The sequence below is a fragment of the Malus sylvestris genome, chromosome 11 (assembly GCF_916048215.2).
Source record: "Malus sylvestris chromosome 11, drMalSylv7.2, whole genome shotgun sequence".
NCBI classification, from domain to species: domain Eukaryota; kingdom Viridiplantae; phylum Streptophyta; class Magnoliopsida; order Rosales; family Rosaceae; genus Malus; species Malus sylvestris.
Window position 1 is genome coordinate 32,712,959 of NC_062270.1, and position 72,089 is coordinate 32,785,047.

At 36.3% G+C, this 72,089-nt stretch overlaps 2 protein-coding genes, 3 long non-coding RNA genes and 1 pseudogene across 7 annotated transcripts; 2 read left to right on the forward strand and 4 right to left on the reverse strand.

Moving 5' to 3' along the window:
* Positions 1-17,534: 17,534 nt before the first annotated feature.
* Positions 17,535-24,660, reverse strand: LOC126590902 (uncharacterized). The gene is made up of 4 exons (XR_007612190.1): positions 24,402-24,660; positions 24,177-24,245; positions 23,293-23,337; positions 17,535-23,146 (listed from the first exon to the last, which is right to left on the reverse strand). It is a non-coding gene; the product is annotated as an uncharacterized LOC126590902 (long non-coding RNA).
* Positions 24,661-24,854: 194 nt separating this feature from the next.
* Positions 24,855-27,123, reverse strand: LOC126590407 (uncharacterized). Its single transcript, XM_050255871.1, has 4 exons — positions 26,461-27,123; positions 26,269-26,337; positions 25,367-26,127; positions 24,855-24,948 (listed from the first exon to the last, which is right to left on the reverse strand). The coding sequence occupies exons 1-4, from the start codon at positions 27,121-27,123 to the stop codon at positions 24,855-24,857; spliced, it is 1,587 nt and encodes a 528-aa protein (XP_050111828.1).
* A 2,801-nt stretch (positions 27,124-29,924) lies between these two features.
* Positions 29,925-33,813, reverse strand: LOC126590408 ((-)-germacrene D synthase-like; annotated as a pseudogene).
* Positions 33,814-37,009: 3,196 nt separating this feature from the next.
* LOC126590409 ((-)-germacrene D synthase-like) lies at positions 37,010-39,055 on the forward strand. Its single transcript, XM_050255873.1, has 3 exons — positions 37,010-37,160; positions 37,453-37,733; positions 38,338-39,055. The coding sequence occupies exons 1-3, from the start codon at positions 37,020-37,022 to the stop codon at positions 39,053-39,055; spliced, it is 1,140 nt and encodes a 379-aa protein (XP_050111830.1). The 5' UTR covers positions 37,010-37,019.
* Positions 39,056-57,381: 18,326 nt separating this feature from the next.
* On the reverse strand, positions 57,382-60,156 carry LOC126588204 (uncharacterized). Of its 3 annotated transcripts, XR_007611364.1 has the most exons (4): positions 59,891-60,156; positions 59,712-59,765; positions 58,357-59,556; positions 57,382-57,603 (listed from the first exon to the last, which is right to left on the reverse strand). It is a non-coding gene; the product is annotated as an uncharacterized LOC126588204 (long non-coding RNA). The 3 variants fall into 3 exon arrangements; XR_007611363.1 differs by lacking the exon at positions 59,712-59,765; XR_007611362.1 differs by having other exon boundaries at positions 59,712-60,156.
* Positions 60,157-64,109: 3,953 nt separating this feature from the next.
* LOC126589587 (uncharacterized) lies at positions 64,110-66,255 on the forward strand. The gene is made up of 4 exons (XR_007611866.1): positions 64,110-64,373; positions 64,456-64,550; positions 65,106-65,174; positions 66,070-66,255. It is a non-coding gene; the product is annotated as an uncharacterized LOC126589587 (long non-coding RNA).
* The last annotated feature ends 5,834 nt before the right edge of the window (positions 66,256-72,089 follow it).

A 72,089-nucleotide genomic window follows, 5' to 3' on the forward strand; every position in this document is an offset into this window, starting at 1 on the left:
TTATCAAAATATTCACAAAATATTTCGCGACAACGTAATAGGAAATTAATTCAAAATAAGTTAACACAAACAAAAGATTTCACCTAATCAAATTATTACTTAAAATCGTAAAAACCCCATATTTAGGAATTTTACCATAAGGACTCTTCTCTTAGAGGCAGTATTCCTTTAGTGACAGAAAGATTCTCTTGAAGTCTCTAAATGAGTCCTCTAAGGTGGTGGTGGAAGTCCATAAATAAATACTACAATATGAGATGTTCTTAGAATGATCCTGCTTATTCTTTGAGAGTTAGTAGAGGACAAAGTTTTATAATGAATGTTCATAGAATGATCCTGCTTATTCTCAGATTTGCCTCGAACCTGTTGGAACCTTAGAATTTGGGTGGCTTTAATTCGATTTCTCTAGTGCTCCGCCTCCCCTACAATTGGTTGGGCTTTGTTCCAGGGCTCTAGGGAATTCTAATGGTGGATGAGATTGTCGGGTTTTCATTCAAAAATGGCGGATTTCCGCCAATGAAACTTTCAGTGTCCCGTCAGAAAATGCCATATATTGGCCCAATTTTTGTCCAATCTTGAGGCGAAAAATGGTTAGGAACCACCTAAATCTAACCGGGTCGAACGGGTTGGGTGTGTGGGTGTACGGGTCGACGGGATCCGGTGTCCCACACTTCTCTCCCTTCTCTCCCTTCTCTTGTTTCTGATTCGGCCTTTCTCTCTTATCTTTCTCCTTGATTGGGCAGCCCCCATTCTTCTTCCTTCTTCCTTTTCTAATTCTTTTTTCTTCTTCCTTCCCCTCCTCCTCGTTCGTCCATCCTCCTCCTCCCTTTTCTCTTTTTATTTATTTAATTTTTTCTCCATTTCTAATTGGTCCCTTCCCAATTTAATGGGAACCCAAAAATATTAAAATTTTATTTTATTTAAGAACTTCCAACATCCGTAACTTTCCGTTTCTTGTTCCGATGGACGAACAGTTTTTGCCTACGCGATCGTAGGATCGTCTTTTATCCAAATATATCAAGAAATACGATAAAATATATGAGGATAAGAATACGTCCTCATATAATTACATTGACCAACTAGGGGCATTTTCGTTATTTTATACATAATGGAAAATTATACGACATAAATAATAATCAAATCAAGGAATGGGATTTCCCATTTTCCCCATTTAAAATTCATAACCCTAATTCAATTTATTTTCAATTTCCTCCACATAACCATAAACATAACTAATTTATATTTTAATTTTTCGGGGTATTACAGGACTTGAACCAGAAAATATGGGAGGGAAGGGAGAGCAATTAGGAAGAGGTAAGTTGGGGGGTGCAGGGGAGACTAGATGGGAGGGATGAAAGTTGATTTGAAGGAGGGGTAGAACGCAGGAGAGGAGAAGGAAAATGAGGAACATCAAGTAAGTTGTTTGCCGACCCTAACCAAAGGAGAGATTTTTTAGTGTGACCGGAACACAGGGTGCTACACCACGTGTCACTATACAAATGGTGGAATTGTGTGTTAAAAAGTTAATAACTTAAAAATTAAAATTTTCCACCACTTGTATAAAAACACGTGACTTATCACCCGCATCTGATCCCCAATTATAGTTCACCCCCGATGATCATGTTGGGTGAATTGTGACCTCGTACAATCGTAGGGCCTTACTTGCGAGAAAAGAGGGAGGAGCGGCTAGGCTTTGCTAGAAACGTTTTAAATGTGGAAAAAAAAAATGCAAGAGCTCCCATTTTCTTTTCCACCAATTTAACGGGTGATGACATTTTATTATTAGGATAATGGGAGACTTTCGTTTTTTTTATTTATTTGGATCCTCTCTTGAGCCAATGGAGATGATCTTCCTGACCAAGCATTGTGGGCCGTTAGATTTTTATCCAACAGTTATAATTATAGGGACCCACAATGTTTGGTAAGGAGGATCATATTCATTGGCTCAGGAGAGGATCCAAATCCGTTTTTTTTTTATTCCCTTATTTGTAACATATTCTAGGGACATGATGATGACCTTTTATTTTATTTTATTTTATTTTTGTCCTTTTCAACACATTCAAGGTGAAGTTTCCAGAAAAGGAAGATGGTGATTGCCCTTGAATTGTTTTTGGGAATTTTAATGAAAAACCTGCGGTACTATTTACTTTAACGAAAAACCACAATTTTACATTAAAAAGTCAAACCTGATACTATTCACTTTACCTTTATTTTGTCCTTATCGTTAAAACTCAAAGTTTTCAAGTCTTTTTCATTAGTTTTCCTTTTTTTTTCTTTCCAACAGATTCAAAGAAGATGGGTGGGTTTTTGTTTTTCAAGTGATGTCTTTTTAGTCATGACTCATAATCCAATAATGGAGCTCAATAATGGAGCCATAATGTTCAATAATTTAGTTATTCTAATTACGTTTTTTGTTTTTTTTGAAGAAAAAAATTGGTTTCAAATTTATATTTTTTTTTATCAAAATATTCACAAAATATTTCACGACAACGTAATAGAAAAATAATTCAAAAGAAGTTAACACAAACAAAAGATTTCACCTAATCAAATTATTACTTAAAATCGTAAAAACCTCATATTTAGGAATTCTACCATAATGACTCTTCTATTGGAGGCAATATTCCTTTAGAGACAGAAAGATTCTCTTGAAGTCCCTAAATGAGTCCTCTAAGGTGGTGGTGGAAGGCCATAAATAAATACTCCAATTGGAGATGTTCTTAGAATGATCATGCTTATTCTTTGAGAGTTAGTAGAGGACAAAGTTTTAAAATGAATGTTCTTAGAATGATCCTGCTTATTCTCAGATTTGCCTCGAACCTATTGGAACCTTAGAATTTGGGTGGCTTCAATTCGATTTCTCTAGTGCTCCGCCTCCCCTACAACCGGTTGAGCTTTGTTCCAGGGCTCTAGGGAATTCTAATGGTGGAGGAGATTGTCGGTTTTTCATTCAAAAATGGTGGATTTCCGCCAATGAAACTTTCGGTGCCCCGTCGCAAAATGCCATATATTGGCCCAATTTTCGTCCAATCTTGAGGCGAAAAATGGCTAGGAACCACCTGAATCTAACCGGGTCGAACGGGTTGGTTTGTGGGTGTACGGGTCGACGGGATCCGGTGTCCCACACCTCTCTCCATTCTCTCCCTTCTCTTGTTTCTGACTGGGCCTTTCTCTCTTATCCTCAACCTGAAATCACACTAAGTTCACAAAATCAAACTGCTTGATGTTTATAAAATGACATCAACCACATATATGCCATCTTTTCTCAGTGCAGTATCTGTCATACCATGATTTCCACAATCATTTTGGTAAAAAATATAAAGCCAAAAAACAGGTGGAAATTAAGGCTTACATAGTGGAGATTCATCTTCCTGCGATACCATCCGAGTATTATTATGCTCCCACCTTCATATCTAGTTAAGCCAATAAGTAGGGACTGTAACGACAAAGATGAATTTTCTAAGAAAAATGAAAAGGATATGTCATAAACATGACTCAAGGCTTCTTAAACCTATTAGCAAGAACAAAGATTCTTAAACTTCCTAAGGATGAGAGAAAAACAGAGTTATGCATTAATGTACTAAATGGAAACTAAACAAAGTGTCATATTGAACTTTCACAACCATAAAAATTAAAATTTTGGTTCCACAATAGGCCCAAAGAGAAGCTGAAATTGCTCACCTTGAGTTACAAAAGCCCCCCCAAAAAAAAAAACGAAAAATCCAGGGTCCCCTAAAACCGAAAACAAAACTGAATTAAATATCCATATGCAGCCGAATTAAACACCCACATGCAGAATCCGAGGGTACAAACAAAACCCCCAAAATCACAAAAAAGAAATTTGAATAGAAAACCCATCTACAAATCCAAAATCACAGAAATGAAATTGAAACACCTATATTGAGAAAGCCGTGAAAATCACCAGGAAACGCTAGCTTTTCTGGGTACAAAATTTCTACGAATCCAACAGTAAGCTATTATCAGCCAACATATCTTATATGACTACATATATTAGTAAGTGTGTTCGTGTGTCTAAATATTGCGTCACCCTTTACGCATGTGCATACCCAAAAGTTACAATAAATAGTAATTGGATTGACTAATTCCATTATTATTATGTATTAATAGGTAGGTGGTGGAAGGATTTGGACTTCGTAAACAAACTACCTTTTATAAGAGATAGAGTGGTTGAATACTACTTCTGGGCATTGGGAGTCTTCTTTGAGCCCGAGCATTACTTTGCTAGGAGAATATTATGCAAAGCTATTGCTATCATTGCCACTATTGATGACATTTATGATGTGTATGGAACATATGCTGAACTAGAGCTGTTTACTAAAGCTGTTGAAGGGTTCATAGATTATAAATAATACAGTCAATTATCCTTTTAATTTCATACCTTATACTACAAGTTTAGTTAAACACTGATTAAATATATAATCATCACTCGAGAAGGTCTTACTAATTTTTTTTTAATCATGATGGAAGACTATAAATAAATTCGAAAGGACGTGTGTGCGGAAGGTTGAATCTCAACACACTTCTACAAAGATGAACAACTGCTCTGACCCTCCATGCACATCTAGAACCTCGCAGGTCGTCGGGTTGGCTACGGTATGTCTGAGTTGCCCCTTGGTTTTTGCCTCCCAAGACCTAGAGCCGAAAGTGATAGCTCTAAAGACCTAACTAGAATATTTGAATAGTGGAAAAGCTTGTGTTTCTTATATCTTTCTCTCTTCCCCAAAGCCTCCTTATATAGTGGTTGGGAAGAGTGTACAAAGACCCAAAAACCCATGAAAATCCCAAGTATATTCTAACATGAATATCTCTTGATTTTCATCTAATCATCACATAGATAATTAGGAGGTTAATATCCTAATGTGGGTGGAATATCCTTTGATATTTATTTATCCCATAAGATAAATCCTACATGTCCCACTCACCCACATAGGGTGTGTCATAGTCTCAATCAACACACTTAGTTCATATCCGTTCTAGTCTATCTCCTCATACAGGAAATGGGACGCACGACCTCACAAGAAAGAACATACATAACCAGGAGCACTGCCATTAAGCTATCAATAAACTAACAACAGTGCATCACTTAGAAGTTCATCGCTTTATGCCCCAAACTGTTCGTCACACACCAGACTTGACATTCTATATCCCTTGTTAAAAACAATGTCATGTCTCACAAGTATCATGTATCCATGTCTTATGTTTGATAACAAATATCAAAAGACACCACGCAGCTAATGAATCACATGACATGGTGTTTTCTTCGAACCGTTCCTTAAGCTCTCATGTCAGTCTAATTTGATTTAACTGCTTGCTTAGACACACCTCTTGGGACAGTAGCTAACTTGACCGTCTTAGATAAACGTGCTAAAGTAGCGATCATTAAACCTCATCTTTCTAACATAGACTTTAGTTCAAATGGCATAAGGGTGAAATCGTATAGATTCCATGTGGTTCACATAGTGATTAAAGCAGGGATCAATTCATCACTCCCATTATTAGTCGGTTATAGCATACAATATGATTTGTATCCTATGGTGTATCCTCATTTCAATGAGTGTGTCACATGTCCACTGGACATACACCATACAGATCTTAGTATAGTCACTACACAAGCGCCTAACCTGAGTCTTCTAGCCTAGTCGCCTTTTCGGCACCAACCTAGATACTCATATCCGGCTTTACAAGCTTCAGCATGAAACAGATCTCATGTTCAACTTCTGTTAAGTCTCATCTTAAACATTTCTAAGGCGATATTTACCTTGTGCATATTGGTACGTTTAACATACATGTGTTCAGTCTCATAGTCTAATGCGTTGAGGACACAAATGTCTCATCCTACTCTCTATGTCAACGCCACGGTGAATCGTTCGTGTGAAAAACCGATTCTAACTTGGTGACACTCATAAAGATGTGTAAACAATCATTTCAAAAATAAATAAATATGAAATGAAAAACTTTAATGCCTTTTTATTCAATAACAATGTCAAATACAAAGAAAAACACATCGAACCCTACATAAACCTATATTCTTTACATGAGTCAGAAACGAGTTTCTAATTATGGGTTTAGCCATGGGATCAACGAGCATATTGTTGGTCGAGATATGTTTCAAAACTACTTCACCCTTGGTAACCTTGTTCCTAAAGAAATGATATCGTGTATCTATGTGCTTAGATTTGCCATGATACTTAGGATCTTTAGTGTATGCTAAGGCCGAAGTACTATCACAGTAGACAAGTACAACTTCTTGAGCATAAGCCGTAACTCCCATCTGTCGTAGAAACTTCCTAAGCCAAACAGCTTCTTGAACAGTTGATCTAAGGGCAACATATTCTGACTCCATTGTGGACAAAGCAATACAGGTTTGTTTCTTGCTACACCAAGAAACAATTCCACCTCCAAGGACAAAAGCAGAACCTGAGGTGGACTTGTGTTCATCTCTATCGCTTACCTAGTTTGCATCACTATATCCTCTTAACTTCAAATCCCTTTCTTAGTAACATAAGGCTAATTTTTTTGTTCCTTGCAGGTATCTCATAATCCTCTTGACGGCTTGCCAGTGAGCTTGTACATGATTACTTTGATAGCGACTTACCATGCCCACGACATGGCAAATGTTCAGACACGTGCAAAGCATTGCGTACATTAGATTTCCTACTGCAGAGGCATAGGGGACGTTTGCCATTTGTTCTTTCTCTTTCTTAGTCTTTGGACACTATTCTAAGGACAATATTGCGCCTCTTTCCATATGAATGTCTATGGGTTTGGAGTTTTCTATCTTAAATCGTTCAAGTACCTTCTTAATGTAAGTCTTTTGAGACAAACTTAGAAGTTTCCTTGAGTGATCTCTCATGATCTTAACTCCAAGCACATAATGTGCTTCTCCCATATCTGTCATCTCAAAATGGGATGATAACCACACTTTTGTGGTTTCTATGGAGGTTTTGTCATTTCACGCTATTAGGATGTTGTCAACATACAGAGAAAGTATGAGAATACTTTTCCCAGATTTCTTAAGATACACACAGTGGTCTTCCTTAATCATCTCAAAATGAAGTGATTGAATTATGGAATCTAATGTTCCACTGTCTAGACTCTTGCTTAAGGCTATATATGGAACGTTTTAGGCAGCAAACTTTGCGCTCTTATCCTTGGCTTCGAAGCCTAGAGGTCGATCCATGTATATCTCCTCGTCTAGTTCTCCATTAAGAAATGTTGTCTTAACATCCATTTGGTAAAGTTCCAAATCTAGTTAAGTAACAATAGCTAAAATGGGGCGAATAGAGGCAAACCTTACCACAGGGGAGAAAGTTTCTTCATAGTCTACACCTAATTGTTGAGTGTATCCTTTCGCCACAAGGTGTGCCTTATATTTGTCAATTGAACCATCCACCTTGCATTTGATTTTTAAAACCCACTTGTTTCCAATGGTTTTACACCCATACGGAAGGTCAACTAACTCCCAAACAATATTTTTGTCCATAGAGCTCATATCTTCCTCCATTGCATTGAAGACAACGCTTCTTTGTAAGAAGAAGGTTCATCTTCCTCTAAAGGTATGCAATTGTAGGCCTCCACGTCAACCTCAAAATGACGTTTGGGAATGTGGCCTCTCTTTCTTCTTCGAACTGTGTGACCTTGAATTTTAGAGGGTATGCTCCCATCATTGGGCGTATTTTCTTGGGTGTTTATGGATACACTACTCCCATTGGGTTGTGTACTCCCACTTGGATCAACTCTTCCTACATCATATTCTGCGACCATCGGATTGGAAATTAATTCCCCTCATTCGCTTGAAGATGTTATGAGTTCTTCATCTTTCTCCAATTCATGGAAATTAAGGTTTTTTACAGTATCACCAAGTTTTGGGAAGTCATTCTCTATGAATTCCAAGTCACATAAATCAATCTCGGTTCTTCTGCCATCTGGATGTTCACCATACATCACATAACCTTTCGATTTTTCACAATATCTTATAAAGATGTGTTTATTTGCTCTAGGACCCAACTTTCCAAACTAGGACCCAACTTTCCAAACTTATGTGATTGATTATGAACAAATCCAGCACAACCCCAAGGGCGGAAATTACCCAGATTGGCTTTTACATCATTCCAAAGTTCGTATGGGGTTGAGGGAACCATCTTTGAAGGCACACAGTTAAGTATATAAGTCGCAGTCAATAATGCATCACCCCAGAAAGATATGGGGAGATTTGCATGTGCCATCATAGACTGGACCATGTCTAATAAAGTTATGTTTCTCCTTTCAACAACACCATTTTATTGTGGCATGTAAGGAACAGAAAGTTGTCTGCGTATCCCCTTACTTTCACAAAAAACCTTGAATTAGTTAGATAAATACTCGCGTCCATGATCAATGAGAAGAGCTTTTATAGTATTCCCTTTTTTATTGTCAACCTTAGCTACGAAGCATTTGAAACAATCTAAAGCTTCATAGTGATAAGCGATCAAGTACACATAACCATATTGCATGTAATCGTCAAGCAAAGTTAGAAAATAAGAGGCGTTATGACGGGCCTTCACACTCATTGGTCCATAGATGTCAGAGTGGATTAACTTCAACGGTTAAGTAGCTCAAACAACCTTTCCAAAAGGCTTTCTAATTGCTTTGCTAGCTAAACAAGGCTCACATACAGGCGGATTGACATTAGTGAGTGACCTCTATAGGCCTTCTCTAACTAACCTTGTCATTCTATCTTGCCCTATATGCCCTCGTCTAACATGTCATGTTTCAGAATTAACATGTTTAATAACAGTTACTAAAGAAGTAGAAGAACAAGAATCAATCAAATCCAAGCAAACAAAATTGTTCTAAATTGAATCGTATCCAATTTCAACTTGATCCAAATATATCACAAGTCTAGACGGGTTTAAGTAAAAACAATATCCTTCATATAAAAGTGAAGTAACTGAAAGTAAATTAAATTGCATTCCAGAGGTGTGCAAGACATCATGCATAAGTAGTTGACACCCAATGCTTAGTTGAAGTTGATACAAACCAACTCCCGAAGTTTCTGTACGACTTCCTTCACCCACGTACACCTAGTGTGACTTTGCTGGAAAACGTTGATAATTTTTTAACCCCCTTTTATCTTGCATCAAATGCTTGGTTGCTGCTGTGTCTACAATTCAATTGTCGAACGTGTAAGCAACATGTGTATGCGAACATACACAAACAATGATAGATTTAGGGTTAGGGATTACCTTTTTATTGGGCTCAGTGAAATTACGAGCGAAGTGTCCCTTCTTTTTACAATTAAAGCACATTGACTTGGATTCGTTTTTCTTGCCTTGTTTACCTCTGTGGGCCTTGCTTTCATTAGAATTAGGAGCAACCTTTGCATCATTTTTCTCGGACTTGGTCTTACCCTTTCCTTTGAATTGGTTACCCTTTTTGGACCTATCTTGAGTCAAAAGGGCAGTACTTTAGGTCGCCACTCAGCGCTCACCTTCTAGTTCAACATGACGTGAGATGTCATGAAAGTTCTTAATTTGATCATTGTGCGTCATGATCTGTTTAAGGGCATCCCACAAGTCTAGGAGGGACCTAATCAAATCTTGGACTTGCTGTTCATCGGTGAGGATACTCCCAACAGCTTTCAAATCTTGTATCATGCTAGACATCTTCCTATGATGTTCAGATACAGAGTGCTTAGGATCCATCATGTAAACCTCAAACTTTAACACTAGACTTCTCAACCTAGTAGTTGAGGTTCCACCAAATGCAAATTTCAGCTGGTCCCACATCTCCTTGGCGGTCGAGTACCCTTTATACTCACCAATAAGATCATCATGCATGCTGCTTAACATAGTAAAACATGCACTTCGATCTTTCTTGAACCAAGATTCATAAAACCTTACTCTAGCCGTATGTTGAACCGCAGTGGTTCCATCTCTCTCAAGATCAGGCTCATCCATCAAAGCCTCTAAAGGCTCTAAGAGCTCTTGTTCATTGAGAATATATTGGATCTTCCTATGCCAAATATCATAGTTGGTTCCAACCAGCTTTTCTCCTTTGGTCAAATCAGCAACAACATTTTTGGCAGCCATTGCTTTCAACAAGGGTGAAATAATTTTGACATTATTAATTACACATCTTATATTTATTTATTTCAAAAACTCATTAGAAAATATTTCACTTTTTCTCCTAGGTTGAAATTGAAAGATCCGCTAAGTTGCTCGTAAGTACCATTCAATTCTAAGAGTCAAGATCATATTTTCTAATTATTTTTTAAATAAATCTATTTTAAACATTATTATGTTTTATGCTTATCCATTTTTCATGCAACATCCAATTGAGTGCACAACGATTAGGGTTTTTAGACAATGGACTCGACATGTGGGCCTTCGTAAGTGCGACCAGGTCAAAAGCTTTTAAAAACCAAACCTTTTTGACACCCAAAGTGTCTCCTTAAAGATATTTCCTAGACACCACATCAGATAAGAGGTGACCATTAGTGAACCCCGGTCTAATTTCATTATTTTTTATTAATTAGGTAATTTTTTTTTAATAAATATTCTCCTAAAGAATATTCCTTTCTAATTTAAAATGGTCAATCAACATGAGCAAATTTGATTGACATTATCTCTTTTTTATTTTCCTAAAATCTTGGTATGTGTTGGATATTTTTTAAAGGTTAATTAAGAACGTTTCCTTAATTTTAGTAAATTAAAAACGTCTCTAATACCAAACCTAAATATACACTTACGTAGGTCAGTGAACCACAATGATTCACTCGCCAGCCGTATGGAACATATGCAGAACTAGAGCTGTTTACTAAAGCTGTTGAAAGGTTCATAGATTATATATTAATACAGTGAATTATCTTTTTAATTTCATACCCTATACTACAAGTTTAGTTAAACACTGATTAAATATATAATCATCAATCGAGAAGGTCTTACTAATTCTTTTTAATCATGATGGAAGACTATAAATAAATTTGAAAGGACGTGTGTTCCTTTTATGCGGAAGTTTGAATCTCAACACGCTCCTACAAACACGAACAACTGCTTTGACCCTCTGTGCACGTCTAGAACCTCGCAGGTCGTCGGGTTGGCTATGGTATGTTGAGTTGCCCCTTGGTTTTCGCCTCCCAAGACCTAGAGCCAAAAGTGATAACTCTAAAGACCTAACTAGAATATTTGAACTGTGGAAAAGCTTGTGTTTCTTATATCTTTCTCTCTTCCCCAAAGCCTCCTTATATAGTGGTTGGGAAGAGTGTACAAAGATTGAAAAACCCATGAAAATCCCAAGTATATTCTAATATGAATATCTCTTGATTTTCATCTAATTATCACATAGATAATTAGGAGGTTAATATACTCATGTGGGTGGAATATCCTTTGATATTTATTTATCCCATAAGATAAATCTTGCAAATCACCTGCAGGTGGGAAATCTCAGTCATGGACCAACTGCCAGAGTATATGAAAGTCTGTTATATAGGAAGCAGGCACTGGCTTGGAATGCATACAATCCAAATTACTTTATTGAAACACAACTGCCAGTATATATAGGAAGCAGGCACTGGCTTGGAAACAATTTCAAAGGACTAGCTTCTTATTTCACTACATTTCTTGGGATGGGTATTCATGTTTTAACTAACAGAAGGGGAGAAATCCAAAATTACAGGCTCATATATGCATCAATAAGAATATGGAATAGCAACATCTTTAAGAGGATATTTTGTATGTACGACTGCACCAATGCATTTAATCATGTCTAAATCTTCTCTTCTTGCACCATTAGCAAGTTCCCAATCGAACTTGTGTACTAAATTTCCAAAGGAATCTCATTAACCACGATGGTAAGCTGAGTTCCTGGGCAGCTTTGTCTACCAGCTCCAAACACTACAAGAAAAATGGGCTTTGGGTACAAAATTAAGGACACAAATGAGAAGTTTGTGTGTGTTTGAACAAGAATAAGGTGGAAAAGTGCACATTCAATAAAGGGCACCATATATTGTGCCCAATGTAAAAGAAGATGGACACAAACACATTATTGGGCACATGAACATGCACGAAAGACTTTTTGTGCTATAAATAGGATTTATAAGCGCAATTGCATGTGTCCATATTTATAATAATGTAACTTTTATTAATTAAATATATTATGTGTGACAAAATGACTTTTGTGCCTTTACAAAGGCTACCAATAACATGTATGTTTCTCAAGGGTTAACATTGTTACAAACCTCTCTTCTATCTCCAAACTTTCCTATGCAATTTTTTCTAGAATTAATGAGGCCCAAAATATTTTCTCTAATCAATTATTCAATGACAAGCCAAGAAACCCAAAGTCAAATGTTGGTTCAATTGAAAAGCACCATGAATCACTCACCCCAAGTTTCAAAAGTGATTTTAATTGAGAACACCATGAATCTTCCACTCCAAATTTCAGAAAGTGATTTTAAGTGAGGATAGTTCGCCAAGAGCTACACACCCAAGTGTCACAATTCATGGGCAACACAACTCTAACCTCATGGTAACGTACGTAGTTTTGTATTTTATGATTAAATATATTTAAATAAAAGTTATTTTTTTGGCCCAAACGTTTAGTATTAAATTGTAAGGAAAACTAAGTAAAAGTCCAAAAAAAACCTCTTTTAACGAAAAGCTCTTTTTAAAAGTATAGTGAATAGTTACAGTTAGAGGTTTATGTGGTTTTTCGCTAAAAATGAACAGTACCGGGAGTGTTTTGTTAAAACTTCCTAAATTTTATGCCCTGATATGTGGTATATATTTAAATCAAATGTACATTTTGAATTATTTACACTATATACTTTTTAGATTTCAAACGGCACGTATAAAAATAATTGTGCCTTTTGTGCAAAATAACAATAAAAAAATATAAAAAAGGTTATTAGTTTTCTCTCTCTTCCCTTCCCCTTCACTCTCCTTCCCGTATCCTTCCTTTCCTTCTTATATTTCAGGCAACAGCACCGTCTTCCACTTGTCACCACAGACCGTCAAATTATACCTTCATAATCCTCTTCCCATCATCTTTCCGATCCTCAAGTTAGTTTCTACAAATTCATAACCAAATTTCTTCAATTTCAGATATAAGAAACATATGATTTTGTTCGGGTTTTGTGTGTTTTGCAAGTATGAGAGCGACGTACGGGACGACGAAGAGAAAAGTAGCAGCGGCGTCGATGGGTGATGAGGCCAAAGCTGGTGATGAAGCCAATCGGTTCTCCTATCCTTCTTTCGCCTCCGTTGCCATTCTTATCCTTTTTCCACCAACCTCAATTTGTTGTAGTTAACGAGACATGAGAGTCTTAGAGCAATTGAACCTATCCAGCTCCACCTCGAACTGCTGCGGCGTCCTCCAACTCTGCTTCTTCACACGAGCCTGAGGTGAGGACTTCATATTTCCCTCTTGCTTTGCTGTACTGGTCGTGTTACTTGATGGAACTGTGGCAGTGCTCTTCAGCTGCTGTGTTCTTCAATCATGATATGTTGCTTTTAATTTTTGGTGCAAAGCTTAAAGGAGATTGTGAAAAACTGCGCTCAGGTCCTCCCCAGCGAAGCTGTCAATGGACTCCTAGCCCAAGGTCCTCTGCCTATTTCTCTCTCCTCACTTTGTCGCTCTAAAATTTCAGATTTATTTCTCTAATTTTTTAACTTGAAGTTTTTGGTTTTTTCTATTTTAGGCCAAATGAAAAAAAAAATAGAATTGGGCTGAGGCATAGTTGTATTAATGAATCCCTAATTCTAATAAATTCCAATTTCTCAACCCTAATACGATTTTGGTTCTGGGTACTTTCTCTCACTTTACAAATTTGAGCAGCAAAGCACAAATCTTTGTGTTCTTCACTTCAGCCAGTTTCGTATTACAAGTACATCCCCTTTCTATCTATCTATTTTTTTTTTTTTGGTAAAGTGATTAGAGTTGTTTTGGTTATAATTGTGTTAAAGTTTTAGTTAGGTTTGAAATTATTGATTGCCCAGCTTTTGCTATGTGGAATTGGAGGTGGGCTTTGTGTTAAAAGTCAAGAATTTGTGTACAATAATAGGGATTGAGTTACAAAGTTGTGTGCTGCATCAATTGGTGAATGAATTTGATTGGTTCTGTTTTTTGGGATTGAAATTTGAAACAAAATATTCATACTTTTGTGGCTTACGTAGGTGAATGAATTTGATTGGTTTTGTGTGCCTACACCATTAAAGAAAAGCCGAAACAAAACGAAACAAAAAAGAAAATTAACAACAGTGATCGAGCAATGATGAATAAACTTAATAGCGTCGGTGACCCTAAGCAGCGTTAACTCGAATCATACGTACTGACCTTTTCTTTTTATGTTGAATTTTATTTTATTTTTTTTACGATTTAGGGTCAGATTTGAATGGGGGAGTTGCTGCGGTTATAGGAGAGATTGATCATGGTGATGCAGGTACAAGAAAAATGGGTGCTTCAGGTACTTGGCGGGGCCATTCAAAACGACCCAGTTGTTCATAAGCAAGCAATCATTTTTTTCCCTCTCTATACGCCATGGCCACATCGAAACCCATCAACCACCAAAGCCACCCCTGACCAGGTTGCCGACTCGAACATGAGAAAAGAACTGTGCAGATTCACTTAAAACCTTAGTATTTGATGTTCTTATTCCTGAGAGAACCGATATTCACTTAAAACCTTTATAATTTTAGTTTTATTTTAGTTGGGGATTAAACATGTAAAATTCTAGTTGTTTTTATATATAATGGTTGTGAAAATCGTTGTAAATTGTAATATGATATATGCTTGTGGTTGTGGGCTGTTTTAATTTTATGAAAAAAAATATTTTTTGTTTAGCCTCAATCTCAATTTGTAGGTGATTTCAGTTTTTAATTATTATTATTTTTTTTAAGTAGTTGACATATTGGGCACAATAACAATAAATGTGCTAGTATGGGTGGCAGCAGCCATCTGTCAATTTTGTCAGAACTGGGCACGAAAGGACCTTTATTTGTGCTTACACTTTTTCAGCACAACATACATTATTGTGCCCTTTTAGAAATGGTGACCCCCATAAAGGGCACAGACACTAAGATAGTAGCTGCACTGTTGCTATTGGTCTATGAGCACATATGTTGGTACTCTTTGACCTCAAAGGGCACAGATAATTTATTGTGTGCAGTGCTCATGTTTTTTGTAGTTAAATGGAAGGAATTGGAAGTCATTCCCTTTATAATCTATGACACTATTCAGGAATATTTCTGGCTAGTAATCCTCAGGTTGGTTGTGTATACTGGGATCTCTTTCAATTTTCCATGCACCACAACTTATGTGTTTGCCTTAATGTGGTAACGATACATTTTCACATCTTGGGTCGTCATCCTAGGCAATAGTAATGCAATTGGAGGATGTAAACGAAGAGCCTCCAAGTTGTGCATTCCAACTAATTAATGATCTTCTGTTATGTTTGTTTTGTAGCCGGTTGTTGTCCTTATTGAGAATGAATCGCACATTGATGAGAGAAGGAACTTTGCATAGTAAGTTGAGTTACTCCCCATATTGCTAATTATTTTTATAGTGGATTCTCAAAATAATGATACCCAAGATTCATGTTATAACTAGCAAGGCCGTCCGCCACAACTGTCTTCTCCCAGTAGACATGAATCAACTCGCCGCAGGTATGGGTACCATAAAATGTCAACATTGTTCAATGATGTTAGCAAGATAAATGAGAAGTTTTACTGTGTACCTATAAAGTGTTATAAAGAAATTTTTTTTTCCAGGTATCTAACTACTTGTATTATGACAGTTAGTGTATCAAATTGTGTTCCCTGTATACTGAAAAATCACTTCAAGCAAACGGGTCTATATTTTTAGTCTTATCTTGTCTCTTACACAAGCTGTCAAATATTGATATAATTTTGAAACCTCAAAAAATACAATGTGCCAAAATTAAACCCAACAGCCCATTTTGAAACGGACTTCAAATTGAACACGACCCATTACCAATGTGAGAAGCTTTGGTTTTCTTAGAGAGTAAATTGTAGCTATGATCCCTTAACTTTAACTCAATTAGAGGAATGATCCCTTAACTAAAAATCCATTACCATTGGTCCCTCAACTCATCAAAACGTGCAGCTATGGTCCCTCAACTAAAAATTTATTACCATTGGTCCCTCAATCTTAATTCAACTGAAGAAATTGTCCCTTAACTATAACCCAATTGTAGCAATGGTCATTCCAACATAACTAGTTTTGACAAAAATTTTGACGTAGTTGACGAAAAGGACCATAATTACACACTTTGATAAGTTGAGAGACCCTAATTATATAAATGGTTATTCCAACATAACTTATTTTGACAAAATTTTGACGAAATTGATGAAAATGACTATAGCTACACATTTTGATAAGTTGAGAGACCAATGGTAATTGATTTTTAGTTAAGGGATCATTGCCTCAATTTCATTAAAGTTGAGGGGATCATTGTTACAATTGACTGTTTCCATGAAATTTGAATTCCACTAACAACGGTCAAATAGTTTAGGCTCGCTCTCTCCATTCACAATCACGGTCCTGCGCCGTCCGTTTACGTCTGGGAAGGTCTCGCAGCTTTGAAAGCTGAAACGGCATACATACTGTGCCTTCGCAAATAGCAAAACAGAAGCAAAAATGAGGATGGTCATGGATGAAAGAAGAAGCGCATTCGCCTGAACTTACTCTCTCTCTCCCCCCTCGAATTAAGGGTTTTTTTGGGTTGGGAAATTGGGGTTCTTGGCTTTGAAATCTTGGGTTTATTTTGCCCTTTTTGTAATTTTGAGTTCTAGTTGAAATTGGATTTACTAGGTGTAGGAATCTGGTTTGATTGACAAGAATATGGCAATTTTTCGTATTTCGATGTTGCAATCTTTATTTGTGTTCGTGTTTACCATTGTACTTCTTTTTCTTAGCCTACATATTCTTAGCAACCAAACATATCCTAATCAAACCTGAAGGTGCATTTTCTCCGTTTTGTCTTTGTAATTCATGCTGTCAAATGAGAATGCTGAGCTTTAGTAATATAATGGAATTATTAGGTTCCGCCCATGCTCTTCAAGCTAGTCAGGCTGCATATTCGAATTTCCCTGAGGATAGTATGGGCTTGAACTTCGACTTAGTAGGACCATCTTCGCCACAACTTCCATCTTCTGTCTTCAAGTCAAGAGCCAATGACTTTGTAAGCAAGAAACGGAGAGGGGAAAACCAATATTTTACATTCCACATCCCATTTTTGTTCTTGTGAATCGATTGCTGAAACTATGTTCGGTTATCATTTCAGAATCGATTGAGTTCAGTTCTATGTTTACAAGATTGGGAGTAGGGACAGGATTTAGAGCTTTACATCTTTACGGAACCCCATTACTACATTAGGATACTTGCAATCTCTTTTATTTCATGCAATTTCTATGGACCTTTAATTTGCTTGTTTACATCTTTCTTTGTTGATTGATGCAGGAAGAACGTAATCGATGTGGATCTCACATTAGAAGCCAACTCAACGTATGTGAGTTCTAGTATACTCAGAAACAAATATCGTGACATTCCCACACCTTTTTTCCTTTAATTTTCAGAAATGGTTTATAATTCAGAAAGTATATGTGATCACCAATTTCTAATTCTTCTTTTTTGGATACATTGCTTGTAGTGATGATGACTAGTTTTACCGAAGCCATCTGTAAGTACCTTTGACCCTTTGATTATGAGGCATTCTCCATTTTGATTATGATACATAAGATGTTTTATTTAGAATCTTTTTTATACATAAGATGTTTTATTTAGAATCTTTTTTTTTTTTTGCATTTTCCGAGAAATAAACAGGGGTCTAGAATTGCTTCTTGAGCAAGTTTAATAGTTATTGTAATAGTATATTACGTAGCTAGCTGTAATTTAATAGTTATAGTTATTGTAGATAGCTATGTGTATATTCCTCTCTTTCAATAGAAGACCCTTATATCCTTCTCTTTATTTCCCTTGCATCATTTTCTTCCCAAAGTTTCTTTTATTCCTCTCAGATCTTTCTCTCTGTTACTTCCTACCCATTGATTTTCCATGGACACTGTAGACTCTAGATCCTCGATGCTTATCAGGGGAGGTCTTAAATCTGATGCGCCTGTTTTCAGCAAGTCATTGTACAACCTTCAATGCCTTCACCCATAAACAACGAGGGTGCTTTTGAGGCGTTCGCGGAGTTGCATCACGATGTGTTGGGGAGCTCCCACCTCAGGCTGGGGGCGCATAGGGTGAATGTGTTTGCTGACCCATATAAAGGCAAGAAGGTGAATGTATTTAAGCCTGGGTCTCTAACTCCCCATGTTTGGCTTCATCAAAGAGGTACTAGCCCATTATCAGCTTGCCCCTATTAATCTTACCCCTACTGCCTATAAGGTTATGTACGCTTTCGAGCGCTTAAACATGATTTATGAAGCTGGGTTGGGTTTTCCTGAGTTCCAAGCCTTATATCTGTTAAAGAGCATCTTTGCAAGTTTGAGCTACTTTTTTTCCAGAGTCGCCATGCCGGATAATGGAATCAGACTTGGATTAGGAACTTGCCTAACAAAGATTATGATCATGACGTATTTCGAGTCATAGGGAATTAGAAAGGTGACGTTAAAGGCCGTCGCATTCCCGTGATACATGCGGCATCATCTGCTATTTTCGATCATGCTCGCTTTGTCAGAGTCGTGAGGGCGTATCTAATTGATTATGCCTTTACTGTCATTCCTGATATTCATAGGGACTGGTCTTGGATCATTCATCCAAAATAGGATTTTCACAACAAAATGAAGGATATTACCAGGCGATGTCTTGAAAAGGTGGTGCTTGAAAGAATTGGTGATTATTTGGATGTGAAAAAGATTAATAGAGCTGTCAAAGTTCCCAGAGATAACCAGACAGAGTCGAGGATGGCAAAGAGGAAAACTGCCACCTCTTCTCGAATAGAATGCTGGTCATCCTAGGGAAAGGTTCGGGAGGAAGTTATCGATTTATGCAAATCTTGTGGCACTACAGAAGGTGGAGCAGAGTTAATGGCAGAGCTGTTAGCAATTGAATCTTGAATCTAGACCTACAATGGCGGTTAAAAGAGGAAAAGTGGACTTGGAGTATTAAGTACCTCTAAGAAGGAAGTGACTTCACAAGACCAACAAAGTGGCCACCACCAAGTTTAAGAAAAGAAAGACAGAGTTGGTTGAGGTCGTTAATGTTGAGAAGGTTATGGAGGTCGCCGATGTTGGTAATGTTGTTGCACCTGTTGATGGGGGGACGAATCCCGTGAAGTCAATGTTGAAGTTTACTAGTATAGTAGAGTTAGAGGATGCGAGAGTGCAATCCGTCGAAGTGGACTTTCAGGCTCCGATCACTCATATCCCCGAAGTGGCACCCTAGGTCGTAGAAACTAGCAGTCTTGACAGATTAGGCACTAGAAAGTCCATGATATAGAGGCTGTTAAAAGCTAGGTTATCTTTTTCTTGGAAGGTAGTTCCTCGTCTTTCGCCCACTCTAGAGGACGGTCATCATTGATGTAATACTACCCCGGGTTTCCAGATCGAGAAATATATATTCAGTATCTTTATCCACCTTGGACTTAAGCATACAATCATCCTGGGGGTTGAGATCAAAGTCAAATTCTTTAATATTCCTCAGCAAACCCCGATTTTGATTGTTATGCAATGTTGATGGCCGGAGCAAGCAACTCTGCCCTGTAGAGCTTACGGGCAAGGTTAAAGCTCAAAACAGTATAGGAGCAAGTGTTTGTCTAGTCACCCTCAATCTCTTTTACCCCGATCGGAGTGGGATACCATATCACTTGATGGTAAGTGGAAGGGACTGCCCTTATAATATGTATCCAGTTCCACCTTAAGATCGTGTTATGAGGCGAAGACGTGTCTAAAACATAAAAGTTAATCATAGGATTGTAAAGGTCGGCAACGATCGTCAATTTAAGTCCCTAGAGTGATAGGTGTCCCTTCAAAACGCCATTAAAATCAACCAAGTTTTCTTGATGTCGCTGAGTAACCCCTTCTGCTCTATGATGTCTTTGAAGAATGGATTAACTCCGGCTCTGCCATCGATTAGGATACGACTCATCTTCGTGTGGGCTATCTGTAGAGTGTGCGTCATCGTGTAAAGTGCAAACTCGCGCCATGTCCAAATCCGAGAATATGATTATGTTACTATCAATGGGGAAAGCTTTATTGACAGAGGCCACTATCTTCGGTTTCTTGCAGGCAAGCTTCTACTCTTTTTTTGAGGTCCCTAGATACTCTTGGGCCTCATAAATGCAATTGATATGTAACGTAGCCTCTTCACAGACCTTTCATCTTCGTCGCTTTTATTCATCTGAGTCAATCTTCTGGTGTCATCTCGCTTATCTTCTTTCGCCTTCTTGGCTGTGAACTCTCAACAATGGCCATAATCAAGCAAATCCTCGATGAAATCCTTGAGGTTTATGCAATTCCTTGTTATGTGACCTCAAATTTTTTGGTAGTTACAATATTTCTTGGAATTGGGATTCGAATTCGCCATAGGACAAAGCCTTGCATGTCTCTGTGATTTCATTTACTACGTTGTTGAGGGATGTGTTCAGTAGAATGAAAAAGGATGAATCTCTGCGATGCTTTCCGCGCGGTCCGTCTACCTTGTCCGACGAGCGCAACATTGACGAAGGGCCAGACTTCAATGGTTTCCTATTCCGTTAGTATTCCTCATCTCAGATGACTATCTCTTCTGTCTTGTCAAAGCATTCTGCAGTGTGATATGCTCATACTTGGGTCTATGGAGCTTGCAACTGAGTTTAAACTTGATGGGAAGTCTCTTTTTGTATGCAGAGAAAACCCTCATGAATTCATCGCTGAGGATCTTAAAGTCGGTGATGGATTTGGAAAAGAATTATACGTACCATTTCATGGCATTTCCCTTCAACGTGGTAGGGAACATTTTGCACATTAGGGAATATAAGGCCATAGCTTTCCGGTACGACATTATATGGCATAAAGGGTCAGAGTATACCCTGAAATATTTCACCCTTGGCTGCGTGAACTTGTTTGGTGGCGGTTCCTATGCTAGAGCATCGGAGAGGGAGTCACCACCGTAGCATGATTTTATGAAGTCATTATTGAGTATCTAAAAAGTCAATTTATGAATGATTTTATGAATCTTCATTTACCTTTCTCGGTGTAGAGCATAGAAGTCGTTATTGAGTATGCAGTTAAGCAAAGTTTATGAATGATTTTATGAATCTTCATTGAAAATAAGTAAAATGTATCAAAATTTGCTAGAAAGAGAAAACTGCAAAACAACAAAGACAATCCTCAACACCTGAAGAGTACATCGATCTGCTTGATTCTTCAAACTTAATATGCCTAAATAGGATTCATGGAGTGACGGGAGGTCACACCTAATACTTTCTCAGATTGCAGGCGTTCCGATGCTTTTAAATCTACTTGTCATTCATGGTGGTGAGGGTGTAACTACGTTTTCCACCTATCCTGTTGACAACCTTCCCAAATAGGATCCATCCTTATAGAGCATTTTCCATGGGCAATGATAAAGTCCTTTCTTAGGAATACGTCTCCAATCTGGAACTATCAAATCTTGGTCATTTATTGTAGCAGGAAATGAGTTGCCGCTCGATAAGCGGCTATTTAATGACAACTTTCTCGCGTTCTTCCTTTGCCAGGTACAGGTTAGTGGCCACCTCATTGTTTTGCTCCAAATTTGGCAGTACAATGCTGATGGTTGGCATAACGACGTTGGGATGGATGATTGCCTCGGTGCCAAACGCCAAGGAGAAGATAGTTCACCATTAACTTAACATTTGCTTGTATGACACTCCCATAGGAGCTTGTCTGGCCACTTCCCTTTCTTATGTATGAAAGACTTCTTAAGGCAATCCATGATAGTCATGTTGGATGCCTCAGCTTGCTCGTTTCCCCAGGAGTATCTTGGTGTAAACATGTGATGTGGGCCGTTGTCAGTGATGGTGTAATGCAAGATTCCAAATAGGCAGATGATGTTCTTCTAGATAAATTTCTCTATGTATGTCTGGGTGATTATAATCATAGGTTTAGCCCCAACACATTTGGTGAAGTGGTCGATCGCTACGCTCATCACGTCTCTGCTCAGTAGTAGGCGGCATTGGTCCCACCGTGTCGATCGCTCACTGCATGAATGGGCAAGGGCTTGTCTGCGAATGGAGTACACTAGCAATTGTCGCACCTTCATACAAGTTTTGTAGCGACTTGATGCATGGTTAGCTAGTAGTAGCTTGATATGAGCTTTATGAGAGAATCCTACTCTAGAGTGGTTGCAACAAACGCCTTCATGGATCAAGCTCAAAACCTTCAAGTCTTCAAGAGGTGCTGCACTTTCGTGCTTCTTTCGGTAAAAAAGTTTAGCTCCCCAAGAATTAGGCCATGGGCCAAAATCCTTCAGTTAGCTAAGTCATGATGAAAACTATTGTGACTAATTCCGGGAAACTCTGGCACAAGTCGTCATGCACCCATTTACACCAGAGCAGCCAAACCCATCCACGTTTGGATATTTGGGCAGTTTACCTTCTCCCAGAGGAGAGTAAACGCTGAGAAGAGTGTAAAATATTAGTTTAACTTCTCCTGGAGGAGACTAGGCCATGAGAAGGGTGTAAAAGGTGAGTCTACCCTCTCTCGAAGGAAAGTAGACACAAATAAGGGTGTAAAAGGTCAACTTACTCTCTCTTGAAGGAGAACAACCCCTAAAAATGTGCAAAAGATTTGTTTACCCTATCTCGGATGAGAGCATGAAAGTTGTTGCTGACTATGCAATCAAGCAAAGTTTAGGAATGATTTCTCTTGAAAATAAGTGAAATGGATCAAACTTAGTGCTAAAAACTATTTAAAGAGAGGTATATACACACAGCTATCTACAATAACTATAACTTTTAAATTATAGCTAGCTACGTAATATACTAGTACATTAACTATTAAACTTGCTCAAGAAGCAATTTCAGACCCCTGTTTATTTCTCGAAAAAACGTAAAAAAAAAATTATTCTAAATAAAGCATGTTATGTATGATAATCAAAATGGAGAATGCCTCATAATCAAAGGGTCAAAGGTACTTACAGATGGCTTCGGTAAAAACAGTCACCATCCCTACAAGCAATGTATCCAAAAAAGAAGAATTAGAAATTGGTGATCACATATACCTTCTGAATTATAAACCATTTCTAAAAATTAAAGAAAAAAAAGGTGTGGGAATGTGACGATATATGTTTCTGAGTATACTAGAACCCACATACGTTGAGATGGCTTCTAATGTGAGATCCACGTTGATTGTATTCTTCCTGTATCAATCGGCAAAGAAAGATGTAAACAAGCAAACTAAAGGTCCAGAGAAATTGCATGAAATAAAAGAGATTGCAAGTATCCTAATGTAGTAATGGGGTTCTGTAAAGATGTAAAGCTCTAAATCCTTTCCCTATTCCCAACGTTGTAAACAGAGAACTGAACACAATCGATTCTGAAATGATAACAGAACGTTGTTTCAGCAATCGATTCACAAGAACAAAATGCACCATCAGGTTTGATTACTGTGTTGACTTCTAATGGGATGCGGAATGTAAAATCTTGGTTTTCCCCTCTCCGTTTCTTGCTTACAAAGTCTTTGGCTCTTGACTTAGAGACAGAAGATGGAAGTTGTGGCGAAGATGGTCCTACTAAGTCAAAGTTTACGCCCATACTATCCTCAGCGAAATTCAAATATGCAGCCTTGAGCTAGCTTGAAGAGCATTGGTGGAACCTAATAATTCCATTAAATTACTAAAACTCAGCATTCTCATATAACAGCATGAATTACAAAGACAAAATGGAGAAAATGCACCTTCAGGTTTGATTAGGATATGTTTGGTTGCTAAGAATATGTAGGCTAAGAAAAAGAAGTACAAGGGTAAACACGAACACAAATAAAGATTGCAACATCGAAATACGAAAAATTGCCATATTCTTGTCAATCAAACCAGATTCCTACACCCAATAAATCCAATTTCAATTAGAACTCAAAATTACAAAAAAGGCAAATTAAACCCAAGATTTCAAAGCCAAGAACCCCAAATTGCCAGCCCCAAATAAACCCTTAATTCGAGGAGAGAGAAAGAGTACAAGTTCGAAAGATGAAATTTTGTACCAGAAATGCCCAGTGATCGTTGCTGTTCTTGAGAGCCATATTCTTGTCGATCAAACCAGATTCCTACACCTAATAAATCCAATTTCAATTAGAACTCAAAATTACAAAACGGGCAAAATAAACCCAAGATTTCAAAGCCAAGAACCCCAATTTCCCAACCCAAAAAAAAAAACCTTAATTCGAGGGGAGAGAGAGAGAGTAAGTTCAAGGAGATGAATTTTATACCAGCAATGCCCAGCGATCGTTGCTGTTACTGAGAGCCATATTCTTGTCTCCTTCAACTTCTTTGCGCCGCTGAAAAGAACCTCCAAAAGCCTCAGGCGAATTGGCTTCTTCTTTCATCCATGACCATCCTCCATTTTTGCTTCTGTTTTGCTATTTTGGAAGGCACAGTATGTATGCCGTTTCAGCTTTCAAAGCTGCGAGACCTCCCCTGACGTAAACGGACGGCGCAGGACCGTGACGGTGAATGGAGAGAGCGAGCTTCAACTATTTGACCGTTGTTAGTGGAATTCAAATTTCCACGAAAACAAAAGGTTCTCACATTGGTAATGGGCCGGGTTCAATTTGAAGTCCGTTTCAAAACGGGGCTTTTGGGCTTAATTTTGGCACATTGTATTTTTAGAGGTTTCAAAATTATATCAATATTTGACAGCTTGTGTAAGAGACCGGATAAGACTAAAAATATAGACCCGTTTGCTTGAAGAGGTTTTTCAGTGTAAATGGAACACAACCGAATACACCAACTGTCATAATACAAGTGATCGGATACCTGAAAAAAAAAATCTCCAATCATTTACATTATTATACTTCAGAGGTACACAAAAAAATTTCTCATTTATCTTGCCAACATCATTGAACAACCTTGACATTTTATGCAGGGCCGGTCCTGAGTTTTTGGGTGCCCAGTGCGAAAGTTCAAAATGTGCCCTTTTTAATACAAAAGCATATGTTAAAAAAAAAATATTTAACGAGGGCTGGAACCCAGTTGAAGCTGGGGGGCTAGGCCCTCACGCCCAAATTATATTACCTGAGAAAATATACAACGGGGGGGACATAGTACCTAAACCCCGACAATCAAAAGTACAATCATATACAACCACTCCTAGCAAATCTCCTTCAAATTTCAACCTTTAAGAAATTGTCTTCTAGTATTTTTTGAAGCAAAATCATCAATTATATCATCATACTCCAAGTCTTCAATCTCATCCTTTTCAATGCATAAGATTGCTAATCCATTTAGCCTATCTTGAGTCATAGTGGTCCGCAAATAAGATTTTAATAATTTCAATTTTGAAAAACTTCTTTCTGCATATGCCACAGTCACAAGTACAGTCAACATTACACGATAAGCAATCAAGACATTAGGACACATGTCAATTTCTTTGACAAAGTTTGCTATTTCCATGGATGTCCAAGGGTTATTAGAGAGAAATGATTTTTCAGGTAACATCATTTGCAAAACCTGTAATTCGGAACATAAGTCGGCTCCATCTACATCCATGGTATTTCCATGTTTCAAATGTGCTTCAAGATTCATACAATTTTGTTTTAGCTCTTGATCATCTAATGAAATTAACTTCGATGCATCAAACAAGAAGCCAAAAATATATTCAAAAGCCTTTAACTGTTCAAACCTGTGTTTCAGTTGAGAAAGAGCAATATCCACTATAACAAGAAAATAATATGTTCTAAATGATTCTTCAGCAGACTGTTGTTCCCTCTCATTACCATCAACTTCATCATGATATCTTTTTCTAGGTCTATGACGTTTAGTTTGAAAAACAGGGTCAATTTCTGAATCAAGTGCAATTTCTTTAGCATCACTCATGGCAGAAGCAAAACCAGTTTCTCTATAGTTTTCGAAAAACGTAACAAGTGCTTCCAAAGCCTTTACAGCAACATCAAGACGCATGTCTTCAGATTGTAATTTTGTACTCACCATGTTAATCTTCAACAAAATGTCATACCAAATAACCAAACTTAATACAAAATCAAAACTTGAAAGTTCTCCTGATGCTAAACATTCTGCATCCCTACTCAATTGGGGATTTTCAGTAATTTCCACCAATTGAAACAAAGCATTTCTAACCTGGGCTACTTGGGACTTAATCGCTTTAACACTTTCAATGTGACTTTCCCATCGAATAGTTGACAATGACTTCAAAGTTAAACCATCAATATGTTCAAGCAAAATATTCCAACGCTTTGTAGAGTTGGAAAACATTGTATATATGCATTGACACGCTCCAAAAAAAGATTTTGCTTTAAGACATGAACTTGCCATATCACAAACTATTAAATTAAGACAATGAGAACCACATGGCATGTAAAAAGCTCTGGGATTTATGTCTAGCAATCTTTTCTGGACACCTTGGTGTTTCCCTCTCATGTTAGATCCATTATCATAACCTTGTCCTCTCACATTATCAATATCAAGATCAAGAGACTTTAGGACATCTTGCAACTCATTAAAAAGTCCTAATCCTGATGTATCTTCTACACTTAAAAACTCCATGAAATACTCCCTTATATTTATTGACCTACTTGACAAGTCAACACATCTCAAAATTAAAGTCATCTGTTCCACATGACTTGCATCAGGAGTACAATCAAGAATGACAGAAAAAAATTTGGCTTCTTTGACTTTTTTAATGATTGCGGTTTTGACTTTTGAAGCTAAAGTAGCTATCAACTCATTTTGAATTTTATGGCTCAAATAGTGATGATGAATCTCTTTATTCTCAATGAGTCGAAAATGCTCTTGCATTATTGGATCAAACTCTGCAATCATTTCAAGTAAACCTAAGAAGTTGCCATTAGAGTCTTCATAAGGTCTTTCATTTGTTCCACGAAATGCTAAATTATGTATGGCAAGACATTTCACAACAGCAATAATTCTAAGCATCACTTGTTTCCAATGATTTGTCTGTTTCTTGATTCGCATTTGAAATTCTTTGTCAATTGTCTGATTTTTTGTCAATCTACTTTTCAACTCAACCCAAGTTCTCGAATTAACGAGATGCTCTTTACTCTTTTCATATTGGTCAATCTTCTCACCAAGATTTCTCCAATCACTAATTCCATCTTTTGCTAACTCATTTTTTTGAGGCAATTGTTTTAAACAATTTACAACAAAAGCAAAAGACTTTATCCAACTCTTTTGAGTACACAAGCCATTTCCTATCATAAATTTCACCCGTTCGTAATTTTCGACCATAATAGTGTGATGAAAATTTTCTAGAGAGTTTGTCCTTAGGATACGTGAAATTAGTTTCTCGAATTGGTCCCTTTTCTATAAGTAAGTCTTTCATTTCTGCATTAAGGCTATCCCAAACTTTTGGATCATAAATGTTTAAATGGAAAATAGGTTCAGGAGATTCAATATTTTCCTCTACACCAATATGATCATCATCAACATTTAAATCCACATCACCACCATTTTCATGATCTTGAGACTCATCACCAACATTTTCCTCTAAATCATCACTATTTTCTTGGTCATTAACATCTTCCTCCACATAACCACCAATTTCATGATCATGAGACTCCCCAACAACATTTTGTGACTCTTCACCAACATCATTTTCTCTCAAATTTTCAACCAACTCATTCTTTGTAGAAAAAAATTTATTAAGAGATCCTCTTAAACTTTCGGCAATTTCGTTATCCTTTGCCTTTTTTTTCCTTTTCATATTACCAGAGAGTTGTTTCCTAAAAGACATGGCTTTGATAATTTGTTTGCAAAAATTACCTACACATGATATAACAAAAATTTCCTATTAAAATTATCATTCCAAGTCTAACACATATTATATATTATAAAAACACTAACATCTATACATCAATTAATCAAGAATTCAATTCATCAACAACAACAATTCTATACATCAATTATCATATAATTCTATGTCACTTGCAAAATTTAATTTAAATTATGAATTAATAATTCAAATTTTAAAAATTAGTTTATCAAATTACCTCAAAAGTTACTCGGGTTGGTGAATGCACAATGGCAACCGGCAGCAAGGATTGTGGCTGAGAAAGACAAAGACCTGTGGTGTGCACTGGCATGTATCTGACTGTGTGTCAGGGTTGGAAGGCTGGAATAAGCAGTGCTGACTGATGGCAGTGAGGAAAAATAACAAACGGCTGGGGAAACAAAGGGGGGGAATTGGGAAAAAGGAATTAGGGTTAGGTGGGAGGGGGGGACCGGGGAGGTCCCTTTACATTATTATTATTATATATATTTTGGTTAGGTGGGAGGGGGGGACCGGGGAGGTCCCTTTACATTATTATTATTATATATAATTTTTTTTTTTAGGCTAAAACCTGTCGGTTCAATTATATATATATATATATATATATATATATATATATATATTTTTTTTTTTAATCCTGAAACTTGGGCCTTTTCCTTTATTGTCAAATTTGGGCCTCTTGCCCTCCATTCTTTATTTTTGGGCTCTGGACAAATTTTTTTTTTATACCTAATTATTTGGATTTTTTTTTTGGTGCCCCTTTAAATTTTGGGCCCTGGACAATGGCCCTGGTTGCACTGGGGCTGGGCCGGCCCTGATTTTATGGTACCCATACATGTTGCGAGTTCATTCATGTCTACTGGGAAAAGAACGTTGTGACGGACGGCCTTGCCAATTGAAGTTATTACATGAATCTTGGGTATCATTGTTTTGAGAATCCACCTGAATGGATTGGAACTCATTTATTTGATGATTTGATCAGAGTCTTCAGGACTCGAACTATTTGTAATAATTTATGGGGTAATTACATTCTGCAACCTTAAGTTTGAGTACAACTGCAAACTCATACATCACCCTTAAAACATTGTAATGTCATACACAAACTTTCTATTTCATTGCAATTTCATACATCCATCCCAATTTTTGTTATTTCCTCCATTATTTGCCTATTTGGAAGTCGTGGACCCCACATATTTGTGCCATGTGGATAAAAAATTACTTTAAATGTTAAAAATTAGAAAATCTCATTTATGGAAAAAAAATATATAAAAAAATAAGGAACGCTTACTGGATCTCCCATTCTCATTGTCCACCGAGAGTAAATATGCAGGTCATGAAAACGTGTCTCAAAATGTGTGTCTAAAATGGTGTCCCCCCAATTCTAACTCTTTATATAGAGAGATAATTAGATATAACTCCAAAAACATAATCAATTATTATGGCACTGTCTATCCCGCTCCTTCAACGGCGGAGCGAGATTCCCAACAAATTGTACAGATTTGTGCCGTCAAAGTTGTTTGGAGACTTGCAACCGAGTTCCTAGATTAGAAAAATCTACCCTTACAGCGTGGAGAATGTCTTAGCTTTTATGACATCCAAGGGCTATGAAGAAATTTCAAAGTGAAGTAAGGGCAACATCACCGGCTACAAAACAAACATAACAGAAGATGTTGGAATGCACTACTTCAAATCACTCTAGAAGTAAAACTCAGACTATTAAGCATCTTCCCTTTTTATAGATAGTATATGTAGAGAACAAACTGACAATCCAAATCATTTTATTCAAGCATTTATACACACACACACACACACACACACACACACACACACACACACACACATATATATAATTAATTTCAACAAGAAGAAACACTGTCTTTCGAAACTAACTTGAGAGGACTTGCTGCTCCTTGTTTTACTACAGGGCCTTCGGAGACCACATTATTTATCGGCTTATAGCAAAGACCATAATTTTTAGTTGGCTTAATTATATGGGCACGGGATCGACAAACAAAGGAACAATGGAATCCTTAAGCACTAGTTCGGCATGAGTAAAGCCATCTTCATACTTGTATATAACTACATTTGTACGTGCAAGATTGAGAATTCGCAACAGAAGGGGCCTAGGAATGGTGGGAATCAGCCATTCTTCGTTTATGTCCTTCCATGCATCAGTCACCTGTTTGGTGAATTCGAGTGTTGTTTCTTCTTCTGTGGCACCATGTTAGGTCATGTAGCATTCCACAGCCGATGCAATATGTCCTCTCTTTTGCTCAAACTACATATACATACATATATGCATGAATTTTAAGGTTAAAAGAGCTTTTTAACTGTTAGATCTTGATTTGTGTGTGTGTGTGTTTTTATATATCAAGGATCTAAAGTGAAAAACTTAAATCCCCCAGAGTATCCAATGCTCCGGATGCTATAGAAAATCCCATGTGATTGTTTGTCTAAGTACAAAATATTGTTTTATGAAAAGAAAAAGTTGAGAATAAAAATACTTTAGTCTACGAGTAATGTTATTCGTACTATATTTACTAATGAGCATCTCAACTAAAGATGGATCTCACATATATGGGTGAGTTGCTTCTCTATTATTGAGTAATGTATTCAGTAAATATTCTACAAATATCTAGCATTACTCTAAGTATATTACTCATATATCACTAGTATATATGCGTTTATAGATATTAGTATAGGTACGAACCTTGTGGGATTTCATGTCATCCATGAGTCTGCCAAGTAGTAATAAAGCGTGAAAACTCTTAGAGTCATTGAAAATCCAGTCCAAGGAGCCTTTTATCACAATATCTGCCATTCCAGCAAATGACACGACTGATAGCAGAAAGTAGGACGTGGTAAGTGCTACTGACATATATTCATCCATTTTTGGTGTGTAATTTTGGTGCAACCATTTGGCTTTCTCGAAGTAAGCTCGAACCAGAACCTTCATCTGTGAAATCAACACGCAGTCTCTAGTTAATTACTTTCCGTATGTAATCTGATGATAATACAATTACAACATTATTTTTCATGATCAATTAAATTTGTTAATAAACAAGATTAATTTAATGGTGTAGTGGTATTCATATAATTAACTTATTATGTGCTTTAAGCTCAAATCTCACACCCCTGACTCTATATCATGAGTTTTGGTAACTTTCACGGTAGTGGTACAAGTGTGACACTGAAAGTCAATGAAGTATGGTGAGTCATTGAGACTCCCAGAAGCAATATGAGATTTGAACATAAAAAGTAAAAAAACCACAACAGGCCTTTTGAGCAATTATTATGAGGCACTAAAACGTGGTATGATCAATTCATTTATATCATGATAATACTTTGATATGTTCTTGCTACTATAATATACGCATATATTCACTTTTAACACCTTATTATAATATGAAGTGAATGTGCTCAGTTGAAAATATTAAAAAGTTTTACTGCTTCTGTCGCATAATGAATGCCATATAACTTCCCCTCTTTTGTAAGCTTTTCTTCGATTTCAATATGTTCATCCAACATAGCTTGATAACAGACTTTCATATACTCCGACAGTTGGTCCATGACTGAGATATCCCACCTGCAGGTGATTAAAAAAAATTAGTAAGACCTTCTCGAGTGATGATTATATTTTGAATCAGTGTTTAACTAAACTTGTAGTATTAGTATGAAATTAAAAGGATAATTGACTGTATTAATATATAATCTATGAACCTTTCAACAGCTTTAGTAAACAGTTCTAGTTCTGCATATATTCCATACGCATCATAAATGTCATCAATAGTGGTAATCATAGCAATAGCTTTGCAGAATATTCTCCTAGCAAAGTAACGCTCCGGCTCGAAGAAGACTCCCAATGCCCAAAAGTAGCATTCAACCACTCTATTTCTTATAAAAGGTAATTTGTTTACAAAGTCCAAATCCTTCCACCACCTGCCAATTAATAAATAATAATAATGGAATTAGTCAATCCAATTATTATTTATTGTAACTTTTATGTGTAAAGAGTGATGCTATATTTAGACACACGAACACACTTACTAATAATATATGTAGCCATAGAGAATAACAGGGCATAGTTTGATTAGTGTCAACAAATGTATTATAGTTTTATGTGTCCAAATAGCGTTATTCACACACATTTATCTTCACTATTGTAAGAACTGACATGTCACTACAAGAAAACAGCCACTAAACAAGTGCGATTTCTGTGCTTTTTCTTGTAGCGTGTATATGGCTTGTGGACGCAATCAGAGTTAACCTTGTAATTTCACTTAATTCTTTCTGATGGACTTGCTGCAACAGATTGAAGTCCAACTTTGCAAAAGTTAGGAGAGTTTGATTTACTGAATGACCACGTTCTTCATAAATAGACAAGTAACTCCTTGCTTCTAGCCTAGTGAAGCCCTTCCGAAATGGTTGATACAAGGCATGAGTTACTTGTTTCGAAAGTAACGAACTTAAACGGTGCGCTTCAATCGACGATTCAAGATGAGTGGTGGTGAAAGTTAGTGCTTCATCTAGCAAGTCCTCTCCGTGAACTCTAACATGTGCGGCTTCGAACAAGCTTAATAGCCCTACTGCATCAGTTGCAAGTGATTCCTTGAATTTTCCATGGACGTCCTTGAACTTATTGAACATGTCTGCTAGCTCCACCAAATACACGTGTTAACGTAAACAAAATTAGGGAAAATCCAAAGTTATAAACATTATTAATTAACAAACCATGACCACAGAGAGAAAACTGACCACATGAAACCTTAAAACCTTGTTGTCTAACCAACCGAAAACGGACAGCGGTGGAGTAAAGGTCATCATCATTTTCTCCGCCATCACCTTCATGATAGCTCTTGTGAATTTGCTGCAAAACTTCCTCAATCTCATTTTCGAAACGGCGGGAGACACCTAATTGCTAAACGTTGTTGATTATGTTCAATTTTTCGGAAGGCATTGATGGAGCCATTACCATCCTCTTCACTTTCTCTTTCAGTTCTTGGACATCTTTCTCAAGTTTTGTATCTATTTCCTACGTAAACAAATTAAAAGGATGTTAAGAAAAGTATGATGTTCAAGCATGGTGTATGAAAATTAAAAGTACTTATCAAAATTAATCTACAATAACAAAGTATTTATTCTAAATGTAAGTCGCAGCTATTAACAGCCCATTATTAATTAGCATTATTAGGCATAATTTTCTGTTGGAAAATTATTTATTATTTTATTATTGCTTATGGTTTTCTTGTGGATCAAGGATATTAGAGTTTCTTACCCGTCAAGGATTAGGGTTTTGCTTTAGTTTTCATTATATATAGTAGTGATTGTATTATTTTATTTCATTAAGTCATTTGCAATGTAGCATCTTGGGATGTAGCCGTCATGGCAATCTTTCGTTCACTTAATAAAATTATATTAGTTTATAGTTAGTTTGTTCGTTTGTTAATCACGCACTCTGATATTCAACTTGATATTAAAGCAGGTTTGATCATTCAGGGTTGAATCTGTTCTTGGTAGCTAGTTTGTTTGTCTTGTCACGTTCCTCTTCTTCTTTGTGGTTTGTCGTAGTGCCCTAGTTAGGGTTTTGTTGCTTAAAAAAAGGATGAGAAAAAAAAAATTGAATCTGTTTGCTGCATCATGTCATCGTCTTCTTCTACACTCAGAACAACTGCCACAAACCCGCATCACCATCCACGCATGCTGATCTGCAGAACCATCCACCACCGCTGCGGTCCCGACAATCGATCACCGCCGCTGATTGTGTCTAACATGCTTGTTCCCTGCATGCTTTCTTGCTTGCCTGAATCAGGAACACAAACCACCACGACCTGCCGCTGCTGCCTGACCAACCTTCTGCCCTGTCGCCGCTTGACCATTGCACCAGACCATCACCATCCCGCTGCACCATACCCTGCACCGTGACATCCCCATCCGTTCTCTGCTTCACCCATCATCCTATCCACCTACCCAGGCCACGACTCCTGTATCTTGAACCGTGAAGCCGCTATCTATTGCGTCCTTGCTGAAAAGACTGCAACTACACCTCAGAGTCTGAGTTTGGAGTGTTGGTCTGCACTTGTTTTTGCGTCTAGTTTGCTACCGTGAAACAAAGAAAGAGAGAATGTGAGTTGAAGCTTGGGCCTTTGTTGATTGAAGCTAATGTTGGGCCTGATTTGTTTGGAGGCCCACATGGTTGACCTAAGAACGGTTACTGTTGGGCTTGTGATGGTTGATTTGAATTCAGTATGAAGTTTGCTTGGCTATCACCCGAGTGATAAGTTTTGTTTTTATTCGTTCGTTGCTGCAGTTGGGATATAGGAATATTATCCGTTTAGTGACAGAGTCCATACTCCCAACGTTTGGTTTTGTTGGAATTGCTTGTTTGCTCGCTCACCTGCTCGCTTGGATTGTTCGTTTCTAATAATTGAATTCATACGATGAATATTCGCAACAGGTGAAATATGTCATTCTTCAATGATAGTAGGCATGTATTTATCCAAACTTACCATATGAGAGTATGTAGTTGGAAGATCAATTGTGCAAGAATGCACTGCATTGAAGTATTGACGCCCCCCATTACTCACCCACCAACCTATTGAAAATGTCATATTTGTTTAAGTTCCAGTTAATTTTTTTTCCCTTTGAATTTAACTAGCGCTTAATGGAAATGACTTTTCAAAAAAATGGATACATATTTGCAATGTTTGAAAAGGTTAGGATCACCTTGGAATGATACTAAAAGGTTAGGGAGCGTTACGTAATTAATATACAACTTAGACACAAAAACTCAAAAATTATTACAACTGAATTAATATTTGAAAATTACAATTAAATGTCAAGGACTAGAGTAAGCTTTTAATACAAGGTTTTATTAAAAAAAATTAATATTTTCCGAGGATTGGAATATAATTTTCTACCACATGGTATTATGAACAGGAATTGTTGAGATTATGAGTCACACATCTGTAAAAGAAATTTTACATGTACTAATAAGTAATTGTGCTACTCTACATATATTTCATTATTTGATGATAAAACTGTAACTTTTGTCAAGAACGTCACTTAACAATTAACCCCGTTCCATACAAAGTGTTCTCATATTTCATACATCTTCCTCACATGCCAGAAACATCGACATCGAAATTAGGCCTAGCAAACAGGTCATGTTTACCGTGTTTTCTGTTGTTTTCGTGTAACACCTATTATCTTAATGAGTCCTTAACAGATTGGGTCACCTTACCCAAAATGTAAAATAACCCAACCCGTTATGACCCGTTAAAAAAATATTTTTTTTCTTCTTAAATTTGCACGTACCACATTGTCACATAAATATTACTTTAAACCATAAGAACATATTTGTCGTTAAGTACTACATCTACACTCCAAAATAAGAGACTAATAAAAAATCACCAATACACTACTAGTCTACTACAGAGTATCAAATGTGCAAGGATATGCAAAATGAATGAGTTTTTCTTTTCAAGGTTGTGAAGCATTTCTCAGAAATTAAAATCTTGTCAATGAAACTCAAAGCTTGCATGTTATTCTTTTTCCAAAATCCTTCAATTTTCATCAATCATCATGGGGAAATTGTATTGGAACTTTGGCTTGATTTGTTGCCTTCAAGAGTTATGTTGATGATGTTTTCACTAAGGTTTTCCACATCAAAACTCTCTTTCGCATAAACTAAGTATAGAAAAATTAAACATTATAAATCATTCAAATTATGTGAAGTTTATCAAAATAATTATGAAAAGAAACAAAACAATAGTACTATACCATATAAAAATATATTACCCCTTTTTCCAAATTTTCTTAATTTAATTTAATATATATATGATTATTATATAATAATTATATGTATAATAATTATATAACTATTATAATAATTATGTAATAATTGTATATATAATAATTATATATATATGTGATTATATATGTCACATCCCGGCCCGGGGTCCACCACATCCCGGGCCCGCTCCACCACCGTAGCACGATATTGTCCACTTTGGGCCCTGACCACGCCCTCACGGTTTTGTTTCTGGGAACTCACACGAGAACTTCCCAATAGGTCACCCATCATCGGAGTGCTCTCGCGCGCTACTCACTTAACTTCGGAGTTCCGATGGAACCCGAAGCCAGTGAGCTCCCAAAATGCCTCGTGCTAAGTAGGGATGGGAATATACATTTAAGGATCACTCCCCTAGGCGATGTGGGATGTTACAATCCATCCCTCTTAGGGGTCCGACATCCTCGTTGGCACACCACGACCAAGGTTAGGCTCTGATACCAAATTGTCACATCCCGGCCCGGGGTCCACCACATCCTGGGCCCGCTCCACCACCGTAGCACGATATTGTCTGTTTTGGGCCCCCGACCACGCCCTCATAGTTTTGTTTCTGGGAACTCACACGAGAACTTCCCAGTGGATCACCCATCATGAGAGTGTTCTCGCGTGCTACTCGCTTAACTTCGGAGTTCCGATGGAACCCGAAGCCAGTGAGCTCCCAAAATGCCTCGTGCTAGGTAGGGATGAGAATATACATTTAAGGATCACTCCCCTGGGCGATGTGGGATGTTACAATATATATATAATTGTTATGGTATTTTTAAGGATATAAAATTATTAAATTAATATTTTGCTTACCGTGTATCGGGTTACCCACATGTATACCTAGACCAATCTGTTATCTTAACAAATGTTTATCGGGTTATCCGATAATGACCCGCTCTGTTATTGAGTTAACCGGATAACTTGTTAATTTCGTGTCATTTTGTATCGGATTAATGGATCGTGTTAGAAATTGCTAGGCTTAATCAAAATAATGCCCTAAATTGGAAAAGGACAAACTACTAAACGTCCCAGCAATTATGTGACCCCTGAATAAAAGGCTCCCACTCATAAAACGTGGAAGGGAGCATTGCAGTTCGCTGACATTCAAATTATTGCATACTTTACAGATTTTTCACATGATTTATGAATATCTGAGTGTCATCAAATTCTACATTTGCTTGCCTATATATAGACATGATCGTCCACGCATTGTTCTTCAAATTGACTAAAATTTTCCAACAGGAAAGCATGGAAGACATGGCATTAATCCAAGGTTCAGCAGAAGCTCAATCACAAAATCCCAAGCCTGAAGTTGCTCGTCGGACGGCAAATTTTCACCCAAGCATTTGGGGAGATCAGTTCATAAAGTATGATGCTTCCCAAGACATTGTAATACATATTATGCATGCATGAATATTTTCTTTCTACAACATCACAGCGGTTTTTCTTTTCCATTTTTGAAAATCTACGTTTGCGAGTTTTCAAATTTGGTGGAAACTTTAGTTATTTTTTCTAATAAACAATAATATCTACACTAAGGGAGAAGAGGTGGGCTTAGCCTTACAATGGCGTAACAGTAATGCGGTTCAAATTTGCCTTATAACTAATTCTGCACGTGACTTTAATTTTCTCAAAACGTTTTCTGACATTTTTTACTCACGTAAATAATTTGTTGTTGCAGATTACTCAAGCTCACAGTCAACAACAGGTTGATGAACTCAAAAAAGTTGTGAGGGAAGTATTGATAACCAGTGCAACTGATTTTTCACTTCAGCTAAAGTTGATTGATGCAATCCAGCGCCTTGGCGTGGCATACCATTTTGAAAGAGAAATCGAGAAAGCACTTGAACGTATGCATGCTACATTTGATGGTGACCATGGCAACAATGATGTTGATCTATACACTGTTGCTCTTGGTTTCCGGCTGCTAAGACAACAGGGGTATAATGTTCCATGTGATAGGTGTAAACAAATTAACTTAATTAATTATTTGATTTTAAGTTACTATTAAAACTTTCTCAATTCTTGTGTCCCTATTTTCTGAAAATCATGCAGCCATATTCACCAATTTCAAAGACAAAAGTAGTAGCTTCAAGGAAAGCTTGATTGATGACGTGTCTGGTATGCTAAGCTTTTATGAAGCAACACATCTGAGGGCGCATGGAGTGTTGGAAATTTGAGTAGTTTGAGTAGAAATTTCTTTGTCCCACATTGGCCATTCCCAAAAGTTTTTATCACTTTATAAGGCTTTGTCCTTTATAGGAAGTGATTGGAGTAATAGACCTGGAGACTAAAATTGGGCTCACCCTTGGGGTTGGGCTTTGGGATGTATTAATTAATTGGTAATTAATATATAATTAATTATAAATAATATATAATTAATATATAATTAATTATCAAAAGATGGGTCTTGGGGCTCTTGGGCTCCAATAATTAAATTATTTAATTAATTATTTTTCGGATTTAATTAATTAATTTTAATTAAATTCGAATTTAATTATTTATTTATTTTTTATGAAAAGACTCATCCTTTCAGATGAAATCTGAGAATTCTTTCTTAACACAGAGCAAAGCACCCCTCTGAAGAGAAACTTATGGATCAACAATCTGTAAATGTGAATGGCGTTGTGCCAAAATACTCTGAAAAGCCTGAGAAGTTCAAAGGATTGGACTTCAAGAGATGGCAACAGAAAATGTTGTTCTTCCTGACAACAATGAATCTCGCTCATGTTGTCAAGGAAGAAGCTCCGAAGTTTAATGAGAATCCAATGACGAAAGAGACTGTCATGGCAATTGAAGTTTGGAATCATTCTGAGTTTTGTTGCCGAAACTATATCCTGAATAGTTTGGATGACAATCTCTACGACATTTATTCTCTGTGCAAGACAGCGAAGGAGTTGTGGGAATCCCTAGAGAAAAAGTATAAGATTGATGATGCCGGTTCAAAGAAATTTGTTATCGGTAAGTTTCTCAAATATACAATGGTGGATTCCAAATCTGTTGTTTCTCAGGTCGAAGAAATCCAGAAATTGATCTATGAACTGCACTCTGAGGGATGCGAGATCAATGAGCATTTCCAAGTTGGGGCGATAATTGAAAAATTGCCAACTTCGTGGAATGACTTCAAAATTTATCTCAAGCACAAGCGTCGTGAGATGAATATGGAGGATTTGATCCTGAGGCTACGTGTGGAAGAAAACCACGGAAAGGCAGACCGTTCTGGAGGGTTTGCAGTCATTGAAGCCAATGCGAATTATGTTGAGGGAGGAAACTCCAAGGCTTAGCCGAAAAAGAATAAGGCTCCTGCTATGAAAACCAAGCAGTTTGTGCAATCTGCCCTTGCTCCTAAAGGCAAGAATCTGAAGAAGATTAAGGGCGTCTGCTATGTGTGTGGCAAATCTGGTCACAAGGCACAAGATTGTTATCATCGCAAGGATGGAAATCATGGCCACGGAAACAACAACAACCATGCTAACATGGCAACCACCGATGAAGAATTGGCTGTTGTTGTGTCCGAGGTTAACATGGTCTCGAATGTGAGTGAATGGTCGATGGATACTGGTGCTACAAAGCATATCTGCGCTGACAGAAATCTATTCACAGAATATCACCCTACTGCCCTTGGAGAAAAGCTGTATATGGGCAATTCTACCTCATCTGCTATGGAGGGATATGGCAAAGTGGTACTCAAATTCACATCTGGGAAAAGTTTGACCTTGCTGAATATGCTGCATGTTCCTGAAATGAGGAGGAACTTGGTTTCTGGACCAATTCTAATTGCTAAGGGCTTTAAACTTGTAATGGAATCCAACAAATTTGTACTTACCAAGGGTGGGATGTTTGTTGGAAAGGGTTATGTGGCTGATGGCCTCGTGAAACTCAATGTAATTGCCATTGATGATGCTAATAAAATAAATACTTCTACTTATATTGTTGAGTCTTCTAATATTTGGCATGCTAGATTAGGACATGTTAATTTTCGTTCCATGCATAGAATGGTTAAATTAGACTTATTACCTAAATTCGAAATTGATTTTAATCATAAGTGTGAAACATGTACTGAATCGAAATTTGATAAGCAAACGAGAAAGTCAATTCTGGAAAGATCAAATGAATTACTTGGATTAATTCATAGTGATCTTTGTGACTTTAAATCCACACCAACTCGTGGAGGAAAAAATTATTATGTCACTTTTATTGATGATTGCAGTAAGTATTGCTATGTTTATTTGATTCATAGCAAGGACGAAGCTTTGAATATGTTTAAAACATATAAAGCCGAAGTTGAAAATCAAATTGGGAGGAAAATCAAAGCACTCAGATCTGATAGAGGAGGAGAGTATGAGTCTACTGCCTTCTCAGATTTTTGTGCACAACATGGAATTATACATCAAACAACGGCTCCATACACACCACAACAAAATGGTGTTGTCGAAAGAAAAAATAGAACATTCAAAGATATGATTAATTCCATGTTAAATAGTTCAGGGCTTCCACACAGTTTGTGGGGTGAAGCTTTACTTACTGCAAATACCATATTGAATAAGGTTCCTCTAAAGAAGATTGATGAGTCACCTTATGAACTATGGAAAAGACATAGACCCACTTATAAAACCCTCAAAGTGTGGGGTTGCTTAGCAAAGGTGCAAGTTCCGTTACCAAAAAGAACGAAACTAGGACCTAAAACTATTGATTGTGTATTCATTGGATATGCAAATAATAGTGCTGCTTATAGGTTCCTTGTTGTAAAATCTTCGATTTCTGACATACATGTCAACACTATATTAGAATCAGCGGATGCGGAATTCTTTGAGGATATATTTCCTTACAAAGAAAAGGAATCTGGTTCTAATACAAAGAGGGTTCATGATCATAATCATGATGAAGCCTCTTCTTCTGGTGTCCCAGGAAATGATGTGGAACCAAGAACAGGAAAAAGAATCAAAGTTTCTAAAAACTTTGGACCAGATTTCATTACTTTCTTGTTGGAGAATGAACCTAGCACTTTTAAAGAAGCAATGTCTTCTTCTGAGGCTCCTTTATGGAAGGAAGCAATTAAAAGTGAAATGGAATCCATTATGGAAAATAACACATGGGAATTGGCTGATTTACCTTCCGGTAGTAAACCAATTGGCCATAAATGGATTTTCAAGAAGAAACATAAGGCGAATGGAACCATTGACAAGTTCAAGGAACGTTTGGTAGCCAAAGGTTATCGCCAAAAAGAAAGGTTGGATTATTTCGACACCTATTCTCCAGTTTCTCGCATAACGTCAATTAGGACGTTAATAGCGATTGCGGCTGTATACAACTTTGATATCCATCAAATTGATGTAAAAACAACATTTTTAAATGGAGAACTAGATGAAGAAATATACATGGAACAACCTGAAGGGTTTGTGCTTAAAGGACAAGAAAGCAAAGTGTGCAAATTAGTTAAGTCATTATATGGACTTAGACAAGCACCAAAACAATGGCACGAGAAATTTGATCATACTTTGTTGACACATGGGTTCAAAATAAATGAATCTGATAAATGTGTCTACATTAAGAGTAATGATAAAACTTGTGTTATTATTTGCTTGTATGTGGATGATATGCTAATAATGGGAAGCAATAAAGATGTAATAAACAAAACAAAGAAAATGTTGAATTCAAGTTTTGACATGAAAGACTTAGGTCAAGCCGATGTCATTTTAGGAATTCAAATTAAGAGAAATAGTGAAGGATATGTCCTTACACAATCCCATTATGCAGAAAAAATATTACGCAGGTTTGGTCAATTTGACTGCAAACCTGCTGCAACTCCTTTTGATGCTGGATGCAAGTTGAAGAAAAATAAAGGCGATGCCATATCTCAACTTGAATATTCTCAAGTAATTGGAAGTCTAATGTACTTGATGAATTCAACTAGGCCCGACTTAGCTTATGCAGTAAGTAGGTTTAGTAGATATACAAGTAATCCGGCACAAGAGCATTGGGATGCTTTAGTACGAGTGTTAAGATATTTGAAAAATACACTTGACTACGGATTGCACTATATAAAATATCCACCTGTTGTAGAAGGCTTCAGTGATGCCAATTGGATTTCGGACACTACAGAATCCAAGTCGACAAGTGGATATGTCTTTACCTTGGGAGGTGCAGCAATATCTCGGAAATCCTCTAAACAGAAATGTATAGCTCGGTCCACCATGGAGTCCGAGTTTATAACTTTAGACTTGGCTGGCGAAGAAGCCGAATGGCTCAAAAAATTTCTGGAGGATATTCCAATGTGGCCAAAGCCGGTAACGGCTATATGTATACATTGTGATAGTATGGCCGCGCAATCACGGGCCAAAAGTCATGTATACAATGGGAAGTCACGTCACATCAGGCGTCGACATAATACTCTTAAGAAGTTGCTCTCCAATGGAATAATATCCATTGATTATGTAAAGTCAAAGGAAAATATAGCTGATCTATTGACAAAAGGCCTACCAAGAGAGCAAATATTATTTACATCGAGGGGAATGGGTCTTAAGCCAATTCAATGAATCGAACTGGGCGGAAACCTAACCTAGTTGATTGGAGATCCCATGGTCTAGGTTCAATAGGCAAACTGGTTGAGTTTGATTCAAAAGTTGAACACACAACTTACCCATTCTTATGATAAAATGTGTGTTGTCTGTTGACGTTTAAGGGGTTATGTTTTATACATTTAATGACATTAATATCTTGTTATCAAGAGGAATATGGCAGACTATTCTTAACTAATGTCACCTATATAGGAGTAAATGGGGCCATATTTATGAGAATTGACATGGCTAAATTCTCTAAAGCTCCTACGAAATCCGGATTTGTTCAGGGCCAAAATGAACACAACCGTATGAATTGACATGTGGCAGACATGATATGTGTGTAGCATATTGTCTCGGTTTACTACTGCGGTGAACAGTTCAAGATCTTCCACATCCACTGCGTCACCAAGTAAACCCGATATGTTTTCACTAGGGTAAGTTCAAGTCCAACAGACACTTCACCCGATGCATATCATGCCTATTCTCTCTCAGTTTTAGGCAGCCTAGTCATCCATTTGTATTTACATTTGCATTCAAATGTGGGGTAATTGTTGGAGTTTGAATGAAATTTCAACTCAAATATGGGGTATTGTTGGAAATTTGAGTAGTTTGAGTAGAAATTTTTTTGTCCCACATTGGCCATTCCCAAAAGTTTTTATCACTTTATAAGGCTTTATCATTTATAGAAAGTGATTGAAGTAATAGGCCTGGAGACTAAAATTGGGCTCACCCTTGGGGTTGGGCTTTGGGGTGTATTAATTAATTGGTAATTAATATATAATTAATTATAAATAGTATATAATTAATATATAATTAATTATCAAAAGATGGGCCTTGGGGCTCTTGGGCTCCAATAATTAAATTATTTAATTAATTATTTTTTGGATTTAATTAATTAATTTTAATTAAATTCGAATTTAATTAATTATTTATTTTTTATGAAAAGACTCATCATTTCAAATGAAGTCTAAGAGTTCTTTCTGAACACAGAGCAAAGCACCCCTCTGAAGAGACGTCTCCCAACAGTCACACCCCATTCTCATACATGTTGCAAACAGGCATCCATCTGCTATATATACATCCGTCTGCATGGCATTTAGAATACAGAAAATAATCAACTTCATCCTCTACATTCCTAAACCTTCTTACTGAGAGAACCACACTAAATTCGCCAAAAGTTAAATTTTCCGGTGCTGGAATTTTAACTTGATCGTTGAATCCTGGTGAAGCAGACGTCCGTAGAACTACAAGCACAGAGTAGGGACAAAATTTCTGTTTCAAGGACATTGCGGTATGCAAGTCTCGATCTTCAAGTTGTCTGTTTTTATAATTCGTATTCTAGTTTATATTCTATTAATTCCTATTGCATTTATTATTATTAGCATATATAAATTATCACAGATTGTTGACATATATCCAACATGGAGAAGACATATTAGAAGAGGCTCTTGTATTCACCACCACTCACCTTGAGTCAGCAGCAACCCGTGTAAGCAATCCACTAGCTACACAAATAACTCAAGCCCTAGAGAGACCCCTGCGAAAAAGTCTAGAGAGATTATCTGCGCGACGTTATATTTCAATCTACCAAGAAGAAGCTTCACATAATGTCACTCTTCTGAAACTTCCAAAGTTAGACTTCAATCTTGTTCAGCTTTTGCACAAAAGGGAGCTCCATGAGATTACTAGGTAATTAAGATGATCTTATTAGTTTGCAAGATGGCACCAAATATATATAACTTTCGAATTCGAAGTAATTAATAGGTAAGTAATATGTTTAGGTGGTGGAGAGCACTAGACTTTGAAAGGAAGCTGCCATTTGCAAGAGATAGGATTGTAGAGTTGTACTTTTGGATCGTCGGAGTGTATTTTGAACCCCAGTACTCTGTTGGGAGAAAAATTATGACAAAAGTAAGTGTCTTGCTGACAACATTGGATGATATCTACGATGCATTTGGTACATTTGAAGAGCTCGTAGTCTTTACTGAAGCGATTGACAGGTTTGAGATATTTAAATAATAACTATTTGTTAAAAATAATTAAAAACTGCTACTTTATTCCAATGATTACGATGATGATTATGCTAGCGCTTCAGGTGGGATGTCAATTACATTGATGAACTCCCGGAATATATGCAAACATTTTATCATGCACTTTTAAATCTCTACAATGATATTGAGGCAGAGATGGCGAAGGAAGGAAGATCATACCGAGTTCCATATGCAATACAAGCTGTATGTAGTACCTTAACATATGCAGAACTTTCCTTTTAAACTTTTTTTCTTCCTGGTAAATTAACGTATATAGCCTTGGCTCGTCAGATGAAAGATCAAGCTCGATCTTATTTTAATGAGGCCCGATGGTTGCACGAGGGACGAGTTCCAAGTATGGAGGAGTATATGCGCGTTGCAACAGTTTCGATTAGTTACACCTTTCTTACAACCATATCTTTACTTGGCATGGGAGATGTTGTGACAAAGGAAGCATTTGAGTGGTTGTTCACTGACCCCAAAATTGTTAGAGCTGCAAATACCATTTTTAGGCTCATGAATGACATTGTTTCGACAAACGTATGTATCATTGTATCAACTTCTTGTGTGATTATTTCAATACAACAAGATCCTAAGACATATTAATTTTGGATTTAACTTTTGCAGTTTGAGAAAGAGAGAGGGCATGCTGCTTCTAGTGTTGATTGCTACATGAAGCAATATGGGGTGTCAGAGCAAGAGACAGTTGATGTTTTTAAGAAACAAATTATGGATTTGTGGAAGGATATAAACGTGGAGTTCTTTAGACCAACTTCTGTGTCAATGCATGTTCTTATGCGCGTTCTCAATTTAACAAGAGTAACTGATCTTCTTTACAAGGAGGAAGATGGATTCACACATGTGGGGAAGGTGACGAAAGATAGTGTTGCTTCAATTTGTATCGATTCAGTGCCACTACTATGATGTGGTGGTGTTGTTGTTAGAATATCGATGTTTTATGATGTCTTGTTGAATAGATGACTTTTGTACTTATCTTTGGGAGCCTTTGAGAGATAAGGGCTTAAATAAGGTGATTCTAAGAGTATAGCCTTATGGCTAGTTTGGTATTGCTGTATTTTAAAAAAAAAAAAAAAAACTACTTCTGTTGTGCTATGAGAATAAATAGTGCTGTAAAATAAAGTTGTTGAGTATTTGGTAAACTTTTGTTGTAAAAGTGTTTTTAACAATAAAACAATGTTTGAGTGTTTAGTAAATTTTTATACAAAACTGTTGTGAATTTGAAGGTCATTTCAAAATGGGCTGTTGGGTTTAATTTTGGCACATTGTATTTTTAGAGGTTTCAAAATTATATCAATATTTGACAACTCGTGTAAGAGACCAGATAAGACTAAAAATATAGAACCGTTTGCTTGAAGAGGTTTTTCAGTGTACAAGGAACACAGTTAGATACATCAATTGTCATAATACAAGTTATTGGATACCTGAAAAAAAAATAAAAAATTCCAATCATTTATATTATGATACTTTAGAGGTACACAAAAAAAATTCTCGTGTATCTTGCCAACATCATTGAACAACCTTGACATTTTATGGTACCCATACGTGTTGCGAGTTGATTCATGTCTACTGGGAGAAGAACGTTGTGGCGGACGGCCTTGCCAGTTATAACTTGAATCTTGGGTATTATTATTTTGAGAATCCACTATAAAACCAGTGAGTAGCCCAACTTACTTATAAGCACATACAAAGTTCATTCTCTCATCAATGTGTGATTCACTCTCAACAAGGGCAACAACCGGCTACAAAACAAACATAACAGAAGATGATTAATTAGTTGGAATGCACAACTTGGAGGCTCTTCGTTTACATCCTCCAATTGCATTACTATTGCCAAGGATGTGGACCCAAGATGTTAAAATATATTGTTACAATATTAAGGCCAACACACAAGTGTGGTGCATGGAAAATTGAAAGAGATCCCAGTATATACAACCAACCTGAGGGTTACTAGCCCGAAATATTCCTGAATAGTGTCATAGATTATGTTACTTCCAATTCCTTCCATTTGTAGCCGGTAGACGAGGCTGCCCAGGAACTCAGCTTGCCATCGTGGCTATTCCTTTGGAAATTTAGTACTACAAGAATAGTAATTATTAGGGGTGGTGGATTAGAGGCGGATATACAGATTTGCCCTTATTAATTTTTATTAGGGGCAGAAATATAAATTTGTCTCTATTAATTGTAATAGAGTTGAAACAATAAATGCCCCTACTAGTGTTACTACTTTTAGGGGCAAAAAAAAATCACATCTACAAAATTTAGTTATTAGTGGCGGATATATGAGCCTCTAATATATATATATATATATATATATATATATATATATATATATAACTTAATTGATTTTTTAATTTAATAATTTACATTAGAAGCATTTATCTCCTTATATATTTTTTTCTTAATTATTAATCAAATAAATAAGACATATATCAAAACCTTAATTCTAGGATAACCAACACGCACATTCCCCATATTTCTCTCTTGATCTTCTTTCACGGCACAAACTCATCGTCTCAATTTACACACTCCCCATCTCCATTTTCTTATTGATTCTTCATACCTCATTCCATTTTTCTTGTTTCTTCGTATTCTTCTTCTCATTTCCATTTTTCTTGTTCCTTCATAGTCTTCTTCTCATCTCCATTTTTCTTGTTCCTTCATATTTTTATCCTCCTTCTTCACCTTTTGGTCTAGATCTGATATTGTTTTCTCTTCATTTCTATTTTTTCTTAATTTTCTACCTTTCAATATTCCCTTTGATGAGTCTAATATGGCGAAAGAGAGATTTAAAAAGGTTTGTAGTAGAGAAAAAAACTTAACTTATTTAGTTTGATTGAAGTTTTTTTTCTCTCAAACTGTTGTTTTGCAGGTAAATTTGACGGCGGGGTGTGAAAATTTGGAAGTGAAATTTTGTTAGGTGTGTTCTTCATCAAGGTTCTAAAAGATGCTAGGCGCTAGTTGGGCGGTGGGCTGAGGTCTAGTGCCTAGACGGGTAGGCAGGGCCTAAGCGGACTAGCTGGATTTAAGTAAATTTATTATATATCGTATAAATAAGTGTTTGTTCATATCTAAAATACACATAATTTCATTTGGAATTATAAGATAATCAAATTTAAACATTAAATAATATGTGTTTTTTTTTAAGGGAGTGCTTTAGCATTTTAGGTACATAATAAAAATACATATGGTATGATCTTAAAAAAAAAAAAAAAAGAATGAAAAGTAATAATGGGGTTAAGAGTGGAAAAAGAAAAGGGTATAAAAAGTAGTAAAAAAATGGTGGGGACTAGTTCAAAGAAAACGTGCAGGCTGCAGCTATAGAAAAAAAGATGGTGTGACCATCTTAATTGAATCGTGCAAAGTCAGGTTAGGGAACAAAGTCTTTTTCTTCGCGTAGCTGACTCTGCAACAAAAAAAATTGCAAATTCCAGCGTCTTCATATAAGCCCGATTAGTACCCGCCTAGTCCCGCCTAATCCCGTCCAGCGCCCGCCTAATGTGCTCTCCGATTTTGTAGCCGATTAGGAGTTAAGTGCGGCGGTTAGTTGCCGTCCAACACCTAGGCCCATTTTTAGAACACTATTCTTCATACATATTTTTTTTTCATTTTATTTTTGTATAATATTAGGTGTGTTATCAAAATGATAAATTACATCATAAACCCCTATTGGCTTAATTTAGGTTTGATTTTTTGTTTGTTTTGCAGGTTTTGTTTTCTTGATGTTTTTTGAACGGTAGGTACATAATTTGATTATTTTAATTTTGTTGATGCACAAAACCGGAGGTCTTGGAACAATGTAAATCCGACCGTAAATCTGCAAGAAAGTAAATAACACAAGATGTATCGTGGTTCACCCCAATGTTTGGGCTACGTCCACACTGATTATTGTATTTCTGAGGGAGAGAGAGCTCTGTAATGAGAGTGAGGCTTTGAGAGGGGGTGAGAGGGCCTAGGAATTGGTCTCCCACTATTGTGAGGGTGATGAGTCCTTTTATAGAATAAGGGCTCCTCACTTATTACATGTTTTCCCCTTCCTTTATTACATAATTACATTTAAGTCCCCGAGTATTTGTATGAGATCTAAATACGGAGGCACTAAGTATGGTATAAATAAATTTTTTCATTTCTTTTCATGGTTGTGAGTTCTACATAATTTGATTGTTTTGGTTCTTATTTTTTCTAAAAATAGTTTTACTCTAATTTGCTTTACCTTCTATGGTGTATCTACAGGATGGATCATGGAAGACACATGCTTTTAACTTTTCATCATTTCGGTGTTTGAGATGCAGAAGATTGATTAGACATATAAATTTTGTTTAGACTACCATTTATATCTAATAGGCTTAAACCTCTTCATGATACTTGTACCATTTGTATATAATCAATTAAGTATGAATCATTCTAATATTAATTTTTTTATTGACAATTTATTTTTTCATCTAGGGTGGTGGGGGAAAATAAAAATAATCGTAAACATATTTGACCCTAAAAAACGTTTTTAATTAATATAATTCCCAAAATGCAATAATAATAAATATATAATAAAGTAGGGGCCTTAATAATCACCCCTAATACTTTAAACATCCGTACCTAATATTGTTTGCATGTCAAACTTGCCTACGTGGCAACAAAACTATTATGGGCAAAAATAAATGCTTATTTGCCCCTATTTATTAATAGCAACGCTCTTTTTAGGTGCAATTTCAATATCCGCCCACTCCTAATTATTAGGTGAGGAAATCCTCAACTTTTGCCCCTATTTCTAATTAATATGTGCAAATGTATTTTTGACACACCCCGACCTAGATCGAGGCATGCTGGCGATTGGGAGTGACGTAACTATGTGCACAGTGCGGAAGCAATAAAGATATAAGGGAAAATGCGAAGGAATAAAAACCAAACTACTAGCAGAACTAACTAAGATAAAGTGTTAGTGCGAGATTAAATGTGAAATACATAAACAAAGTATAAATATTCTAGATGCAGTCAAGCAGGGAAAGTGCTAATTATACAACACCCACGAGGAATCCTACATTTATGATGTTTTGTCAGAACTTCCGTCAACTTCCTTGTGATCCACCAAAGCGCTTCTACCTAAAACCTGGAGGGGCGCAAAACAGAAAGTGTGAGTGGACAAAAACAAAGCTTTTCAAAATCATTTCATTTCTCAAAAGTTCTAACCCCTCGCTGTAAAACCTGTATAATTTTCCCAGAAAAATATAATATATACTATATCATAATTCATGCTCAGGATGAAAATCCATAGAAATATACCATGCCAAAGTATCTCAATGAAATGTTATAAGTAATCCAGTTAAAATGCATCAATGCCATATATCATATCAGCCGAATCTACCTACATGACCAACACGGCTGAATCTATAGCTCATAACCAATCTCAATCATATCAAATCAAATCCTGCACACGAGTCGGAACCACCTAAAGTGGTATGTATGACAAGACTAGGTGTAAAATAAATATGCTCTAGTGCTACGATCACGTGAAGGTTGTGCGAATAATCGCGGGTCACCTACGAGTCGGAACCACCTACAGTGGTCTGTACGACAAGCCTGTGCACCTAACTTGGATCCAATGTGAGCATGTGGTGCGGGAGGTGAACATCACGTGAAGGACTGTGCCCTTACTCTGGACGGGAGCACTAACACCGAGGTGAAGGTTTATGAGCTCTCCACACATCACATCAAATATTGCATAACTGAAACAATCTCATACCTTTAATTTATAAACTTACCTAGCACTTATCTATGCATCTGCAGCACCAATCATAAATATATGCAACTACTAATGTATAATAAAATAGACAGATACTTTGCATGGCATTTCAAAACGTAATTTCATTCAAATTCATTTTCTGGGAAAAATCAAGTATATAGGTATATACAGAAAACCAAAAGCCCACTCACTGATATGTCGAAGGGTCGTAGCCCCCGAGCCTCGATTGATGGCGCTCGTCCTCAAGATAGGTCTCACCTATATGCGAAATAACTGAATAAACGTTATTTAAAGCACATACACAAAACTAAGAAATAACTTCTCATACATTGCTTAAATGGAGTATTTTAATATACCACCATGATCTACTCAACCTTAGGAATGTCCCTAAATTTTTAGAAAAAAATTTCATGACCCCACGCGCCCTTACACACAGGCCAAGGCACGTCCAGACGCGCAATCCACGTGCATGCACGTACCTGGCACACCAAACAAATTCCCTAACGGCATTAGAGAATATTTCGTCAAAAATCAGAATATGATGTTAATCATACCTGACGGCGTTAGAATATTCCTTCAACTTTGACAGAATATTCTCCTCCTTCTTCCTTGGTTCACTGGAGTCCGGCGCCAGTCACTTTTGTGATCGCTGGAAACTGGGAAATTTTAAAACTTCAATATATCGCTCATTTTTCCACCAAAACTCATGAAATTAGTACCAAAATGAAGATTAGGACTAGAAGAACAAAGCCTTACCACTTTCAAGCCTTGAAGTCCATGGGATTTCGTCGGAGAAACCTCGATATTCCGGCCAAACTTGAAACTTGTCAAACTCAACTTCTCGACGTCCAATTCACTTCAAAATTACTCCCCGAGCTTCGTGAAGATGTTTTAAGGCTCCCTAGCATCTTAAAATCTCCTAAAAACTTCGAAATCATGAGTGTATGAACAGTAACCCAAAACTGGGTTATCGGGAAAATGAGGTATTCACGTTCTAAAAACGGTATAAATGTGTTCCTGAGCTCACAAGTAACACGAAGATGACTTCAAAAACCTCGATTCATGAAGAAATTGCTTGGTTTGAGGTTTGTCCGTACGTATTGTACGGAAAATGGAGAAAAACCGAGAGGGGGATGAGAGAGAGAGAGTCAACGGGTAAGGGTGTGTGTGTGAATGTGTGGTCCAGCTTGTCACCAACCAAAACTAGGAAAATTTTTAGTTCTAGTTGGGTCCAAAAACTTAGGAAAGAAAATAATTGGTCCATAACACAACTTAAACCACACAACACCACAAACGTTTAAGGGTAAATTAGACATTTCACACCATCAGAGAAAATCTTTCGGGACGGGCTATGAAAATTTTCCTCTACTTGTTCATAGTTTTGTACAAGTTTGATTGGGAACTTGCTAATGGTGCAAGAAGAGAAGATTTAGACATGATTGAATGCACTGGTGCAGTCGTACATATAAAATAGCCTCTTAAAGCTATTGCTATTCCATACAAGGCCTGCCCTGAGGGTAGCCCGAGTAGGCGACCACCTAGGGCCCCCACTTCAGAGGGGGCCCCCAATTTTTTTCATCCTACACTCTTCACAAGTGTATTTTTCTTTCTAAATATAGAAAGTTTGGAATGTAGAATGAGAATTTTAGAGTGCCAATCATACTTTTCTATATATATTTATATATATAATTTTGTAGTTTGAGTAAAATATCTAAATATGAAATTATAAATATTTTTTTGGAACTTACAGTGCAGCGTTTTGGGTGGGGGGCCGCCCCAAAAATATTTCTTTTTAAATATGTGTGTATATATATATATATTTTTAGAGTTTGAATTTAATAAAATATGTAAATATAAAATCACATAATTGTCTTGAAACTTGGCGTACAAAGTGTCCTTGGTGGGGTGAAACTTCAGCACCAATTCAACTTTTTTTTTTGGGGAATTTAACGCACAACATACTGGTAGCAAGTATGTGCTTGCGAATCGGTTATTTCCCACTCCACTTACAGAGGTCAGGTACCCGATCAATGCTTCTCTTCTCTTCTGCTTCTTTTTCTATAATTTAATTTGTGAGTGTTGTGTTTGTAAATATAATTAGGATTTTCGATTCTAGGGTTTATGATTTATTTATTTTAATGCATATTGTTTATGCGAAATTAGAGTATTCAAACTTGTGGATGCACTTAATAAAGTGGTTAAATCCCTTCAAGAAGATAAATGGATTATGGGTGTACTTAACAAGGTTGGTTACTTTTGCTTCCTAACTAGTTTTGGTTCAAGATAATTTGAAGTTTCGATGTTGAATTTTACTTTATTTTTTATGCGCCTCGTTTTGTGTTGGGTAGTAGATAAAATTTGAATTTTAGTTTGTTTCTTTGTCAATTTGTTGTTTACTGAATATTGAATTTTAGTTATGTAAACTGAATTAATACATTTACGTCTAAAAATGTGAGATGAGTAATATTTAAGTAATGTTTGCATATATTTCTTCTTTGGATATGAATTCTAATAATTTTGTATGTAGAAATGAATTTTTTCATGTATTTAGCAAAACATTTTCTTATACATATAAATGTACAATGAATTGGGTGTCAAAGAACTTTAGGGCCCCCACTCGAAAACTCGCCTAGGGCCCCCATTTTCTCAGGGCCGACCCTGATTCCATATCCTTAATGTTGTTTCATATTATTTAAAAACTACAACTAAAATGTTGTTTAAGTTTCATGTTGTATAATTTTTATGTTGGTTAATTTTATTTAATGTTGTTTCATATTGTTTAATGTTGTTTCATGTTACTTAATTTAATTTAATGTTGTATAATGGCTTAGGAAGTTATAGGAAAAAAATAGAATTTAAAAAAAATATGAAACAAATTTTGTGAAATAGAAGTTATAGGAAAAAAATGGAATTTAAAAAACAATATGAAGTAAATTTTGTGAAATAGAAGTTATAGGAAAAAATGGAATTTAAAAAAATATATATGAAATAAATTTTGTGAAATAGAAGTTATAGGAAAAAAAAATATGAAACAAATTTTGTGAAATAGAAGTTATAGGAAAAAAATGGAATTTAAAAAAAATATGAAACAAATTTTGTGAAATAGAAGTTATAGGAAAAATTTTGTAAATAAAAAATAATAATAATAATGTAAAAAAAAAATTAAATCAAATGCAACGGCTAGTAGCCGTTTCATTTGAATTTTTTTTTAAACAATCATGTCGGTTATAACCGACAGGAATACACCATTATTTAGTATATTAAATAATAGTATGTATTCATGTCGATTATAACCGACAGGAATAACAAAACTATAAAAAAAAAATAGCCAGCCCGGGGCTGGCTGGCTGGCCGAAAGCAGCCAGCCCTCCAGCCCTCCAGCCCTCTCTGATCCCGTGGGGCCATCCCAGATTCCAGAGCCCTCTGGCCTAGCCCTCGGTTGGAGACGGTTTTAGGGCTATTTTCAGCCCTCTGGCCCTCTGGACCCTTCGGTTAGAGATGGCCTTATTGATGCATATATGAGCCTGTAACTTTGGATTTCTCCCCTTCTGTTAGTTAAAACATGAATACCCATCCCAAGAAATGTAGTAAAATAAGAAGCTAGTCCTTTGAAATTGTTTCCAAGCCAGTGCCTGCTTCCTATATATACTGGCAGTTGTGTTTCAATAAAGTAATTTGGATTGTATGCATTCCATTCATACTGTCAACAAATGAACAAAATAAAGTAGTTTGGATTGTATGTATTACGGTCGGGCTGCAAATGCCGCCAGGCTGCCCATGCTTCTCATTCCTCGCGTAGCGTCTTTTTGCTTGATTGCCCGTGATTTCTTTTAATTTGTCACTTTGTTATAAAATCTGAACACATGGTTGTAAAGCACGAACGTCCAGCAACAAAACTCCTTTGATGTCGTATAATTTGATTGAAAATTATTGTCTGCGAAACAAGCTTAGATTTGATTTTTCTCTGCAATAAGAGGGTTAATGGAAATGTTACTAACGATGACTGAAACACTATTCTATTCAACCAAGTGTGCCTTTGGCATCCGGTCATTTTCTCAATGCAATGGGATATTCTGCTCATCAAATGCTCTAGAAGAAAAACTCAGACTATTAAACATCTCCCCTTTTTATAGACAGTATATGTAGAGAACAAACTGACAATCCAAATCACTTTATTCAAGCATTTATATACATCTACATAGACATACACACGCACGCGCGCGCGCGGGCGCACACACACACACATATATATATATATATAATTTCAACAAGAAGAAACACCGTCTTTCGAAACTAACTTCAGAGAACTTGCTGCTCCTTGTTTCACTACAGGGCCTTCGGAGACCACATTATTTATCGGCTTATAGCAAAGACCATGATTTTTAGTAGGCTTAATTATATGGGCACGCGATCGACAAACAAGGTTTAGGGTGATCCATGTTATAGTTGAAAAAGACAGCATCTCAATGAGTGTTACATCGGCTCCACAAAAATAGCTGAAAAGGTTTTTAATGAAAAACTAGCTTCAAACATTTTACTGAATTAAAATCTCTATGTCTCCCCCCCCCCCCCAACCCCACTTCTCCCTCCCTATGTGTCCACGTTATAGTTGAAAGGGACAACATCTCAACACGTGTTACATTTACTCCACAAAACATAGCTAAAAACGTTTTTAATGAAAAACTAGCCTCAAACGTGATACAAAATTAAAATTTCTATGTCTCTCTCCCTTTCTCTTTGTGTGATCCATGCTATAGTTGAAAGAGACAGCATCTCAACACGTGTTACATCTGCTCCACAAAACATAGTTGAAAAGGTTTTTAATGAAAAACTAGCTTCAAACGTTTTATTGAATTAATCCCTATATATCTCTAACCCCCCCCCTCTCCCTCCCTGTGTGATCCATGCTATAGTGGAAAAGGACAACATCTCAACGCGTGTTACATTTGCTCCACAAAACATAGTTAAAACCGTTTTTAATGAAAAACTAGCTTCAAATGTGCTACTGAATTAACATCTATATATATTTCTCCCTCTCTCTCTCTCTCTATGTGATCTATGTTATAGTTGAAAGGGACATCATCTCAACGCGTGTTACATCTGCTCCACAAAACATAGCTAAAAACGTTTCTAATGAAAACTAGCTTCAAATGTGATCTCCCTCGGCCCCCCTCCCCTCCCCTCCCCCGATCTCCCTCCTTGTGTGATCCATGCTATAATTGAAAAGGACAGCATCTCAACGTGTGTTACATCTACTCCATAAAATGAAGCTAAAAACATTTTTAATGAAAATCTAACTTCAAATTATACATATACTAAAACCCAGTTCCCCGGCACTGTTTTTCACTGTTAATGAACAGTGAAAGGGCGGAAATGCCCTCCGCTTCTTCTGGCATTACCATTTTATGTTCTCTTTTGTGCAGTGGAATGTTTGTTTTGCCCATGATAGCCACATGTCTTTCATCCTTCGTTTCTCTGGTTCAACTCATTTGTTTTGCTTTACCTTTGGCTTCCCGTTTTTCTGCTTCCTTCATTTCGTTTTTCTCTGTCTTCGTCGCGTCCTGTTTTCTCTCAAATCCTTCGTTTTTGTTGCACAAAATAAACTCCCGCGGGATCGTGTCATTGATTTTCTAGGGTATTTTGTTTCAGAGGTTTGATTTTTATGTGATCAAGGATCATCTGAGGAGTTACACATAGAATTAAAGTCAAAAGGGGCATCATCTAATGAGTATTTTATTGCCAAGGAACGTCCTAGGAGGGTGGTTACAAAACCCATCAGATTCCAAGATTAACAAGGCTAATAATGTTAAAACTACTATGTCTATTGGGTTTCTCTATTTATTTCATGTACTAGTTTATGTTCCTTTTATTGTATAAATAACTCGTACTTGGGATGTTGGAGGAAAAGTCTGATTTGAATGAAATTATTACCATCGAGTTGGCTGTCAAGCTTCTCTTTATTCCAAACTTGCATTTTGTTCTACCTTTTCCAATTCTCTACAGCCCTAAGAGGACTGTATCACTATGGAATTTGAAGTGAAAGATTTTATGCTTAATTTTTAGGTTTTTTTTTTTAACATAAATTGAGGTGTTATATGCCATATCAGATGTTAAACACTTGGATCACACAGTTCACAGGAAAAAAGAGTGCATTCTTAAACTTATGTAGAAACAAGAATTCAGCAAGTTTATATATAAAAGGATGCCAGACACAATTCTCTTTTAGGATGATCTCTTGAAACGTTTTGTTTCTTTTTCACAATTGTGCAGGGAAACAATAGGAGCTTCAATGAACCAGTGAGAACGTTAGGGCCAGCCATAGCTGCAAACAATTACAAAGCCATATGGGTCTACCTCACTGCACCATTTCTTGGGGCGCTCATTGGGGCGGGAACCTATACCGCTTTCAAGTTTCCAGAAGATGGTGACTTTACCCTACAAATATAATGGTGCCATTCTTTTTGAGGTGAGGTGAGGTAAGGCTTTATCTCTGTAGTATATGTATCTTAGCAAGAACCATAGGGGTTGCTACCGAAATTGATTTCTAAAATATGGGTTTTTGGTTGTTTTTGAATCTCATTTATTATATTTTAGGGAAATAGAAAAAAATAACCCATTTTGTTAATCTTGGAACCAAAATATTACAAACAAGCCATACACAAGTCATGCACACCATGCACATAAAAAACAGGACCAACACGGACATCCAAATAAAAATTTCATCAATTTGTTTATACTAAATCCGTTATTCTGATTTCATTTTGAATTCACTGGGAAAAATACATAAATCCATAAGACGGGAGGAAAAAGTCGTGATTCAGCACCATAAGATGTGATTAACAACAATTTTTTATGAAACCCCAATTGAATCTAAAGTGAGCAGCTTTACACACACACCCTGAATTTATACATGAAGAATGAAGTTTTACATTGCAAATCCATGATTTGTTTTTCTCAGTCTGTTGTTCCTCCTGCCAGGAAGAGCTTGGTGAAAAATGGCTCCCTCTTTGTTTTTAGAATTAAGGTATGCATGTATTCATGTTCTTCTACCTTTTCTTCGTTTCTATTTTTTTTTAGTAGAAAAATGATTTCTCCTAAATAATTTATAGCCATGGCAGCAGGTCACTTGAATATAAGATGAAAAATACTGATTGAGAGATGGTTTTACATTTTTATGGTCAAATTTTTGTTAGAAATTGATGTCTGAGATTACTGTCAGCTCAACATTTGTTTTCTTATGATTTCTAGGCTTTTAGATTAAAAACTAGCAAGAGTGCCCGCGCGATGCTGCAGGTTTTAAAAATGTATAAAATATGTCGCAAGTTTTAAATATACATGATAAGCCGTACTACTTGTATATGTGGAAATCCAATTACAACCCTATCTAAAATAAGAAACAATGAGTAGAGTTGAACTTCCTTAATCAAATGAGTTTGTTTCTTCACCTTGTTCCTCCTTTCTTCTCATATGGAGCTGTTTTCATTTATCTGTTAGAAATTGGAAAAATAGAAGTTAATGTGAACAAATGACGGTTGGATTTATTAAAAGGATCCTCTTGCTAAAGATCAGAACAATAAAAGGACTAACAGGATCCTCTTGCTTAAGATCAGAACAATAAAAGGACTAATGGAAAGTTAGAAAAATGACTTACGCAGTTGAAAACATTAGGCATTATTAACCAAACATGTAAAGTTTATGTCAAATTTTATATTATGTGTGGTTTGAATTATGGATGATAACAATGAGATAATTGAACATATTTGTGGTTAATGGACAGACAGTGTTTCAGAGAAAAGTCTCTCTATCTTAACATTCAACACACAAAATTTTAAATATAAAGGATTTAGCATATTTAAACATGATAATTGCATGAACTCATTAGGCTTAAAAAAATGGATTCAAGTAGATAGAATATTAAAATTGAGAATAAAACAACAAAGTTGGAGTCAGTCGTTGGAAAATGAAGGTTGATTCCATTGTTCCTCTACGTTCCTATTATAAAAAGTAACAACCCTTTTTTATGACCAGTCCCAAATTTTAGATAATGGACTTTGCTTTTCAAATTCGTATATATAGATAACTTGCACGTTGCCGTGGGAATGTGAAATAGATTATCAGTATTGTATATAACTGTTAGAATAATGGATTATATGTGTTATAAGCTTTGTGCGTATATATGTAAAAACTATTTACACAAAACATGTACAACGCAAAAATGCTGATTACGAATACATGCTTACCTATATGACAAACAAATGTGACGTCAAATGCGTGAAAAAAGAGAATCGCATACTTATTCCCAATGTACTCAGAGAGCTTGATCTGAAATCCAAAACCAAATCTTCAATTGCAATGAAACAAAGAGCTTATTAGTCATTTGAAAGATCTTCTATAAGAAGCACTTAAACTTTCAAGCGCTTTTGCTAGAAATGTTTTTACTTTAAACATGTTTGAAGTTTCTATCAAGGTCCAAATGCTCCCTTAAAAAAACATAGAAGTGCTTCTTGAAGCATCTGACATTAACAGAACACAAACTGAAAAATGAAAAGCAAGTGACTTGTACATGAAATTATGTTCACTCCAAAAACTACACTATTCAACTTTAAAATGCAGGAAAAATGAATGTTTTGATAGAAATTTCAAAGAGGATAATTAAACTACAAAAACATAATTATAATGCATACATCCGTACCTGCTGGCAATCAAGAAGGCAATCAAGAAGCTGTTGCAAAGCAGGTAATTGACTTAGTAAATCTGTGCTATCAAGACACAAAAATCAGAGCATGCTAAACTTTTTGTGCATTCATTGGTTCATTGTTAAAAAAAAAAAAAATTGCAGAGAAGAGATTTTTTACCTAATTTTTCAGAAATGATGGTGGACCTGCAGCTGCTGCAGTCTTATTCTGTGGAGTTTTTTATGTTATAATCTCAAGTAGAATAGACTTACATAGTTGTTATAAAACAACATTTGTATAGCACATATACCAAGATTTACTCACATTCTTAGTTGTGGGTTATTGATTTGGTATTTTTAATCAATTTTTACATACAATTAATATATAGATTGTAGATTTACACTCGTTGTTCTTTCCTAAATTTCTATTCTCAGTTTTTTATTTATTATTAATTCATAAAAAAAAACAATTTCTTTTTTAAAATGAAAATAAGGCGGAGAATGCAGTAAATAACATATTCACTGGGGTAAGAAAACTAAAATCAAATAAGTTACTCAATGCATCAACAAATATAGTAAATCTAATTATCCATGAGTTCCAAAAAAAACTGAAGCATGTAATAATGTTGAAAAGCATACTATCTATTTAGTCAGATCACAAACAATCCCATGATATCTCACAATATCATGAGGGCATAAACACATACAATTATCAAGAAGAACACATATCTATTAACCCACTCCTCCACCGCTTGACCCCTTTGATCTACAAAACCAAACAAAAATTTTCAACCAAAAATAACTAATTTAACAAAGCAAATACATTATACAAAAAAAAATATTCAATTTAGCTTCATTTAGATTACAGGAAGTCCATTCAAACAACCAAAAGGATATAAATAAAAATATTCAAGAACCAACCTTCTTCAAAGATCACTGGTTCTAGCGTTCAAACCCAAAAACTGAAGACGATTACTTGAATTAAATGAAAATGAAAATATAATTAATTTACTCTTAACCATGGTTTTTTTCAAGAATCAGAAAAATCTAAAAATATCCCAAACAATCCCAAATTTTGGAACTGCTTTAAGCCAACTTACCATGAAATTACAGTCACTTGAGAAATATTCTTCAAATCAGGCCGGATCAGGCATTGTAGACTGTGTTTCTTGGAAATCACTAAAAAACTGGAATCAGCGCAAAAGCTCCAGGGATTACGGTGGTGGTTCTCGATTTTACCGAGAGGGAGAAGGAGAGTTGCAGAGGGGGTACAGATGGGAGAGGCAGAGAGTAGTGAGGGATGAGAGAGAGAGTGACAGTGTTGGGAGTTGGGGGAGTCTGAGTAGGGTAGAGAGAAGTGAAGAGGGACTTGGATTGTCTGCCCTCCTAGTTGTGGTGCCCTTCCATGCCCTCCTATTTTGTGCGGTCACGGTTAAGCCACGTCAATATTTTATATTTTTATTATTTTTTATCTTATTATCTTATTAAAAAATTAATATAAAATATTGACGTGGCTTAACCGTGACCGCACAAAATAGGAGGGCATGGAAGGGCACCATAACTAAGAGGGCAGACAATCCAAGTCCAGTGAAGAGAGGGTTGAGTGAATTAGTGGGGGTGTAATTGTGAGTCAGATGGATTGGATGTGTGATAGAAACCAAAGGAAAATTCTAGAGATCCAGCTGGAGGGCATGCAAGACCGAAGCAAAAGGAAAACCGGATAGAGGGTGGGTCGATGTTTGACACGTGGAAAGGTTAAGTAAAAACGAAGTGGTCGAAGCAGAGAAAGAAACGATGAAAGGCCCGTGTCTAGGAAGGGCAAAATAGACTTTTTACTGTAGAAAACGTAAAATAGTATCTTATCCAAAGAAGAAACTGAGGGCATTTTGGTCAAACCACTGTTGATGTTTTTATGTTGGGTTTCAGTATAATCAATACCTTAAATTTTCGTTTCATATAGATGAAACATCCAGCGTGATAAAGATCCAAGTAGATTCAACTTAAGGGTATTTAATTTTTTATATTTTTTATATGAACATATACTATCCAAATCAAAAAAACAACACGAAAAAGGCATAATAATATTACTTCAGTTGTTATCATTAATCAGTATCAAATTGTAGTATTATTTTATTCATATAAAAAAAGATAGATTTACCTCTTTGTTATCTATTGCACTTAGCATTTCTTTAATAAAAATAAATATAAATAAAAAATTAGATTCATTTTAGATGAAGATTTTGTAAGAAAGCAGTAATTTTTGACAAAATTTTTACATTGTTTGGTGATGAATGAAATTTGAACTGACTCGAACATGGCTTCTTTCTTAGCCTTGACTCTTGAGAGGGAGAACGTGTGTTTTAATTATGAGATCCAAATTCCTATAATGCACTTTCAATGTTGATTGCACATTCTTCATTTATAGTTGCTACTCCTGCTTTGTTTCAAAACGTCCATGCTGCTGTTTATTTAATTTTCTCACTTTTGCTTCTTGCAGTGAATGTTTCTTCATTGCCGATGCCCCATTCTTCATTGTTGGCAAAATTATCATTTAGCATATACTTTAACATTTTAACTTATTTATCAACTTCCAAAATTCAGTACGTATCATCGAATTGCACATGAAGTACGTATCATTGAATTGCACATGATTTACACTTTTAGCTACATCGATTAGTACTGAGTTAAGTACAAGTGCCAATAGAGAACAATGCGAAAAGTTGAGACATGGAAAACGAAGATTTTTTTTTTGTGTAATATATTCTACAAACACATCTTTTTTACCTTATTGTAAATAAGGATGTAATATATTCTACAAGTGCCAATAGAGAACATAAGGATGTAAATAGACTTGGATATAAATGTAAATATATTTTAATATATTTCGCACTTTAAACACGGTTTCCAAACCCGTAGCATCGTGCGAGCTGAATTGCTAGTGTTTTACTAAATTAAAATCTCTATATCAATTTAAATAACTAATAGTGACAGATAAAGTATCGATCATAAGTCTTTATTATGACACGTAGAAAGTATATATGAATTTTATAGGCTTTAATGTCAAAATGGTCTCTGTGTTATTGTCACATGGAAAATTTAGTCCCTGTGTTTTTAATTTGGCTAATTTAGTCCTCGTGTTTGTCTCTATTGGCCAATTAAGAACATTTTATTCAATCTTTTTTTTAAAATTCATAAGAACAATTATATTATATATTATTACCCTTTCTCTTTACAGAAAAATGCAAATCAATTAGAAATAACACATATAAGAGATAAAACTTCCAATCTGAAAAATGATTAAGGTTTTGACATAGAAAAGAGAGAGGGTAATGTTAGGGAGGAGGTAGAAGAATAATTTTTCTTTTAAGTTTTAGTTTTATTTCATTTTTTTAGATATTTTAAATCAAATAAATAATTTTATCATAATTTATAAAAAAAAATTACCAAAATTAGATGCAAATGTCCTTAATTGACTAACGAAGATAAACACAAGAACCGGCCAAAATGAAAATAAAGAGACTAAATTAACTTAATGACTAAAACATATGGATCATTTTAACATTTAAACCAATTTTATATCATAGAAAGAAGGGAATGCACGGGACTGATGTGGCTGGGGCAGTACGGGTGTCAAAGTGGGGTCGGCAGGATCAGGTGTGGCAGGGCGCAAAGGCACAACAGATGAACGCACGGCCTGGGGCTGAGATATGATGTCGGCACGCTTACAAGCTGGCAGTGGGGCTACAGGAGACTGGTGCAGCGAGCCTAGACGAAACAGAGGGAAGCAAAGGGAAAGTCTGTGGTAGGCTAGGTAGACCATGGGGATACCATATAGAAATATGACTCTTTGTATTAGTATGTGATAAATATTACTGAAAATATGACTTTAGCCACTGAAACTCAAGTTTCTTTACATAAAACCCGACATAGTCTTTTTACCTGAATAAAACCCAATGACTAGGCTCCACATAAGCAAATTCATTAATTCTATTTGCCTTTACACATTTTGCATTTTTTAGATGCCTAAAACACCCCTAATTATAGTTTTAATGTATACATTAAATTCTACGCATATTTGAAGGGAATGATTAATGAAAAAAAAATGCATTAATGTTTAAAATCATTGCATATTAATATATCATAACAAATTGTATGTTAATGCTTCTGGAAAAAAAAAAGCACTAATGTTATACTTTCCTTAAGATTTCATAATTGTTTTTCAAATTTGCATAAAATTTGACAATTTTAATTTAATCTTGTCATTTTCATACCCAAATGAAAATCTGAAAAGGCACTACAAAATTTGTCCAATAATAATACATGCAAAATAATTTACTTATAAAGTTAAAGAAATGTTATTTGATTCAACAGAAATTTATCTATATTTTATATAATAATATAGGTGAATCATTGCACAAATATATATTAGGAATAAAATGTGCCCAATATATATATATAATGCATGCAAATAATTCACCTACAAATAAAGGAAATTTGGTTAAAAATAATATATCTACTACTTTCAATTTTCCTTCTTTTTTTTTTTTTCAAACATAATGTGCCTATAATATAATTTACCTATTGTTTAATCAAATAAAAAAATAATGTATCTACTGTTTCATTTTAATGGCGATAATGCCTTGGTATAGTTTTTTCGAAATAATTTAGGCACTATTTAACTTGACCAAAATAATGTAACTTCTATTTTAATTTACCTACAAAATAAATGCTATTTGATCAAAATTAATTTACTTAGTTTACATATAAATATAGATAAATTATTTTTAACACGCATATATAATAACAAATAAAAAATGTCTAATGTATGTAATAATCTATGTAAAATAATTTACCTACAACATAAAGAATATTAAATTGGTTTGTTTTTTTATCAAACAATATTATTTGATGGAAAATAACTGATTATACAAAGGATTTTCTTTTTTTCATACGAAAAATGTGCCCATAATTGTTTATGAATATGGATAAATTCGTGATACAAGAAAGGAAAATTTTCATATGTTGCTAATATTTGTGATACAAGAAAGGAAAATTTTCCATATGGGGTTAATTGCTAATCATAATTAGGGTGAGTAATAATATTTATTGACATAATTAGGGTTTTGTGGCATAAGTTGTAAATATGTTGTAATAATTGGTTACATATTTGTCACAGCCCATCCCAATTTATAATACTCGGGATTGTGAAAAGACAAAATTGCCCTTAAACGGGATTAAGGTGCGTCACTTTGGCATTGGTTCTTACATAATTTCCCTATACTATTGTTAACTGGGATATTATATAGGGTTACAAACTTAAACTTGGACTAATAATTTTGTGTTTGGACTTTAGGTAGGGTCCTACACCCTAAATCCCTCCCCATTTCCCGTTTGTTGTCTCTCTCTCATCTCCTCAGTCACTCTCTCTCTCTTCCTCAGCTCTTCCTCAGAAACTCTCACTCTCTCTCTTCTTCTCGAACGCACGGGCAACCACCAAAACCACCTAAAACCTATACCAACGTCCAAGTTAAGACTACCATTGCAAACCTGAGGACTTCACGATCACGTAGGTACCATTTTCAGGTAAGTTTTGCTTCGGAAAACCCTAGTTTCAAAGTTCCCGTGAAGAACACTGTTCATGATCTTCGAATTGACTTTGTTTTAGGTGAAACCAAGCTCACAGTGAGCTTAAGGAAGTCCCAAGGAAGCTCGGAGTGCTTCGTTGGCATGAATTGGACGTCGGGATCACCTAGTTCGAAGGTAGGCCGATTTCTTGAATTTTTGAAAGTTTGATCCCGTTGTTTTTAGACCCTAAAACTAGTCCAACGTGATAGTAGATGTTTAGGGCTTCAATTTGGTATAAACTACGTGAAAAATGGATGAAAAACGAAGGAGAATAGCAAGTTTGAAATTTTTCCAGAAACCGGCGAACAGTCGCCGGCGACCGGCGAATCGCCGGAGAAGACAGGGAATATTCCGTCAGTTTTGACGGAATATGCTAACGGCGTTGACTGACGCCGTTAATTATTAACGGAATATGCTAGGATTTAACGGAATATTCCCTAACTGCCGTTTACTGTGCCGTCAGTGTGCACGACACGTGGCCGCGCGTGGGGGCGCGTAGGTCCGTGCCACGTCAGGCGCGTGGGGGCGCGTGAGGACTCCAAAAATTATTTTAAAAATATGGGGATGATCCTGAGGTTGTGTAGGTCACGGTGGTATATTCATATACCCAATTTGAGCAATATATGAGGAGTTATTAACTAAGATTTGGGTTAGGCGTTAAATAACGTCAAATTGGTTACTCTTGTATAGGTGAGGTTTATGCGGGCATCGGGCATGGCCAAGGGATGCTCAGGGACTTACGAGACGTCGATGTATTCTGTGAGTGGGCAGTTTTGTTTTCCGTATATATATATACTTGACGTTTCCCAGAAATTGAATTGAAATGAAAATATGTTTAAAATGAAATGCATATGAGTTATGTGGAAAAACGGGAAGTGAAATACCATGCATAGAATTGATATGAAAAGTATATAGAAATGTGAGTTGAAATGCCATGCATGAATTGATTTATGATGCATATGTATGAATTGGTGCGGTGGACGCACAGGTAAGAATTGATTTATGATGCATATGTATGAAATGGTGCGGTGGACGCACAGGTGAGTATTTATTTCTGCTATGATGATGTTGATGTATATTGAGCTCAAATCCTGCACCATGGTTTAGTGCTTATAGTATTCACCGCATCGCACGCTCGCCTTGGATCCAAGTAGATGCTGGTCGCACAGTCCACGCGGAGTGGGTGCGACGGGCCAGTCGAAGAGTGTTAGTGAGATTTCGACTGGTGGGTGACCTTAGATTATGTGCACAGATGATTGATGAGAGAAGCACTAGAGCGTAACTTGTGTGCAGAAGGCCGGACAGGTCACAGAGGTGACTCCGGTAGAGTGAGAGTGATAGATTTTGAGCTCTAGGTTCAACCGTGCAGGGCTATTAGAGGGCCTCCGGTTGATTACTTTCTTGCACCTGATATGATTATTGTTGATGCATCCATACTTAACTGTTGATTTTAGACATGGCATGGCATAACTGTTATGAAAAATGTTGAAAAAGAGAATTGAAGTTTTGAGAATATATATGTATATTTATATTTTACATTTCTGGGAAAGTATACAGGTTTTACGGAGAGGGGTTACAACGTTTTGAGAAATGTTTGGATTTGGAAAAGAATTGTTTTACTGACCCACTCAATTTTGGTTTTGCGCCCCTCCAGGTTCAGGAATCACAAAGGTGTGGTGACTACGAGGAATTCGACGGTGTTCTGACAGATTGGACAAAATTAGGACTCACCTTCGGGTGTATCAACTTATAAATTGTATCTTAAAGCTTCCGTACTATGCAAATGGTTACGTCACTCTCACGTGACGGCCAGCATGCCCTCCTTCGGGACGGGGTGTGTCATATTTGTCTACATGGTAGTCTATTTGAATTTTGGGTTTTATTTGAATATTTACTATTAGGTGAGTTTTTGTTTGGAAAATAGGAGTTTCAAGGACCTTTCTCTAAAGAACCCTAAATATTAAAATATGTATAAGATTATAACAATTTCTATTTAGGTATGATGTATACGTTAATTATAATAAAACATTGTTATAATACATGCAAGAATCACGTAGATACGTTCGGATTAATTAACTCTAACCTAACAAAAGTAGGACAAGTTGGAAAGTATAGTATAACTTCACATGAAAAAGATGCACACAAATTTTGTGGCAACAATCCTCATTTTAAAACTTTGTACTCTACTAACTCTCAAAGAATAAGCAGGGTCATTCCTAAGAGCATCTCCAATGGGAGTCTCTATTTATAGACTTCCACCACCACTTTTGAGAACTCATTTAAGGATTTCAAGGAAATATTTATATCTCTAAAAGAATATTGTCTCCAATAGAAGAGTCCTTATAGTAGAATCCCTAAATTTGAGGTTTTTATGATTTTAAGTAATAATTTGATTAGGTGAAATTTTTTTTGTTTGTGTTAACTTCTTTTGAATTAATTTCATATTGCGCGAGTAGCTCGCTCATCCCCATTTTCCGTTCATCCAACTTGTTCGTGGGTTCTTCCTCTTGGTGGTGGTGGTGGTGGATCTGCGATGGTGGTGTGGCTACTGTGGCGGAGGCAACAGTCTTCTAGAACTAGGGTTTTTGTTGTTGTGGACTTGCTATTGTTGGGCATCTATGATGTATTTCCTTTTGAACTATGCTTGTATTTGGACTACCTTTGGGCTTTCTATTTCATGTAATAGTTTTTTAATTAAGACAGTTTCTAGTTTGACCAAAAAAGAAAATAGGAAAAGGCCATTCAACTGGGACCCACGCCTACAGCTGGGTCAGCAGCTGTCTGGCGAGTCCAACAGCAATCACAAGTGTGGGGCAAGTAGCCTTTTAGCAGCACAATAGCATCCAAGGTGATAGGCCACGTTTTTTACTCATTGTTGTCCATAGATATGAGTACATACGCTATGTATCTGGTGAGTCCCTATACTTTAGGGACGCACTTTACGATCCATTGGAGATTCATTTTGTCCCTATATTTTTTTCTACCCATTTTAAACATTGGTTGTCCCTATTTAGGGACTTCACTAAAGATACTCTGACCGACGACGCAAAGATCAACTATCTGAGCCCCGTATCAAAGAGGGCCCCCAATTTTTTTTATTAGTACACATATACGCATAAAAAATAAAAACGTAAATATTTAATATTAGGTTATGCGAAAGTAAGTTTTTAAATCTCAATATTGTTTTTAAGGACCCAACTGTAAATGCCCAAAAGAACAATATATTGATAGAATAATTAAAAAACAAGGAGACTTTGGATGTGGTCTTTAGCCACTAATGCTCTCGACTAAAACCTTATGCCATCTCTCATCCGTCCACCACCTTTCCTGTGCCTTGAGCTTGACTGATATTTTCAGTCTCTTAATAATTAGCATGCATATGCATTGGAAGAACATCTAAACTTATTTAGGATAAACATCGATCACAAGCAGGAAAAAAAATATATTACGTGTTATCAAGTGTTTCAAGCCTATTTTGTGTTGTAACGAGTTTTAACTTACTCACATGACATTACATGATAAATTTGAAATACATTCACATATGTAGTTGGTACTTCCCTCCTTAAATATTATCTTCATATTCAGTATCAAATTAAATAAATGAAACTAACAAAATAGTTGAAAATATGTATAAATGAATAGTTCAAAATACGATACTAAATTTTAGGTATTTTGCTCCTACCATTGGTTTAATAGACGGTTTATCGTGAATATATTACTTGGTGCTCAAACTGTCAATTTGTTCTATACATTTGGATGTATAGACGATCTTTGAATTGAATGATTTTTTGTAAGAATGATCTTTAAATTAAGAAATTGAATGTTTCCAATAATTGAATTCATACGATGAATATTCGCAACGGTGAAATATGTCATTCTTCAATGATAGTAGGCATGTATTTATCCAAATTTACCATATGAGAGTATGTAGTTGGAAGATCAATTGTGCAAGAATGCACTGCACTGAAGTATTGACGCCCCCCATTACTCACCCACCAACCTAAACTCTTCTGCCCTAATTAATTACAAACAGGGAGATAAACATCCCACTCCAAAACACAAAGTGTAGCGACCTCAGGTCCGTTTCTACAAACCTATTGGATCGAATGCTCGAAATCAGTAAAACCTACGAACTTCTCTCTTCTCTAACATTATATAAGAACACTACCACCCTCCTAATTCTAACCATCCAATCCTTTGAAGCTTTCAATCTTCCCACACCATATCTCATCACCCTCCATTACTTCTCATTGTGTTCTTGTACTGCTTCTACGCTTTTTCCTTTTAGATAATAATATACTATTCTTCTCTCGCCATCGCATCATTGCAGCCCATCTCCCGTTCCTCATCATCACACCATTACTTCTCTCCATCTTCTCTATGACGACGACCTACACCGACTCATCAGAAGACGAAAACGGGAACGCAACGACCTGCACTGACTCATCAGAAGACGAAAACGGGAATGCAATGGCTTCCCTCGCACAATATGGGGCTAGATTCCCCCTAGGATTTAAGGATTTAAGCCTGGCTTAAATTATTTTGGACCCACCAAACTATCATATTTCAAACCTTTTTTTTTTTTTTTACTTATAATCTAACGGCTATGATCTATGAGAACTGAGAAAAATGCAGAAGAAATGCAGAAGAAGTTTAGAGAGAGAGAGCTCGAAAGCTTTGTGAATTGATCTTTCTTGACTACCAAGTAACTGGTTCTCACAAGGGGCTTATATACTAAACCATTACAAAGTTTGCTAGTTAAGCTAATACAATGCATAACCTTCTTACTTCAACAAACTACAATCCTAACAACCTTTATATAACAACCCTCCTTATCCATTGACATGTGGCACAATCTTAACCATTATTTCCTCTTCACTTAGATCACTAGCGAGCTTTGATATTTTTACATCCCCCTCAAGCTCATGCTTCATGGAACTGAGCATGAGATTGCTGCAATGTTGATGAAACAAAGATGATGACAACCCTTTAGTTAAAATGTCTGCAAACTATTCAGCAGAAAACACCTGTTGGACATGAAGGTCACCCCTTGTTACTTTTTCTCAAACAAAATGGTAATCAATTTCAATATGTTTTGCCTTAGAATGAAAGGTTGGATTTGTGGATAGTGCTATAGCTAAGATGTTATCACAATAAAACATTGGAGACATGAGAAGTAGAAGATGTAGATCACTGAAAAGATATCTTATATAGGCAAGTTCAGCTGATGTGATTGCCAATGCCCGATATATTCAGCTTCAATGGATAAGTGTGACATTGTATGTTGTTTCTTTGAAGCCCAAGATATGGGATTAGAACCTATAAATACAACAAAACCAGAAGTATATCACCTGTCATCGGGATCACCTACCCAATCAGCATCATTGTATGCCTAAAGATGAATTGGCCCTGGTTTAAAGTGTATTCCATAATCTAAGGTACCTTTGAGATACCTGATAATCATTTTCACAGCGACAACATGGGATTCCATAGGGTTGTGCATAAATTGGCCTGCTTGATTAACATAAAAGGTTATGTCAGGTCTTGTGAAAGTAAGATATTACCAGGCACCCACAATTTTCATAGGCAAGCAATTTTCAAAGCGTGCATTTTGGATACAATTAATATCTCTATAAAAAGAGAGGCAACACAGCCACTTGTTCAAAAATCAAAGAGACACCGCTCTCCAAATTTCAAAAGCCGAATTTTCCTGAATAAAGTTCGTCAACATTTCTCAGACGCAATCTCAGCTTTCTGGATATCAAGGACAACTTTGTCAATTCTATTTTAGGTGTTGGCCCATTGTGGGTAATGACGTGGTTCAAGCAGTGCAAAGTTTTTTCTCCCAAGGGAATATTCTGCCTCACTTCAATTCTAACTTAATGATTTTAATTCCAAAGGTGGATGGAGCGAATTCGGTGAACCATCTTCGTCCTATTTCTTTGGCTAATTTTTCATTTAAAATTATCACTAAGATTTTAGCAGATCGTTTAAGCCCTATTGCTGCTCACATTGTCTCCCCCCAGCAGAATGCTTTTACGAAAGGACGATCTATTGTGGATCCCATTATTCTCACTTCTGAATGCATGAACCTCCTTGATAGACGTTGTAGGGGTGGGAATATTGCAATCAAGTTTGATATTCGAAAGGCGTTTGACACTTTGGATTGGGGTTTTCTTCTCCGGGTTTTGGATGCTTTTGGTTTTTCAGCAGGTTTTGTGGATTGGATTTGTTCTATTCTAACTTCAGCTCATCTTTCTGTCTTTATTAATGGTTCAGTTGAAGGTTTTTTCCCATGTTCTCGTGGTGTTCGTCAAGGGGATCATTTGTCTCCTATTCTCTTTTGTCTAGCTGAGGAGGTTTTTAGAAGGGGTTTAACAAAGATGGTGGAAGATGATCTAATTGACACTTTTTCAGTTCCCATGGGTATTGCTCCACCATCTCATGTTCTTTTTGCAGATGATATTATGGTTTTCATGCGTGGAACTAAGCGATCTATGCGTAACCTAATGCGTTTTGTAGAGGAGTACAGCTTAAATTCTGGGCAATGCATAAATAAATTAAAATCTTTAGTTTTTCTTGGGAAATATGCAAGCAGTCGGCATGCTATTATTCAGAAGGTTCTTGGTGTAAGTCGGGGAAATCTACCTTTTACTTATCTAGGTGTCCCTATCTTTCAAGGTCGTCCGAAAATGATCTATTTTCAAGCCATTGCTGACAAGATTCGTTGCAAGTTGACGGCTTGGAAGGGTTCTTTGCTTTCGCAAGCAGGGAGACTCCAACTTATTAATTCAGTAATTCAGGGAATCTTGGTTTATAGTTTTCAAATTTATGCTTGGCCTACTAATTTGCTACGTGAAGTTCAAGGGTGGATTAGAAATTTCTTTTGGTCTGGTGATCCGTTAAAACGAGGTATGCCTCTAATAGCTTGGAGTTCTTGTTGTAAGTTGAAAGATGAGGGTGGTTTGGGTATCCGAGATCTTTTTGAATCCAACCGTTCTCTCCTTTGTAAAAGATGTTGGGATGTAATTTCTTCTTCCTCACCGGCTTCAGATTGGTTACGTAACAGATTTCTTAAAGACAACTTTCATTTGCTAAAGTCTTATAAAAAGTCTTCCATTTGGTTGGGGCTTAAACAATTATGGCCCTCCTTTTATAGTTCCCTTCAATGGAGTGTTGGTGATGGCCGTAAGATTTCTTTTTTGTATGATAACTGACTTGGAACCACTTTGCTCTCTAATATTGGTGAGGTTGACATAATTCCCTTGAATTCGAAGGTAAAAGATTTTATTCAGGATGCAAAATGGTCTCTTCCCATTGTCTTTACTTCTTCTTTTCCTCATCTTTCGGAGAAGATTATGAAGACTCCATTGCCAATTGCACACATGGATGATGCGTTATTTTGGACAGGTTCATCTTCGGGTACTGTTTCAGCTAAGGAGGCTTTTCTTTTTTTCTCATCTCATGCTCCACATAAAAAATGGGCTAAAATGGTTTGGCATCAATCTATTCAGCCACGCAAAAGCTTAGTAGTTTGGAAAGCTTGTCATGGAAGATTATTGACTGATGATTTATTGCAACGCCGAGGTGTGGCTTTAGCTTCTTGTTGCGCTTTTTGTCATAATGCTAGGGAATCTTGTGACCATCTTCTTCTGCATTGTCCTCAAACAGTTG

What these genes read in the sequence shown, in the direction of transcription:
- LOC126590407 (XM_050255871.1), bottom strand. Translation starts at nt 27,123, where the DNA reads ATGCGAATCAAGAAACAGACAAATCATTGGAAACAAGTGATGCTTAGA. An exon ending in ATTTAATAGTTTGTGATATG is followed by an intron (nt 26,338 to 26,460) that starts GCAAGTTCATGT and finishes TTAACTTTGAAG; the next exon opens with TCATTGTCAACTATTCGATG. An exon ending in TTAAGTCCCAAGTAGCCCAG is followed by an intron (nt 26,128 to 26,268) that starts GTTAGAAATGCT and finishes ATTTTGTTGAAG; the next exon opens with ATTAACATGGTGAGTACAAA.
- LOC126590409 (XM_050255873.1), top strand. Translation starts at nt 37,020, where the DNA reads ATGGAAGACATGGCATTAATCCAAGGTTCAGCAGAAGCTCAATCACAA. An exon ending in ATGATGCTTCCCAAGACATT is followed by an intron (nt 37,161 to 37,452) that starts GTAATACATATT and finishes TTGTTGTTGCAG; the next exon opens with ATTACTCAAGCTCACAGTCA. An exon ending in TATAATGTTCCATGTGATAG is followed by an intron (nt 37,734 to 38,337) that starts GTGTAAACAAAT and finishes TTCTTAACACAG; the next exon opens with AGCAAAGCACCCCTCTGAAG.